General features: G+C 39.9%; 1 protein-coding gene across 3 annotated transcripts; it reads left to right on the forward strand.

Annotated features, from left to right (window-relative positions):
• The first annotated feature begins 16,035 nt into the window (after positions 1-16,035).
• On the forward strand, positions 16,036-45,787 carry CXADR (CXADR cell adhesion molecule). 3 transcript variants are annotated; one of them, XM_031612493.2, is made up of 8 exons: positions 16,036-16,315; positions 30,610-30,776; positions 31,418-31,622; positions 31,958-32,116; positions 33,533-33,655; positions 33,917-34,055; positions 34,399-34,585; positions 45,208-45,787. In XM_031612493.2, the coding sequence occupies exons 1-8, from the start codon at positions 16,261-16,263 to the stop codon at positions 45,247-45,249; spliced, it is 1,077 nt and encodes a 358-aa protein (XP_031468353.1). In that variant the 5' UTR covers positions 16,036-16,260; the 3' UTR covers positions 45,250-45,787. The 3 variants fall into 3 exon arrangements, with proteins under 3 accessions (XP_031468353.1, XP_031468354.1, XP_031468352.1); XM_031612494.2 differs by lacking the exon at positions 45,208-45,787 and adding an exon at positions 36,057-38,751; XM_031612492.2 differs by lacking the exon at positions 45,208-45,787 and having other exon boundaries at positions 16,037-16,315; positions 34,399-38,751.
• The last annotated feature ends 26,302 nt before the right edge of the window (positions 45,788-72,089 follow it).

Raw genomic sequence — 72,089 nt, forward strand, 5'->3', positions numbered from 1 at the left:
TTTGTAAACACAAAAAATTGCCATTAAATACAATATCATATTACCAGCCTTGCAAATCAAAGAAGTCCTTACTGAGTTAGGATGAATAACAAAGGGCACAGAGACATATTTAGAAAGCAAATGCTTATGTATGATGAGCAACATGCATTTCACAAGCAGCAGGCAGGAGAGGTTTGTGAAAGAACCAGTTCTCACAGAACTCCACCCATGCAGATTCAACAAAGACAGCAAATAAGCAGCAAGGTTGACTGAACCATTTAAAATGAAAGGAAGGTAACACACCCAGGCCTGGCTTCCTTTCAGCATTTATATATTAACATAGAACCAAAATTGTTAGATGGGTTTACAGCACTGTGAAATATGAATCTATCTAACGAGCATTTCAGATTTTAAGACAAGAGTAATTTCTAATGCGGTAGTCTACCAAACACTGGGTGATGTGTGTGTATGTAGGGAATATATGCATAGAGAAATACTGCATGTAACAGGAATGACATGATTTATTTACTTATTTCCTTCAGGCATCTCATCCTCAGCCTTTTTTTTCTCTTTGTTCATCATTCTCTCTAATTTTTACACTTTTTACTTCTTTCTGCTCTTTCTGTCTGAGGGGGAAAAAAAAAGAAAAAGAAAAAAAAGCCCTGCTCTTCTTATCTGGTGTTAATGATATTGTAAAGAGCAAATGCTACGAGTTCCTGTTGCAAACAGCTCTGCTGCCAGACAGCTACATGAAAGAGGCTGATAGGAGCAGCTCCTCTTCTGATGCTTATTATAGCTGAACAGCAAGAATGTATACCTGAGTGGTAAAGCCAATAAAGATGCTTCCAATGACAGTAAGAGGCCAAAAACGCACCAATGCAGACAAACCTTTAATGACAGCCTGTAAATAGAGTTATCATAGTTAATATATGGTAAATGATGCACAGCAGGTAATCACACGCTGCCCTTGACAGCAGACACGGGCTGCATTTGTTAACCCTCACATCACATCACTGAGCTCTCTTTCTGGAGGTATCTGAGGGAAGGACAGACGGCAGGATATAGAATCACAGAATCACGGAATCATTTGAGTACGAAGACACCCTTAAAGGTCTTCTGGTCCAACTCCACTGCAACGAGCAGGGACATACAGGGTCACGAGCTGTTGATGACCACTCATGCTGTCATTCTGCTCCACCTTACTGTGACACAAATAGACGTAGCCACCCAAAGTGCTCTTTTTACCCATTGTTTTTACTATTAGCCCACAGAGCTGAAAGCACAGGGAGCAGAGACAAACATTTCCTTTCAGTTCTTTTAATTAACTGCTGAGGTAGGAGTGCCGCAGCTCTCTCTCCCTGCCTGGAAATTGCCAGAAAGCGCCGTCCCTCAGTACCAGCATGGCGGGAAACCGGCACCATGCCGTTCCGCGGCTCGCACCGCCCCGAGCCCGAGCTCCAGTCCGGGGCTGCGCCTGGGCAGGCACGGGGTGGGACAGGAAGGACTGCCTGAAGCCCTCTGTTTTCAGGCCGTGCCAATTGTTTTCCTAGAAGATGATAGCGTTTCGGCAGGCTGCTGTGGGTTTTGTCCGGTCAGCTTTTATCTCTCTAGTTAAAGCTCTGAACAGCTCCTGCGTGTTCAGCTCTTACTCTTTGAGGAGCCAATTTTGTTTACAGGAAAAAAAGCCTGAAGAAAAACAAAATTAAGAAAAACCAAAAATAGAGAAATTGCTTAATAACTTCACGTAGCCGGCACGCTGTTCCCATGATATCTCCTGAATATTTTATTTTCCTTCTGTTGTTCTTCTCCAGCAGGCTGTCTGTTTGCAGCCTTTTCGGCCTGGCGTTGTTTCTTTTTTTCGTCTGATTTGCAGAAGGGGATGTGATTCAGAGTTCATCTTGCTAATCGGGCCGCCTTTGCCCCAAAAGGGCTCTGAGGAGGTTACGTCCAGCTTGCAGGGGTCGGGTTTCAGCTTGAAAGTGCTGCATTCCTGACTGCCCCGCTCTCCCTTTGTGTTTGCTTTTCCCCGGTAAAATAAATGGAATTCCTAGAAAGATTAATCCCATTCAGAGAGGGAGAAACAAAAAAGATCAGTATACGTGTATATACATATACATACATATATATACGTATGTATATATGCATGCTTACATATATATATGTGTATATATCAAAAGATGGGGTGTTGCGTTTTGTTTTGTTTTGTTTTTCCACTTTTCACCCCTTTGCAATGTTTTTCACAATTTGCTGCCCTGCTTTCATTCTTTCCTGACTTACATTTACTTCAGGTAAACTTTAATTCTGCTTCTTGACTTCTTGTTTTAGCAGAAAAAAAGCGCTGCTCTAGATTGCTGGAAATATTTTTAGGTATTAAAAAAAGTGACTTAGGAAGGCAGCCACAGCTTTCACCTTTTGCTCCTTGCTGCTGTTCATGGCTGAACTAACTTGTACTGGCCGCACTGCTTCGAGTCATTTCAGAATCTTAAAAGCATTTCTATGTACAATTATTTCTGATTCTTTTACAGTGGCTACATGGAAAAATTCAGTCTAAAGCCTGAATTTTTAGATATATCTAATATTTTGAATGTTCTTTTCTCCTTCCCTTGTATTGTTTATAATTGTCTTGTCTGGAAGGTATTTTTTTTTTTTTTTAATGTGGGAAATTGAGGAGGGGGAGGAAGAGCATTTGCATCACTATGGCTTTTTATGTGAATTCAGTTATCCTGGCACAAAACAGTCTAATTAAACGAGAATGCTGCTATAAAGAGATAAAAATGTTAACTTATTCTTAGGACAAAGGAGATTTTAAAACAGCATTTGCTGTGAACTCCTAACATAAACTGGAGAATGTGAATGGCCTTTTTGGTAAACAGTGAATTCCTAATGGAGAGAAACAGACACATTTTAAAAAAAATCTTTTCTGTCCATGTTAATGATGATAGTAACAACAACAACAAAAGAATCATTAGTGCATTCCCTCTGTTTTGAAAATTACATTTACAAGATGAGCGTCACTAGTTTGATTCATCTATCAGAGAACTGCTTTGTGCATGAAATATCTGTATGAGCTACTTTGTTTACTTGGGAAGTTGATCTTCTTTTACATTTTTAAAACCTTTTTTTTTCTCTCTTTTTTTTTTTTTTTTTGGTTTACTATGTTCTTGAACTACATCTTTTTCTCTGCTTGTCTTATCTTTTCCTCAAATAGCTTCTCCCACTTCAGAGCCAGAACTAAGAAACTGGAGACCATCATGAAAATGAGCTCTCTAAATGAATTATTCTGAAGATTATCTGTTTTGTTTTTTCTTTTTTTTTAAGGTTTGCGTTTCTAAGCATCCCTCCTGGTCTTTAAAAACCAAAGCTGGCATCTGTGTTGGCTTGAATTTAAATGGTCCCTGCAGGCTCTTTAACTCAAAGAGTTATTTTATTCATTTGGCTGTTTCTTGTTTCTTCCCGTAGGGTAACTACAAACCTAGCTCTTATATTTGTTTACTTGTTTCACTATGTTAAAATACTATCTTTTCACCAGTGCTTATGAATTTATTAGTGCTTGAAATGCACTTATATTGTTGAACTCAGTCCAGTTTGTCTTTATCACCCTATTTTACCTGAAGCATTATTTGCTTTGATTGTTCCTTCATGTATCCCTAACAACAAGCTGTCTGCACATAGCAAAGTACTGCGTAACGGAGCAGAGGATGTAGGGAAGTGTCAAACATACTCTAGCTTTTGTTGCCCTATTAATACATTCCTCATTTGCACTGCCTGCAGTCAACATTTTTTATTAAAAAAAAAGATTATAATTGGGTGCCTTACCTCAACATCTATTCAATAATGTCACAGATACTTCTTTCAGTGTGGTCAAATCCATCTCTCAGACTACATATTTTTCTGCCCTTTCTATTTTCTCCTTGCTTGGACAAGCTTTAGTGCTACTGATGACATTTGCAACTTGGCTCTCCAAACAACTCCTCACTCTCCTGTCCCTTTCTTCTTCCTGATAGATTCCCACAGCTGAGTGTTACAACTCACTGGCCTTGCATTGATGCAGAAATTAAAGAAAAGGGAAATACTGTGCAGATAAAGACCTGAGAGACTGAGGGTGTTTGTTCAGCATTACTGAACTGCACCTTTGCCCATCAAACATCAGCAGCTCAATCTCCAGATCATAAGTCTGTCTTCTTTAAAATATCCCTTTGAATAATATGGCTGCACGTTCAATAGCCACTTCTAAAATGTTCTGAAAAATAGTCACATACCTATAGAGAGGCAACAGATTTTATTAAAACAAAGCATAAAGCATCTGGAAACAATCTAAAAAAGCAGAGGAAACACAAAGCCTTATTTTGGTCCTGAGTGTACCAGGGGAGTCTTTGTACCCCAGACCACTTGAGGTTCAGTTTATTCTGAAATTATATCCACATTGTAAATAATCGTTGTGCAACTTCTTGGAAGCTTTTTTTAAATTAAAAGTGCTCACTTCTTACATTATAGCAAAGCCATGCAAATCTGCTGCCATCGTTCCTTCACAAGGTTAGCAGACACAATCTTATTTTCTAAATTCTTATAGAAACACATCCTTCGTCCAGGTTCATCACTTTGACCAGACCGTCTCTGCTTATGGGTCTCTCCATTATTTCCTTCTTTCCATTATGTCACAAATACTCCTATGCTGGTTTAGATCTACTCAATCAATTTTTTTCCTACATCTTGTCAATCTTTTAATCTTCTTGGCCTCTGTTTTGTCAGATGGCGTCATCTTATACTGCATGTTAACACCTTTCTGCTTTCTCTTTTGATTCTCAGAAGCATCAAAATACACTCTCCTCCTAAAAATAAGGAAGACCACTAAGTTGATTTATTCCACACCCTTCCTTAAAACCTCTCCCTCCATATAAACATAATTAGTTTGCTAGTAAGTAGGAACTTGGGTGTTACTACCTGAACCAGAACCAGAACCATCTTCTTTGTCCACTTCATACTTACTGTAGAGGCACTTAGTATTTTTCCTGACCACATTTCTTTTAACTTTTTTTGCATATGTTGACTAAATGACAAGTCTGCATTATACTTTTCATGTCTTTGTTGTTATTGTGGGTTGTTTTTGGTTGTTTTTTTTTGTTTTTTTTTTTTCTTTTCTTTTTTTTTTTTTTTTTTTTGTAATGGTCAGCTAATTTATAGTATTAGACACATCTGGAGAGAGAAGTATACTGTCCATAATTTTGGTCAGGACTAATTGTTTTAGTTTCTGTTTTTCTGCACTGCTGAAGGATAGCATGTATGAAATTCTTAGCTTCATCTTGACTAAAGCAAATGACAAACAGTAATTTATAAAAAAGGGAAGTGTCCCCTCCATCCTCTCCACTAAGATACCCTCTGGCCTCTCCACCAGAAGTTATTACGAGCAGAAAAACAGGAACAAAAAAAGAGGTTGTTTGCCTTGTTTCTCTCTTCCATTCACTTCAGTCCATTCAGAAGCTGGTGACCTGAAAGCTCTTAGATGTGACTGATTTCCAAATGGTAAACTGGAGAAACTGAGATGTAAGTACAGCTGCTATTTTGATGTTCCTGCTATTAGAGTAGTAATTACTGAGAAAAGGATAAGAAAAATGTTTGCAGGAAAAAAAAAAAAAAGTGCTTCTCAGGGCTACAGCCTTGAGAAGAAGGGCTTGTTATGAAATAGTCACAATGAAAACCAGTCATGTTTGCTCCAGTATGAGGTTACAATGCCAGGTCAATTATCATCCAAGTAATAGTCCTTTGTAGGAAAATTAAAACACCTTATCTTCCCTGAGAAAGCATCTTGGAATGGCTGGGTTCATTATGACTGTTTAATTGCACATCTTTAAAAGTTCTAGAAGAAAAAAACAAATAAACAAAAAAATCCCACTAGCTTCAGAGAAGAATGTAGACACGTTGCATAGAACACTGATCAACATTTTTTTACACATATTTAGAGTACTTAGTGAAATAGAGCTATGCTTTGTGACAGGAGCCTTTAGACACTGCACAAAGAGACAAGAGTAGCTACAGTTCTGACAGTTGTTTAATAGTAGATTTAGCTGAAATGACAACTGCACTGGCTGATAGAATAATCCCAGCCCTGTGGTCATCCTTGCCTTTTTGCAAAACCACTGGCCTGCAATGCCAATCTGTCCTGCAGTGTCATCAGTTTATGTACCCTGGTCCCCATGTGTCTTATGACCATGGAGACCAGCAGTGATTTGAGATGGGATTCAGCAGCCACCTGTGGAGATACTGTGTTGGCAGCTGCTGCCACTGCCCTGAGCTGCTGCATGTAGCTCATGAGAAGCACACCTGGTGACAAGAAGATCTGGCCTTGCTGGACACGGTGCTGGAGGCTCATTCCCATCATGCCAGAATTTCTCTTGCAGCCTTTACTCTGGGGAAGTATCTTGCACCAACTCAGCAGCATGCCCTGGCAGCCAAAAGGGCCAGCCGTAGCCTGGGGTGCATCAGGCCCAGCACTGCCAGCTGGGTATGGGAATGGGTTTTCTTGCTCTGCTCTGTGTTGTGCAGGCTCACGTGCATGCAGGTTTCAGTGCCACAATATGAGAAGGACATAAAACTATTAGCATCCAAAGGAGGGCTGTGAAGATGGGGAAGAGCCTGGAGGGCAAGATGCATGAGGACAGGCTGAGGTTCCTTGGCTGGTTCAACGCAGAGCAGAGGAGCTGATGGAGGCCTGATGGTGGCTGCAGCTCCTCACGGGGAGTGGAGGGGCAGCGCTGAGCTCTGCTCTGTGTGACAGCGACAGGGCCTGAGGGAACGGCATGGAGCTGTGTCAGGGGAGGGCAGATGGGGGTTAGGGGCAGAGTCTGCACCAAAAAGTGGCTGGACCCGACGTTTCTTTCCCCCCTGAATTCTGGGATTTGCCTAATCCCTCTTCCCCAGTGGCCACAAGCCAGTGAACACTAGCACAAAGACAAAGTAGCAGCAAAGGAGCAGTGATGAGCAGAAGGAGAAGAGAAGGACCAGGACTGCCTGTCACTACAGGTTATTTGTAAGGCTCAGCCTCTGCCAGCCTGTAAAGTAAACATAACTTCTCATTCAAGGTAATGAAATACATTAAAATGCTCCATGAAATGGGTATTATTGCCCCTCTAACACCTCTTACCCTTAGGGTATTTCCAGCATGAAGGGGAAGGATGTTTTGCCAATTCTAAGTTACTGATTGATTTTTTTTTTCATATTTTCTCTTTTAGTCAAGCAAATACTTTATCATATAGCTATACAACTAAGGAACAGACAAATGAAGCAAACTGCCCAGAGATTTCAACAAACAGCAAAACTAAGAATCTGGCTGTCCTGCCTCCCACTCTCCTCTCCATGTCACGCAATTCACTTTTGAACTCCCAAATGCATTTTACTCATCCTCCTGGAGCATTTCACTAATTGATGAAAGATTAAAATATAATTCAGGATGACATTCAGCACTGAAATCTGCCTTAACAAGAGGCAATAAGCTGAAACTACGGAGAAAAGGGAAAAATGCTTACAGAAAAGCAAATTACAGAATATGAAAAGTAGTTTCATTCCTTTGTAACATTCTCCATGAACAAAGTTGCATTTCTTTGTTCATTCTGTACTTGCATCATGTCCAAAAATACATCACAATTCTGTAATAAGCATCACTTTCAATCAACACCAAGATCATTGTAATTTCCCATTAGATTAACAGTGCTTGACTTCCAGTTAGAGAATACTTCTACTAAGCAAATATTTTCCGCTGGCTCTCTGAGAGGCCATTTAAAACAGGTTTCGTTGTAAATAGTTACGCAACCCATTACAAAGGTTGTTATCAGTGAAAATATGTATTCCTTAACACTGTCAGCAATTTTCTCCCAAGCTAATATAATTACAAAGCACTATTGAAACTAACCGAACCTGTTTAAACAGTAGGAAGGTAAATTACATAACCGTACTTTAAAAAAAAAAAAAAGGAACTTTTATAAAGTTGATCTTTTACAGTGATTTTACTATGGTGTGATGTTAAAAGATCCAGCAAGACAGAAATGCATCCAAGTCAACCTGAAATACAAACTGGAGCTCTCTCTCATGACAGGAAGCTGTTTAGGTGCAAGGCTCTGGCAAAGACATACAGAAAGAATCACAACTAAAGACAGGTGCACATCTGAGTGGATTCCTGTTTGGATCATTGAGCAATATTCAAGCAGCCATGTCATACACTCCCTTTCAGAAACTGGTGAAGCCTCGTGTTAAAAGTTGCTAGACTTCTATTTTTGCCTCCATGGGAGAAGGCTCTTCTAGAATTTCCAGCTTGGAGAATTAAAAAGTTTCCTTTAGGAGGAAAAAAAAAATAAGTAGATTCCAGGTCCAAAGTTCCTGTTATACCCAGCAGGTGTGGCTACAGTGAAAGGCAAAGGCAGGTTTATGGAGCACTCCAGGACTAATGTCAGCTTCAGCAACAAGGGGCTGGCTCAGTACCAGGTCTATTCCTGTCTGGTTGTGTACAGCGTGCCTGAGCTCACTTAAGGGCAGACTGTTGCCAGGAGCGCTGGAACACTTTCTCCAAAACCAACCCTGATAAACTACCGGTTTCTGTTGACAGATCTGTTGATGAAGTGGTTTCATACGATTCAGGAGGACAAGAAGCAATGGATTTTATTTTCTTTTGTAGGATTAACTTGCCAGTATGTCAGTGTCTGGACTTAGTTGACGGATACATGACCATTACACAAAATAGGAAAATGGAGGGCAACATACTGGATGTCGAACTATGACTAACAGTAAGACTGTAAGACTACTATTTTAGTTGCAGTTAGATATTTAGGCAGGCAGTCAGTTGGCTATTTAGTCCTTTCTGTTTTCTGAGAACCTGCCTGATAGCCAGTGTTATTTGAAGGAGGTGCATTTTAAGTTAAGATCATTTTTATTTGCATTTTTATTTTGTGATTTCTGGAGGTCTTCTTCCCAGTCTATCAGTTGCAAAGAGGATCTAACATTTGTTCATTTTTAATGGAAGTTCTGATTTTCGCAAGTGTAAAAGCTGGTCCTTCAAGCAAACTGGAGAAAATTGCCAATGATATTACCATCACAATCTTTGTAACTGTTGGCCCCAACATACAGATCCTCAAAGTTATTTAACAATTTAGCTAGCAAAAATGGCAGTTAACACTGAGATACCTTTGAGGAGCTTGGCTGTAAGTACTGTTCCAGTCACCCCATGGCAAGCAAATTTTACAGTTCTAAGCTAAGCATTCAGGCTTCCCAGGAGAAGGGGGATACTAGACACCTACACAAGAAATATTTCAACAAGTAGCCAGCTGAGCACAGTGTCTCACACTTGTGAAGAATGAAAGAAAAACATGGAGCAACAAGTAAGGTTGAATAGGCATCTAAGCTACTGACAGTTTAACTGGCTGATGGACTTGAAATGGCACCTACCCACCTACCTATTTTGAAGATCTTAATCTATGAAGTGGTGACACACTGGAACAGGTTGTCCAAGGAGGTTGTGTATGCCCCATCCCTGGAGGCATTCAAGGCCAGGCTGGATGTGGCTCTGGGCAGCCTGGTCTGGTGGTTAGTGACCCTGCCCACAACAGGGGGGTTGAAACTAGACAATCTTTGAGGCCCTTTTCAACCCAGGCCATCCTATGATTCTATGAACATCTTCTTTATGCCAGCAGCAAAGACTGGTTTGGCAATACCAGATGAAACAGGTTGTTTTTCCATCCTGTTGTCGCACTGCCCATCTCTTATTTTGCCCTGTCATTTTATTCCTTCCACTGTCTTTTGTGCTGACACTCTGTTCTTCCACCCTTGTTGGCTTGTACCCAGACCTTTGAGGATGTGAGCTGGCAGAACACAGACATGAGCAGTGATCTGGGCATGCCTGTGGGATCTGGTCTCACTGACAGAATAAGCAAATAAGCAAATGAATGTCAAATGAAGTGAGTGTGACATGCAGTTGGCTCCTGGCACGTTCCACTGGCTAACAGTTGTATCACAACACAGTTAAGACAGTCAGTAGAAATGCTGTATAGCAGACTTGTGCACTTCAGGCCACAGGCACTCCCTCATGCCAATTAGGCCAAAGTAGTCTTCAAGCTTAGCATTAAAGGGTAATTTCCACTGATTGTGGATGATTTTGACTTGGGTTCAGGGATATCATTTCAGGAAATGGCTTAGAGCAGATGCTAATGAATGGGAAAGGTCAGCAGTGACAACAGGAGAAACTTGCTGCTTAGCAGGATAATGCCAGCTGAGCAGCAGTTCAAAAACTGTACAAAGTATCTGTAGATATAGACATTAAAGTGGATAGTAAGCGCTAAGGCACCACTTATAAACGCCCTGCCCAAATAAAATAATTTGAAAAATCATCATGGATTCCAAAAAGTCATCAGCTACTCGTTCTAGGCATCAAAGCTGTCCTAACTTTGGGATTAGATTCCGACCTATCTGTGATCATCTTTATGTTCAGCTGAGCTCCCTCAGGGAGGGTTGGAAAAACCCCTTCCTACTACCCTTAGCTCATGAATGCTCTCAGATTTCAGATATTGTTTCTTTTCTCCTTTCAAGTATGGTATTCTGTTCAGTCCTTACAAGATGACTGATTCCTTTTGTTCTGTGCACTGGAGAAATGCGCTACAAACATCCTCCTGTCTATAGATACCAGTTCATACAGTGCACCTTCCTGCTTCTTCATGGGTGTTTTCCATTTTCCCTTTGGCTCTCTAATTATCACTTACCACCTAGCTATGCAAGAATCCATCCCAGTGCTGGGGAGATCCAGTTGGAGATTATAACCCAAACCAAGCATAACATAAAAACCGTGCGCTGAAGAACCTAACTCCTCTGTCTGGCTGTAATATTTAAGGTCTATGTGAGGGGCACAACCAGCTGTGCATGCTGAGTTCCCTGCACAAGGAGTCAGTTGTAGGAGTAGAAATTCAGCACTTATTCAACACAACTATTCCACGATGCAGCTAATTCTACTCTAAAATGAGGTTAAGCCAAAGCTCAGAGGCCAAATTTCATGAGGCATCTGAGATGATCAGTTACTACAAGGAAGAAGTATGGGCCTGTTCTCCCCATCCTTTGTCACAACTTCACCTCCACCTACCTTGTATTTGCAGGGCTTTTATGGCACCAGCAATGGTCAGCTATCAATTCGTCAGGTAAACTAAACTGATAAAAAAAAGTGGGGAGGATAATTATTTGCTAGTCAGGTGAGCTAAATTAGCTCATTAGGTTGTCAGATGGCTATCAAAGCTGGCACAAGAGAAAGTCTGGCGACTGCAAAAGTGGGGAGAGGCAACTGGGATTGTGCTTTTTGTGAAATGCTGTTGCTGGGTCATACGGGCATCAGCTAACTTCACAGCTGAAAGACAATGTAAAGAGAGAAAAGGGGAAAGAAGAATGCGAATGTAACCTTTAGAGACTGCTTATTTCTAAATCAGCTGCTACAGAAGTACTTCCTTGCATTTTTTCTTTTGCACTTTACTAACATGCACATGTACAACGAAAGTCTGAATATAAATAGATCCCACTATACAATTAATAGAAAGCATTAATGTTTTTCCAAAGACAAATCATACAATGTACTCATCTTTCAGACTATACAAACCAAATCTATTTTGTATTATACAGATTCTGCTTCCCTTTTATAGAGAAAATATGTAAATTTAAGTTTCAGCTAACCTATTAACTGCTAGGAAACTGTAGGGAACAGGTGTTTCTTCTTAGCCCTTTATTGTTTAAACACCCTATATGATGCATATGTTTAAGTAACCTATGAAAAAATAATTATTTGAGGCAGTTTTTATTATTAAACTTTAACATTGCAGGGACACAAAGGTGTAAATTGCTGCCCTCTTAGAACAAATGCTCTAAGACTGTTGCCAGAAACAGTCTCCCCAAAAGGAGCACAGCAAGGTGTGAATTGTATCCTGATAGCAACTGTCGCTTGATTGAGGTGTTAAATTTCAAAGCTGTTATTTTAACTCTGAACAAGACCACCTGTGAAAAACATTAACCCAAACCAGGGATAAATAAACCTCAGCTATTGTTGGCTATTTTTCCCTTTATTCCTTTTTATTTTCCCAAGTAATGGATTTCATTTAGTGATCATTATAAAAAACGTAGTGATCTCATGAAAGCTTAATAGGAAATCACCCAAAGCCATTAAAGAAAAAGGTGGAACTCATTATGATCTCCCAATTGGTAATCCATCCATCCTGGTGTGGAAATTAAGGTGAGGAAGGAGTGGTGATACCTAGCTAGAGCAATCCCAGTTGGGAAGCTGGAATGCTGGGCATGTCCTAGCCTCAGAAATTTGGCTTTGTTCCATTTTCCGCCAGTTGGGACATAACACGAGAGTGTGCTCAAATCAATATTATGAAATATGTAGTGCTCTGTAAATTTGCCTTCTAAAATCCTTTGCTGTAATCTCTCCATGTTGATGAGACCTTAATGTAGTCTATATCCTTGCTCTGGCAGGTATTTTCAGCATATCAAACTGATTTGCCCTGGGCTGGTTTAACTGATGTTGATAAGGACAGCTAGAGACAAAAAGCTTCATTGCAGAAGTGCCTGTTCCTCCATCCCAGCAGGGCACATACTCCAGTTTATGCAGTGCTGAAATTTCTTGGGAAAAAATGGCTGCACATGGTAGACATTTCCTTTCTTACAGTTTAAGATGTGGTTCAACAGCAGCTTAAATTGATCTCAGCTGGGCCACCGAGTCCTTCATTTCCCTGGCTGCCAACCAACCTCATTTTTAAGGTCAGCTGGAACTCAGGCAAATAAGCAGGAAAACAGTTTGCAGAGCTGAGTGTGTTGAAAACAAAAGGTATTGCTGGCCAGGCTTCCTGAGCTAACATCAGCTAGTGTCGCAAGGTTCAGATCCAGCAAAATAGCACATGTGGCAATTCTGATGTTGAGAGCTGACCTCCAATTTAAAATACATCCAACAGCGGCAGCCTGCAGCTTCACACAAATTGTCCCATTCCCCTGTCCTGGTTAAGACTGCTCTCTCATTTGTGTGTTTTCTGCCTGAATTCTAATGTAAATTGATGCAGTATGTTGATCGAGAAGAAAACTCATTCCAGAAACAAACGCAAGAACTCCCTTTTACAGGTAGAAATCCAAACCTGAGGTCCCGTGGATACTATTGCTCCTCCTTTACCTTTCTTTCTCATTTTTTCTCTGGCCTTCTTGAGAAACATTGTTAACCACGTTAGAAACTATATAGGCCTATGGGCCTATAGTTTTCCCTCAAGACTTGTGCTGGCTGATCCCAGCAGTTTCTCCATTTGCCAGCATGGAAACCAAAACAGAGAACATTACATTGAACATTACATGTTCATTCCACATTAGATAGTAAAGGAAGTGCACCAGAAGAAGGGAACAGAAATTACTCATAAACTGAGATTTAAATTGTTATATTGTTTATTTCCAAGAAAAGTAGTGGCAAGTTGCAAGAATATGCAAGCATATTCATTCAGTCTTTCATTCAAATTATGGAAAAATTAGTTTTGGATATACATGCCTGTCTCACCTCAGCATTTTGTAAATGCATTTTAAAATTACTTCTGAATTTGTGATTTATGTAAAAACCATATTTTAAAACTTTAGCAAGATTTTACTGGTATTATTTCAAGATACCTATACATCTGGCTGACACCGATCTATGAGTTCTCCTACATAGGTTTTTCTTTGCTTTAAATACATGATGTGAATTGTTTATCTTTGACTCAAATCTTAAGATTCCTGAGGAAGAGATGGTGTTCTTCACCAATGAAACGCTATATTTGCAAAATGTAGGTCTAGATTGTAGGTCTCCACTCCAATGGATCTCTCTTCCTTGTTGAGTGGATTTTGCGGTCAACTCTGATTCTTTTTTTGGGCTTGATCAAAAATGCTGGCATAAGTGGAAAACTGTTAAAGAAGTTTTGAACTTGACCTGTTTTATTGTGAGTGCAACAGCTTTGGTCATTTTCAAAGCTATTTTTTCCATCGTGGTGTTTAGAGTTCCAGGAATCATAGACCATTCAAAACCTACAGCATGTCACATCCTGTAATAAATCCGTTAGCTTTATGCCCTATTAGCTTGATCTATCTTTGCAGTGGAGAAGAGTAGATTTTTTTATTATTATTTTCTTTTCTTTTTAATAGTAGTCGTCATTTAAACATTGTATGTTGATGGACTCTTCATTTGCTAATGCACGACAATTTTCAAGAGTGTGAACACAACTGCATCAGCGTCCCTTTTGATTTAAATGAGACCAGGAATACTCTATCTAGGCCAGACAAAGCGTGGATTTCATATTTCTTGAATGCAGTACAGTATTTCTTCTAATTATTAGCTGGGATTTATTTGGCAGAAGGCTGAACATCTCCATTTTAATGATGAATCATTTTCTTTTTCTGTGATGACCACGATTGCCTCATTATGCTTTCCATGGTATATAATTTATATGTTGACACAAGTGGATATACAGCAAAAACCTCACTCGTCCAGCCAGCCTAGGATTAAGACAGATTACCCTTTAAAGCACGAGTTTGCAGCACATGTAAGAAATAGATGAAAACAAAATCTGAATATTCCCACTTTGAGTTCCTGGTCTCCTTAGCATAATATCACTTTAAGTTTGTTTTCTTTTATTCAGAGAAGGGAAAGACAATTCTATTTAGTCATTAAGTAAATTGCTTGAAATCTGTTGATTTAAAATTCTGTGTTTTATGTGTAGTTTCTATCATCTTATTGGGCAGATCTGTTATTGAAAGGAAATCTAACAGACGTTATAGGAATTGTTGTGTCCTGGCAAGACGTAAACAGTACTTTAGCTATACTTTCATGGAAAACAACAATGCATTTTTCTTGTTTATCAAGAAAAATAAAGATTCTGAGATGGTAGGTAAAAGATGCAGCTTTATTTACAGCAGCCAACCATTCTGAAAGATGTACACTCATACATACATTATTCCAGCAGAAATGGAGACACCACCGATTTCATCAGAGGGAATCCCTAATTGAATGAATGGAGTAACACCTCCTCTATAGCCAAGTAGACATTTACATCAAGGGCAGAAAGGACTCGTTTCTTACATACTCATGGAATATAATTATATGAAAACATCAAAAAGAAATGACGAACAGTAATACAGTTGCATTCAAAAGCCACGTTTGGGCTATACAGTCTGGACTACTTACATTCTGTGTTTGTGTCAATAGTTTTATTACAGGGATGTTCATTAATATAGGCAGAGCAGTGGACATGAAAAAGAGGTGCTCCCCATGCAGCTCATCCCTTTACAGGAATAAACTGTGGTAACGGAAGGCCATTTGTGTCACTTAACACTGTGCCATGGCATTATACCCTGGACAGCCTGATCTGTGGGTGGCAACCCTGCCCATGGCAGTGGGTTTGGAGCTCGATGAGCTCTTTGAGTTCCCTTCCAACCCAAGCCATGCTATGATCTTGAGAACAAGCTCTACAGGGTCTGCTTTGTCTAATGATAAATGTAACGGACAGGTTTGCTGTACACGGAACACAACACAAACCACGTCCTTCTGGAATCACCTGCGACTGCCATTTTGGGTGTCGTGCACCAAATGATAAAAGAGAGCCGCCCTACACCCCACTTCTGCGAGCCATTTTATCTTCCTTTTGTCCTTCTCTAGTTTTGCCTCGATTCCGAATCATTCACAGTCAGAATACGCACGCTCCGCACAGGGCGAGAGCCACACAATGCCGCGGCGTTGCCATGGGGACTGCCTCAGATCAGCCTCTCCCGGTGTCTTCCCCAACGGCCGAAGCCGGCGGCTATCGATAGGAAAAAGCAGCGGTGCCTTTCTTTGATAGCGACGTTCACACCGCGCTCTCAGCATCTCACTTCTGCTCCCTCAAACACACTTCCATCGCTGGCCTTTCTGTCGGGACACTCTGTTTAACACAACCTCGTACGTATCACGATGACTAAACGCCTTGTAGCACGCGGGCACAGCCGCCCCGTGGCGAGGATCGTTACTCTGCAGCCGCACCGGGCGACGCCGCTCTGCTGTGGGCACGTGCGGCCGCGCGGGAAGTTCGCAGCGACCCCGACGGGAGCAGAGCAGGCGGAAACCCCCCGCGGGCGGCCGGGCGAGCGGGCACGACGATACCCCGCGGGGCCGGGCCGGTGCCGGCCGGAAGTGACGGGCGCTTCACCTGCTGGGCGGTGCGCGCGGGGCGGGGCGGCGACCGCCGGGAGTCGCGGAGAAGCAGGCGGTGGTGCCGCTCGAACCGCGCTATGGAACCGCCGCCGTTGGTGCTGCTGGTGGGGCTGGCGCTGCTCGGCGCCGCAGGTGGGCGGCGGGACGGGCCCGGGACAGGGGAGGCGCCGGGGTTGCAGGTGGAAGGGAAGGAGGGGAGAGAAGCGGCTGGGGCTGCGCTGGGCTGAGAGAAAGGGCGGCGGCGGTGGGGTTGGGGGCTTCTCCCGCCCCTCTGGCAGCCCCGGGGGTGCTGCCGAACCCCCCCAGCCCGCGTGTGGCCGCGTAGCGGGGTGCGGTGCGCTCGGCGCCCGGCGGGGCGGACCTGGGCTTTGTTCGCCGCCGCGTTTTGTCTCCTTTCTCCTCCTCGCCGCGTGCATCTGCCTGCTCGCCCCTTTCCCACCGCTCGGGCTTTGCTTTTCCTTTCATTCCGCCTCTCTTTCTTTCACCGATTCAACTTCCAACGTGGTGGCGGCGAGGATTGCTGAGAGGCGCTTCCACGCGGCTCTCGGCGAACGGATCGTCGCGCCGGGTCCCTTCGGCTGCGGGCAGCGGTACGGCCGTGCCCGATGCGCACGGCGTAGTGTTTGCGCGGCGCTGCCTGCCCTGGTGCCTGCTGGCACCGCCCGGGAGTGAGCGGCTGCGGTGGGCGGCGAGGCTGCAGGCTGCCTGGGAGCGGGCACCGAGAGAGCCCGCCAGGGAAAACCGAGCGTGGGGAGGAAATAGAGCCTGAGAATCTGCGTGTTTAATGCCTCTTCAGGGCTGGTCTCGTTCTGGGAGGGTGGAAGAGACCCTGGTGTCTTATGGGGAGTGGCTGAGTGAACCGAGGTTGTTCAGTGTGGAGAAGAGGAAGCTCAAGGGAGCCTCTGCAACTCGCTGAAAGGAGGTTGTAGTGAGGTGGGGGTTGGCCTCTTCTCTCAGGTAACAGCGTCTAATGGCTTTAAATTGTTCCAGACGAGGTTCAGGTTGGATATTAGGAAGAAGATTTCTTCTCAGGAGGAGTGGTGATGCATTGGCACGGGCTGCCCAGGGTGGTAGTGCAGTCGCCGTCCCTGGAGGTGTTCAGAAACCACGTGGATGTGGCACTGAGGGACGTGGTTAGTGGGCACGGTTTGGGTGGATTTGTGGTTGGACTAGGTGATCTTAAAGGTCTTTTCCAACCTTAATGATTCCATGATTTGGTGACTTCCGGAAAGCCCTTGCAAGCCTGATTGTTCCGGATTCAATGAGGATGACTGAGATTTGTGGTGGAAAAAGGGGGAAAATGAGGGATTGTGAGGGAATAAACGCATTTGAATTAAATACTGCATCAAAATTAAAAAAGCATGTGTGGTTTGTTCGAATGAAAAGTTGGTAAACACTTGGTTCAATTGATTTATTGATTTCAGTTTAGCCGTGTGCAGTTACCTGCACTTCCTTACTTCAAACATATCATTTGAACCACAGTTGGTTCAAACCTAAGTGAAACTACAAAAGATGCAAGAACGCCTACAGAGGTTAATGTTTAGAGCAAAGCATGTCAGGCAGAGAGTTTGTTTCCTGTTGGAATGCTGATGCCATTGTTGATGTCACCTCTGTTTTGGGAAATTACTCATGGGATCAAAATTCTGTTTCACAGAGTGATGAGCTCTAATCTCTTGTATAAAAGGGTATTGGTAGTTCAGCATTAACTCGCTCTCTAAGCAGGAGTTGTGTAAGGACTATGAATTACAAGTATTTAGGAGCTAGGTTAGTGATTAAGTTTAATATTAAAGTGTTTCTTGCAACAAAAGCTGTGGAAAAAATGCTTGAGCAGAATCATATGCACTGCAGGTAAGCAGGATCTCTGCTATGAAATGTGATAATGCTATAAAGCTGGAGGTGATTAACACATGGCGACGTGCAAAGCCACAACCAACCTTTACACCTTCGCTTCTCTGAGGTGTGCGCGTTTTCAGACGTCACTGTGAAACTGGATGACTTCGTGTACTGGCTTCAAGTATTTGGCTTTCTGAGTGTGTGATTTGATTAGGAGTGGCTTTGTTTGTTTGATGGCATGGTTAGTTGAATAACTAGCCTGGAAGATGCACAGATCTCATAGTCCTCTGAAGGAAATAACTTAAAAATCTGTGCATTGCCAGAGTTAATACAACATCAGAGATTGCTGGTGTTTTTTCCTCCACCAGGCTGAGTTAATATTTCTGTCGGTGCTCCTGGCAGATGTTACTTCCTTTGCTGAGGAAATAGATACCATTTTATGGACCAGAGTTAGGGAAAGGGAACTCGTGTGCAGTTGTGTGAAAGCTGTTGGTGATAGAGGGCTGTCTCATTGTTGAAGTCCTTGACTTTGTGGTAGTGGAGTAATTTTATCATGGTACTTCAGGGCTTAGTCTGTGTTACGTACTCATTTTTTCCCACTCTTCCCTGTAAGCCTACTGTTTCTTGTTTCCATGTTACTAACAGTTGAAGATTGGAAATAAGCCTCCTGATTTGTACAGAATCGGTTATCTTGACTGTGCAAAACAGATGCTCAGCAGGCAACTGAGCTATGTCATTCTGTGTTGAAAGAGAAAAGTGTTTGTATTTAAGCTGTCCCTGAACTCTGCTCGGGGCTGTAATATCTTTTCTAAGGTCAATTTCACAGTCATAAATAACTGAGACCTTTCCCTTTCAGGAAGGAAAGAATTCATACAAGAACGTTTTGGGATACCAGGGAAGAACAGTCCTCTTCACCCCTATCATTGTAATTGGTCATGTGTTGATTCTAGCAATTGCCTCTGTATTACTTCGTTGTGCAACTGATAGTTACCTGTGGTGTTTTCTGAGTAGGTGCTTCTGGAGAATGCCCACACACAGAATGGATTGGTGTAGTGAAACTCAGTCTTCCGCTGTCTAGAGGACATAGGATATGAATTTGACGTTTGGATGGCTTTATGCAACTGTATGAGCTTTTCTAAAGCTATTTTACTGATTCTTCTCCAACTGAAAATGCACGCCAAGCCTGTGACAAATGACAACTTGATGTTATGTATTGTAGTTAAGTACAATAGGTCATGTCAAGTAGGTGGGGATTTCCAAAATGTACAAACTCTCTTTAAATAAATACTGTACAGCTGTCACCAACAAATCCTGGATTAGGATAATAGAAATGTTGAATATATACCTCTTCAGATCTTGAAGTGTTTTACTGATAAAATTGGTATTAAATTGTTTTTCAAAGGATGATGCAGAATTCTTGTGTAAGGGGGTGGAAACTCAGTGGCAGGTCATTTTGTAGGTTTTATGATTATGCAAATTGGTGTGTTGAGCTTTTTCTATTAATTCTAAGCTTTCTGGAGTTCTTGATCATCTCAAGAGCTAATAAGGGAATCACAGTCTGAGGTTGTCAGTGGTATTGAGCATGTGTTTGCTTATGCAAACAGGAGCTGTGCATACATATTTGTAACCATTTCCTGGGTATACGGTATTGGAGAAGTCATTTCATTTGAAGCACGATAAGTTTTTGCAGGATTTCAGAAGGCTTGAGAATATATATAGCTGCCTAACTTGCAGCTTTTAATAAAGAAGATACTAACATTTTTTCTTAATGTGTAATGGCAGAACACAAGCTTTCCATAGCTATGAGATGATTGCAAAGATAGATTCTAATCAGTATTAACGCTTCTTAATATCTATACATCTGTGGTGATCCTTTTAGCCTTCAGGAAAGGTAGTAATGTGCTGCACATAAATCCTTAAGTGGAGGATAAGAGTTTATTTACCTTGAAAAGTGGATTCAGCTTGGCAGGAATTCCTTTGGTTCATGGTGATAGTTATCTTATTGCTACTCTTGTGTGACTTTTTAATTTCTTTCTTTCTTTATTAACAATACTAAGGGGTAACTTTGAACTCTACTAAATCCTGCACTATTTGAAGTTTTTCTTAATAGAAGATCAAGCTATCAGTTAAATAATGTTTGGATAGTCCAATTATGCTAGATTTTCTCAAAAACTATCATTAAGTGGTATTCATGAAACTTGCAGAAGTATTTCTGACAATGCTCATGGAGAGCAGAACACGGTAAGTCAGCATTTGGTGGCTGGTACGCTTCGTCAGATATGCGTAAGAGGGAACTTAAGCCTCTTCGTGTTTTTATGCAGCAATAGGATCTCAGTGAAGCTTAACTAGGAGAAATTTGACTACCTCTGGGATTAAATGATCACTGCTATCCTAGTCTCTCAAAATGCTGAGCTTGGTGCATTTGGTCCGCCAAGGAATAATTTCAACAGTTTTCAGAGTTCAGGTACTTAACTTTTAACGTCAGTGGACACTGATCTCATGCTCAGAACTCTTCCCCTATATTTCCCAAGTCTTTTTATTTTAAGTAGTACGAAAAAAGCAGTAACTGATGTTGTTTGATGCACCTAGTTACTGCTGTGACATCAATCTTGAGTTATGAATTACAATTGTCTTGCTTCGCTTAATCTTCTGTTTATCTGAAGGTATTTTATGCATTCTGCTGCAGAGATTATTGTAGCGTGTCACTTAGGTCTCCTGGCTGGCTCCCCTTGCTAGCTTCCTCTGTGTTGGATCAAGCCTCAGCTGCCTGTCTTCACTTTCAGTACTTGTCACAGCATTTTCCGTAACTGATTCTGCTTTATATAGAAATGAAGCTACCACACCTAAATCTTTTTTTCAGCTTCTTTCAGTGTTTAAAAACAAAACAAAACAAAACTTGTGTGCTTTGCCTTTGATTCTATTGTGAGTCAAGAAATTCCTTGTAACCATCTTCAAATCTATCTCACCCTCAGAGTGTTTTGAAATTCATTTGCCTCAGTGACCCAAGAGATACATATACACCAAGGGCCAGTTTTTGGGGCCAATATTGTTTCATTGTACTTCTTAATTAAATTAATCATTTGTTGTTTCTTGCATGTATTCATGAGCTTTTAATGGTAGGGACTCATTTTTTTTTTTTTGCTCATGTTGCAACTTCATTTCATGAAGCTTTTAGATGCTGTGTGAAACATTAAATATGTTTCAACAGTTGTATGGCTCAGCAGCTTGTAAGAAGAGCTCCCCTGCCAATTACATCAATTTAGTCATTGCTGGCTAAGTATACAGTCAGCTTATATTGCCTTTTCTTTGAATTCCTCTTTTTACTAGTTTTCGTTGTACACGGAGTAGTTATAACAAGTGCCACTTCACTCTGTTGTCATGGGAGTGAGCAGGTGGCAGTGAAGCTATAGTTCTGTGGAAATCTGTTTCAGAAGCAGCTTGAACGTACATAGGTCCAGCATCCTTGCTGGTAATTTCCTTTACCATGCAGCTATATTAAGTTGTGTGAGTGCATGATGAATGTGTCTGAATGGAGACGACTTAAAGCTTTCATTAGATTTATTTTACTTTAACCAGTTAAGTTGCATAATTTGAAACAAAAAAGAGTTATTCCAGCAACCTTTCCTGGTGCAGGGCAGGAACAATCATCAGGGAGATGGCAGAAGAAAGTCGTTTTTTTTTTTTTTTAAAAAAAAAAAAGAGTTCTGCACGATCAGTATTCTCCCATGTGAAAAAAATGTGTAACTGTGGCCTGAGGGAGCTTCATTAGGAAGTCTGACTAAATCAGGCTGTTGAGTAGCTGGATTCAAGAATTATTCTTGCACCCTATTTCAGGTGGTAACTGGCATTCATCTGGTTCCATGTTGAGCCTCTTTAGGGAGTTTTCAAGTCAGAAAAACCTTAAATTTTTGTAAAGTCAGTTTTCTACCGGTACCTTTTCTTGATGCAACTCTGTGAGTTCACTAGTCAGAGCTGTAAGAAAAGGGTCAGCTGTAACCTCAGACCCATGCGAGTGGGATAGATAGCTTGCTTTTTTTTTTTTTTTTTTTTTTTGTCACTTCTTGGTTTGTGTATTTGAAAACTGCATTGTAATATACAAGCAAGATCGTGAATTTTTCTGGCTGCGGGCTGGAGCTAGTCCTGAGCCATTCAGCATCATTAAGGAGCTCCTAAAGTACTTGATGGCCAAAAGTTTTGCAGTTCAGCTTACATCTGCATTTAACTTTCTGGCTGTTTAGGGTAGATATTCAATTTTGTTGAGCATATTCCTTTCCTTCTGTTTACTTACATGGGGAGAGAGAAGGGAAAGCAAAACCAAGCTGACATTGTGTTGCCTACTTTAAAGTAGCACCATATTAAAGATAATTAACTGTTGAACTACAAAAAAAGCTGATACTACTGAATACAATAACTTTCAATCTTAATGTGAGACTTGCATGTGCTAGAGAAAAATGTTTCTTGTTCACTAGCTCGGAAGAGCTCAAACTCCTTTACTCAAGTGAAAGTAATATGGCTGCTCAGTTAAGTGCTTGATTGTACTTGAACTCCCTAATGCATTGACTGACGGATGTACTTCATGCTTTCATGCTGCAAAAGGGCTGCTTCATTCATTTTCCTTTTGAATGCTATCAAATTGGCAGGAAAGAAAAACAGAATCATGTAGCTTGATTGCTTAGTGACTATAAACCTTCAATATCAGTTGGAGTAATTGATAAATGTGATTTGCAGGGCTAGTAGCAAAAAACAATGGCTGCAGTTGTGGACTTGGGAGGAGAGGCGGGCTTTTGTGTGCGTTAGTAGTGTCAGAATGCGTGGGGTTTTTTCTTTTCATTATTAGTATTTTTTTTGCTTTGATTATGAGTGTCTTTAGTGGTTGGGTGCCTTTTCTTTTTACTCTTCTGAGTACTATGTATGCATGGGTCCTTAAGGGCTTGTAAGTATGGTTTGAAGGTGTGTTTCCACGTTACGCCTAGTTGCATAAAGGTGTGCTATGTTTACATCTGCTGCAACTTCATGCGTCCATCTAGATTGTTGCCACTTTCAGTGATGGCTTTGGGTTCCTTCTTCCTATCCCTACTGTCACAGTCAGTGTAGTGCAGCAGCTGAATGAATTCACTGAACGCGTTCATTCATTTGAATCACTCTGTAGCTGTGCGGCGTGGGGATGAGCAGTGCTTTTACTCTTGAGAGCTGGGAGCAGCTTGGTTAGTGTAGGTGTAATGTGAATTTCTTTCTGTGGGTGGAGTTCCAAAGCGGCATAGTAAGCAAATCCTTGTGAAGGCTGCGGTATCCCCACAGCTTTTATGTGTTTGGCTTCGTGCTCCTGAAATGTGCTTAGTAATTCAGAGAACTCTTTCTGGAAAGAAAAAGTAAAGAACGCTGTACGTGAACAATTTTAATCGGAGTCAACTGTTTTGGTTTTCTACTTCTTTACATTAAGTGTTTTTCTGGCATAAAAGGAGGTGACAGAATCAGAATTAAGGGCAGCTTCTCAGTAAGTCCAGTTGCCTGTCACTTAATACTGGAGATTGAACTGCGCCATACTTGATTGTTTGGATGTGAGCATGCGTTAAAATTCATAGTCAGAATTCATAGTGGTCTTCCGCAGATGTTTGCGTAAACAATATTTCTTTGCTTAAAATCGATCACAGTTTTTGTTATATCCCTTCCCCCTGTATGTGTGGCCCCCTCCCTACCCTTTCAAGCCTGTCCTTCGCTTCAGCAATGAGATACCAGCTCTCCCACTCTAAACATGATAAGCATGTCCCTCTTAAGTAAGGTCATCATCTGCTGTAGTTGCTAGGATACTTGGCTAATGACTTTGAGTTTAGCTACAAAAAAACCCTTAAGAATGTACTGAGAAACTTAGGAACACAAGGACAGTTAGGAAAGGAATATTGGGTAGAATCTGAAGAATGTCAAAGGAAAAGAAGTAAAATGTGAGGAGGGAAAAAAGGTCGATAAAGCTTAAGCCCATGATTTTTAGGTCTTTATTGCATAACTATTCCAACTATTTCAGTATGTTACAGTTGGGAATGAAATTTAAAATCATGTTATGTATGTGCAGTATTTGTCGGTTTGTTTGTAGTCCTGTTTGTTTTATAGTTTTTAAAATAAATGTTCTTTATGAGACCAGGAGAAGGAACAACTTCTAACTTCATTGTGCAGTATGTTTTAAACTGGAGTTTGAGGATGCAACTCTGCAGTATTAGAACAAGTTATTAACTTGATCCCCCCTGAGAACTTTTCTGTAACAGTCTGGTGACATCCAGACTGAAATATTTTTGTCTTCAGAAAGACAATATGCTTAGCCTGTTTCTTGTTGGTTTTAGTGTTTTGTTTTTCCTTTGTGTAACTTGAAAGGATTTATGGATTCAGATGATCTCATAGACTTTGTAATTTAAGTTATTTTTGAATTAATGTATTTTGTCAGATTTCTTAGGAGAGATAAGTTTAAGGTGGCGTTTATGAAATTCTGAATTGCAATCAGTCTTTTTGAGCTTTTCTACCAAAATTGTGAGCTTAGATTGGCAAAAGTCTTCAATTTTTAGAATGGGTTCAGTTTCAGATTCTGTGTTGCTTAAAACCATGTTTCTGTGAATCTGGTGACTGGATAATGGAAAGGAATATAAGACTATCCCTCAGGAATCCTAGGCCCTGGAGATAAGAGAGAGTTGGCAGAAAGAAAAACTCCCCTTGGTAAAAGAGGATCTGGTCAGAGATTAACTCAGTGCACACAAATACATGAGCTACAATGGGGTGCACCCAGAAGCGTTGAGGGAGCTGGCAGAAGTGATTACCAAGCTGCTTTCTATCATCTTTAAAGGTCATAGAGAATGGGAGAGGTGCCTGAGGACTGTAGGAAAGATAATGTCACTCCACTCTTCTGAAAGGGTAAGGGGAGGGAGCTGAGAAACTACAGGACAATCGACCTCATCTCTGTCCCTGGGAATGTGATGGAACAGTTTATTCTGGGTGCCAGCTCCAAGCAAGTGGAAGAGAAGAAGGTTATTGTGAGTAGTCAACATGGATTTTCAAGGGAAAATCATGCTTGACCAATCTGGTAGCCTTCTATGATGAATACTGTGGCTGGGCAGATAACAAAAGAGCAGTGGATATAGTGTACCTTGGCTTCAGTGCAAGGTTTTTGACACTGTATCCCATAAAATCGTCATGGGTAGACTTACGAGGTGTGGGATGGATGGGTGCGCATTTGAGTGGATTGAGAACTGGCTGGTGGAGCTTGGAGGGTTGTAATCATTAGTGCTAAGTCTAGCTGGGGGCCTGTAGCTAGTAGTATCTCCCAGGGTATGATACTGAGTCCAGTCTTGTTCAGCATGTTCATCGATGACCTGGATGAAGGGGTAGAGTGCGTCTTCAGCAAGTTTGCTGATGATACAAAGCTGAGAGGAGTGGCTGACACAGAAGGTGGTGTTGCCATTCAGTGAGACCAGGAAAGGCTGGAGAGTTGGGCAGGGCGGAGCATTATGAAGTTCAACAAGGGCAAGTGCAGAGTCCAACATGTGGGGAGCAACAACAGCGTGCATCAGTAGAGGTTAGGGGCTGATCTACTTGAAAGGAGCTCTGTGGATAAGGACTTAGACATCCTGGTGAACAAGAGGCTGACGATGAGCCAGTAGTGTGCCGTTATGGTCAAGAAGGCCAATGGTATCTTGGAGTGTATTTTAAAAAAAAAATGTGGCCAGCAGGTTGAGGGTGGTCCTCCTATGTCTGCTCTGCCTTAGTGGTGTCACATCTAGAGTTCTCTGTCCAGTTTTGGGCTCCCCAGGAAGACAGGGAGTTACTGTAATGAGTGCAGCAGAGAGCTACAAAGATGATTAGGGGCCTCAGAGCATCTCCTGTATGAGGAAAGGCTGGGAGAAGTAGAACTGTTCAGCTTGGAGAAGAATGAGCGGAGATCTTATCAATGCTTAGAAATATCTGAGGAGCAGGAATGGGAACAGACTCACTGCTGGTGCCCAGTGACAGGACATGGGACAGCAAGCACTAACTGGAACATAGGAAGTTTCATACAAATATGAGAAAGAACATCTTTCCTTTGAGAGTGACAGAGCACTGGAAGCAGCTGCCCAGAGGTGGTAGAGTTTCCTGCTCTGGAGTTATTCAAAACCCACCTGAACAATTTCCCTGAACCTACTGCAGGGAACAACAGCTTTAGCAGAGGAGTTGGGTGGTCTCCACAGGTCCTTTCCAAACCCCTGAGATTCTGTGATTGTTTTTAATAGTCCAGTCTTCCTTGACGTGGAAGCAGATGAAAGTTAGAAATCAAAAACAGGAAGGGAGAACTTAAGTAGATGATTTGGAGAAGCAATTCCACCCTAGTTACTTTGAGGCTAGGCACAACTGGGGGACCTCTCAGTGAATGTGCCTCAAATAAGTGATGTTCCCCACCATGATTGCTCAGACAAAGTGAAGTTTGGAAACAAACCCCCTGTTTGGAGACCCAGCACCACAGTTGATTGTCCAGGTGATACAATTTCACCAAAACCATTCTGATGTGGATTTTTCCCCTGTTTTTGCTAGAAATGCTCTGTTCATTTATCAGCTGTCTCTTTGTAGCTTATGGCAAAACCTTCCTTCACTTTGATAAACTGCACTGATTTGTGTAAAAAGTGTTCTGAAAGCTTACCTCTGACTATTTGATTGTTCAACATCCTGCTGTTGGTAAGGCAGATTAGATGAGGTGTGAAAGAGAGGTTTAAATTCTTGTCTTTACTAACACTGTCTGTATAAATTTCAAGCTCTTGTTCAGAAAATGCTTTATGGATTTATTTTTGTGAAGTGTTGTTATATTTAGTCTTGAACTAAATGGATGTAGAAGAAGGAAGTGTGTCTGGGATGGGAACTTTTTTTTTTTTTTTTTTTTTGGCTAGTGTCCTTATTCATGGATCTTTAACTTCTAAGGCTCTGCAAACTTGGGATGTTTTCTGCACAGTAGAGGTTGTGTGGCTCTGGTACGCTTGCAGAAAATACTATACTGGTAGATAGGAAATGCAGGTGTGAACATCTGTCTGAATGTTGTGTTCAGGGATTAATGTATCCTACCTAGGCTAGTAAAGGCAGGCAGGTTTTTATCTTCTCTGATCTACTTGTAGATTGGGCCATTTAAGTAGAGGGGTATGTGATTTGTTTGTGTCAGTAGCTTTGGAAGTGGTAGAAGTGTTTCAGATTTTTGCTGAAATGGTATATTGGTGTGTTTTAGTTTTATTACTTACTGTGAACTGTGCTTTATGAGATCTTTTGTAGCATTGTATGATAAGCACAGTGTCAAGCATTGGCTTGTATAATATATTAAACATTAACTGTTTGAAACTTATTAAGCCAGCATAGTACTTTCTCTGCTTTGCAGTTGACTCTTACCAGTGCTGTATTATCATCAAAATCTGAATTATCTGCAGAACTCTAAAATTACTGCATACTAAAGCTTGCTCTTTAGATACTTATCCACTACCCATACAAAAGCAGTACTGCTGTGCCATTAAAAAGTAATAGACTCGCTGTCGTTGAGAGCATGTTTGGAAGTAAAATGAGGGTGGTGGTGAGTTATCTTTTGAGACTGAAGTCTGTCAGGCAAGGCATTAGGTCACAGATGGGCAGGCAAACATCTGTAACCTGTGCTTGAAAGAAGAGTCTCTTAAGTGAATTTTATAGCTTGCACTTCTGAAAACAGTAATATACATTTCTGATTGTCACTGGTATTTCCTTAAAACCTCATTTTATGAAGAAACTTCAATGCAACTAAAAGCATCTCCTGCTTCAAGCAAGTATTGGCAAACAATGTATTTTTTGGAGAGTTTGTTAGTAAAGTTGAAGAGCTTTGCAAATGCAGGTCACGTATGGATCAAACATGATGTTAAGAGCAGCAGCAAAATACATGAACTCATTTCTTAATTCATTTAGAAGCTGTCTGTGCTTCTTTGCAGTTGTGCTCCATGGTGCTTGCTGCTTCAGCCCTCAGTTTGAGCCTGGGGGCAGTGCTACTTTCAGCAGTCTACCTCTGTTGTGCCTGTCCCCTCTGTGTTTTCCAGTTGCCATACGTTATGCTGTTCCTGCTGATTGTTTCTCTCTCATGTTACCTATTTAGGGAGGGATTGTGTTCTCTGGGTTACATAACACATAGCAGTACTATCCAATTGCCAGAAAGTTTACGTCAAGCTTAAATTTACACTTCACTTTGTGTAAGCCAGAAATCCAGAATTTCAGTGTATCCTGAGCTTTTCACATACTTCATTAAATATATAAAAACTAAATACAGACGAAATTTGATGAAAATTTACCTTCTGTTACTTCTGTTGGAATGTAAAATGTATTTTCCATTTATTGTGTTTTCTGTATTGAAGACTTGTTTACAAGCAATACTAAAATTTCCATCCATTTGTATCAAGCATTCAGTTCTTCCTATATTCAAAATATAATAATAATGTAGCTCCCTAAGCTTTGTTTCACTTGAGGGGTATTTGATATTTTGCTTAACTATTCAGGAAGAACTACAGTTTCCCTAAGGATGGTAAGTTATTTTGCACCCCTTTTGAAATAATGCTAAAACTTTCTTTAGTCCTGATGGTGTTTCTTTGCCATGCTCTTTGGGGTCAGTTTTTCAGAGTAGTAGTAAGTAATTCCACATTGTAGATTCGAGGTTCCCATGCTCAGAATCCATAGTGCATATGTACTGGTTTCATGTATTCTTCTAAACATTTATAAGGGATAATATTTACTGTTCTGTGTCAATGAATAGTATTTCTCTCTCCCTAAGCAGCCACAAAGGTTCATTCTTCCTTATACTCCAACTGAAATTGGCACAAGTTCTCCTTGGAAAAAGATTTGGGGAATAAGATTTGGACTGATTGCATTTCTGTGTTGATAGTTTTCAGTGGTGTGTTGATTTTTTTTTTTTTTTTCTTTAGGTTCTAGAATCTGTTGCATACTTCTGAGTATCTTCAGCTTCACAGTGATTTGTTAGCTGTGTTAAAAATAAAATCAGATAAATTAATTCTAAGCACCTTTGAATAATTGGGATAACTGACTTGAGGAACCTTCATCTTTCTGGTGTGTTAAAAGAACCTGAAACAAGTCTGAAGTTTTATTAATCCCTCTTAACCCAAAACAAATACAGATTTTTCTCTCAGTCTGATAGTATCATACTAGCACTAAGATGCCACAGGTGATCCACTCACGTTTTGAGGAGTGTACTAGGGGATGAGCAGAAGTTGAATATTTCTGATTGGAGTGGAAACTGAAGAAGACGAGGACAGTTTGGTGACAGTATCATTTGATCATTTGTGTGCATTAGCTTTGCATAGATCTTTAATGCATTTACTGAAGTGACCTCAGTCATCTACTTTTCTGCTGCAAGCAGAGTCAACAGTGAATGCTTTAGTCTTACATCACCTGTCACTAAACCACTGTCCTTGCTTTCCTTTCTGAGTCTTTACTGCTTATGTAGAAGTAGCTGTTCAAAGCAATCCTGCAGCCAGCTGTTAACTCACAGTGCCAGCATCCCCATTCCTTTTCCTTTGCCCCCAGTTTTTTATAGTCACTTTTGTATCAGGTCGTCTTTAGTAGCATGAATGCCAATAGAGTAGGTAGTAGTAATGATTTAAACAAAACAAAAAAAAAGGAATAACAAACACTAGTAGCAATAATACTGAAGTAGTTCAGGGATCAGAGGAACCTTGGCAGTCTGTTAACACTGAATCTGTCTAGACCATCTTTGCCCACTTACTTGGCAGCAAGTGGGTGCCTGCTTTACAGAAGGGAATTTCCAGCTAGTTTGACCTGCCACTACCTCCAAGTGCTAGTGCTTGATTCAAACCCAGCTGGCTCTGATATCTACTTCAACTAAGATGCTTGCTTCTTCTACCTGTAATTCTAACATTGACTAAATGGGAAAAATAAATAAACCAGGTAGAAAATAGCTTTGTATGCCAGCATTCTTAAGAGTTGTAGAGATTTTTTGAAGAGATTAATTTGTCCGTTCCTTCCAGATAAAGCAGTCCCAAATTCACAATAATTTTGCCAGTCCTGGTTGACTTGGTCACTGTTTCATTCCCTCATTTTACCAACAGTTTTCTTTATTCATTCAAAATGTCATTAGACATTTTCTGTATTTTCCTTTTTCAATAACTATAATGTCAAAATTTTCAGCAGCCTTTTATTTAGCCATGTATTTAGCTTTGTATGGGACTTGAATTATGCAAAAGCTGAAAGATGCAACTGCTGGTTGGATATGATTCCAAACTAGCAGTAACAAACTTTGTGTTGTGTTCAGTAACTTCACAGAATTTCTTGAGTAGTGATAAAAGTTTAATGTGATTTTTTCAGTGATATAATTTCCATACCGGAAAAGCGTATGGCAGATCTGAAAAAGGAATTATATAATGCTGATTATTTTTTTAATGAGCAGATGATTTTTGATAAGCATCTGAGAGAGCTGTTTGAATAATCTGTATATTATAGATATGCAGGGATTGGTTTTAGGCATTATTTTTCTAGAAAGATACAGTAATGTGCAATAGAACACTTACTATGGAAACCGCACGTGAAATGCTTTTAAAACAAAAATTTTTCAATAGGTCTTACAAGAAGCCTATCTATAACTTCAGCTGAATCGGCATTTGAAAAAGCTCAAGGAGAGAGAGTTACATTGCCGTGTACTTTCGTACTCTCAGAAGAGGATGTAGGCACACTAGATATTGAGTGGGTCTTGATACCAGCAGATATTCAGAAGAAGGAAGAAACAGTAAGTAAAAACTTTAATTTTTGACAGCTCTGCTTGGGTTACTAGACTAGTTCAATGTGTGAACTTCGGTAGTGATGCTTTTGACTTTCACTCTTCAAGATGGCACGTGTGTGGTCTTAAATTACTTTGAAGCACCAAGGTGGAAGTTTTGAAATAGTGAGGATGTTACAATATTTCGTACTTAATCCTCTACTAACTGTAAACAACTCTAAAATTAAAAATGATTCAGAGAACAGAAAGCTCTGCTCTTGTACTCCTATATTATTTTTCTGATTGAAGGTAGTCGTTCATGAGAATTTGGTCTTAAATGTGTTATGTCTTTGTTAGTTATTAACTCTTTCATTTATTCTGAAGTCTGAGAACTTCTTTAGCAGAGGTTTTACAGAATGAAGATTTGATAAAAAGTTTTCTTTAACACAGAAGACAGTGCTGACATCTTGTCACCTGAGCAGGTATTGCATTGGAGTATTTGTTAGAGCATTTTGCGTGGTGTTACTTAGAAAAAAGGTACATCATCCCCTGGGATTATTTTAAATAGTAAAGAGAAATTGCTAAAATCTGAAGATGCTTGTTTGTTTGTTTGTTTTTCTTTAAATGTTTATATGCCAAGTAGATTCCTAACTGTATTTCTTCTTTTACAGATAATTCTGTATTCTGGAGATAGGATTTATAATCATTACTATCCTGCTCTGACTGGGCGGTTGCAATTTACTAGTTCTGATCCCAAATCTGGTGATGGTTCAGTGGATATCTTGAATTTAAAATCAGCAGATACTGGCACATACCAGTGCAAAGTGAAGAAGGCTCCTGGAGTTGAAAGCCAAAAAATACAGCTGAATGTACTTGGTAAGCAAGCATTTTTTTTTCTTGAATTTTCTGTGGCATATTTGTGTTTACGCTATTCTTCATTTGATATGTAAAATGAAAATGTATGTAGGGCAAAGTCATACTGAATCTACAATAATGCATCCATTACTAAGTCTTCAGGACAGGGGCAGGCAAGGGAAATAAGAGTTGATGAGCATTTTAAAAAATTCTGCATTTGATTTGTATTTCATAGAATTTTTTTCATTCTTACAAAGGCTTTGTTGTACAAAATTTCTATAGTAAAATGCGCTGATGAACTAAAACATTACTATTTTGATTGTGATTTATTAATTCAATAATCCTTTGTTTATCAGTAAAGCCAGCAAGCACTAAATGCTCCATTGAAGGATCACAGGAGATTGGAAAGGACATTATATTGAAGTGTGCATCACAAGAAGGAACCCCACTTCTGTATTATGACTGGAGAAGAGTAGTAACTGGCACACAAGGACTTCCTGCCACTTCCGTGCTAAGTATTGTCAAACTTCAAGTATTTCAGAATAATAAATAATAAAGATATTATTCATATTTTTGACATATTTTGACTTGTTAGCAGCTTATGCATGCTTTTAATATAGAGCAGTCTAGAGAAGTGTCACTTCTATCCTTTCGATGGATAGTAAAACTGACATTTAAACAAGCTACTCCAAGTTGAGAGAGATTTTTACCATTAGGCTTGCAGGATCATGCTCATCTCCACATACAAATGTTTTGACTGCTTTTGCTTGCTGATTCTTGGCTGCTTTTCTGTTTACGTGGATGGGATGAAGAGTCAGAATAGAGTCTAGATCAGTGGTTTGAACTGCGTTTTCAAAACTAGAAATGAAACCTGAATTTTAGTAGAGATTGAAATGAGAGCTTCAATTCCTGATCAAGTGATGGAACTGCTTAGTTAAGGAGGAGAAAGAATATGTATCTATAGAAGAAAAATTGTCATGAGGGACAACCTTCTCTTTTCCTTTACTCTTCTTATGTGTTAACATCCAGGAAAGAATTTTCTTAAAAACGTTGGGTGATAAATTGAGAATTGTTATTGTGGTGGTATTGGATTTTTTTCTTGTGAAAACTTAATTGCTGAAGTTTATTAGAAAAGTTAATGTTACACATTTTATTCATTAGTGCTGAACAACAATGAGGAAGTATACAAAAATGGTGTGTAACATCATAAAGCTCCTGTTGCTTTGGGCTTGGGATTGTAGGTTCCTGGGCACTGAATGTGCTAACAAGAACCTAGATGCTGCTTAACTTCAGCTGAAAGAGCTAGGTCTTTGTGTGATTCTTTGTTACTGTGATGTAGTCTCTTGGCAGCTTGGTGTTTAAGTGCTGATGGCAAATCTATGAGCAGTCTAAGGGTTTAAGCCATTTGAAGTTCGTATAGTAAAATCTCAAAGGTAGCTACCAGTTGCTTTGGAAGCCTTGGGAAGAAGCTGCTTCTGTTTTCACTCTGTCAGCCTATCTAGAGTTAGATGGTCACCCCCTGGATAAGCCTTTCATGTTGAACACAAGTTCTGCTGGCATCTGAGATGGCTGCACAGAATTACTTTATATACAGAAGAGAAGGAGATTCCTTTGGGATGCAGATAATCCGCTATATTTTAAAACACTAGGTTAGGGCGAGAGAACTTGCCATTTTAAGCATCCTTTTCTTTCCATTGACAGAGCAATTTGAAAGCTTTAGTATTAAAGTCAATTTCTGTGGCATAAATTTCTGCTAAAGTAAAAGGCTTTTACAGATAGTAGCATTCTGTGGTGTAGTACACTTTTGGTTTTATTGTTTTCAATGTGGCATTTTTAGTTAAGATTTCATGTGTGTGCTTGATTAATCTATTGCACTGAATTGGAAATTAAACTTTAGTAAATGGTAAACCGTTGCTTTTTATTCTTTGTAGATAAAAATACAGGGGAACTTCTCTTGAAAAATGCCTCTAAAGACTATTCTGGTACATACAACTGTGTTGCTTCAAACCGAGTTGGCACAGATGAATGTTCTGTTGAGCTGAATGTCACCCCTCGTAAGTGTTCACTGTGTAGTAGTCACATAGCATTTTGTGTATTTGAATAATCTTGTTTCTCTGTATTCTTAAAAGCTTAAAAACAACACTGTTTTGCAACTGAGGGTTGCTGCTTTAAATTTGTACTTTGCCAAAGATTTTTTTTGTGTGTAGAAAGATACAGTTCTCCTGTCATTTTAAATCACAGAATTGAAACATACCTCTATTTCAATGATATATTAAGTTTGATGCTTAAACGCTATTGTAATTTATCTATTCTAGCTATAAATACAGCTGGTGTAATTGCTGGAGCTATTCTGGGAACTCTGTTGGGTCTTGCCTTATTGGCTTTTCTTGTCTTCTGTTGCTGTAAGAAGCATAGAGAGAAGAAATATGAGAAAGAAGTACATCATGAAATCAGGTAATGACATGCCTAGCTTGAGGTGTTGCTTGAAAATTAACTTGTAAGTGTCTTTCTGCAAGGAAGATAACTAGTAGTTGGGATTTCTGTTTCAGTCTGGTAAATTTATTGAAACACTAACAACTTATTTGAGAACTTGTTTTGAACATGGTGTAGGTAGTCAAGTCTACCTAGTTTAAGTAAAGACCTTAAAGACAATGAAAACTTCCTTTTATTTTTATAACAACCTTTTTGTCTACTGAATCAGAATGGAAAGGAAGAAATGGAAACGATATTATGTAAGCTGCTGCATAGTAGTAATAATGACTGAACTCTTGTGCAAATGTTCTCTCTTTTCTTTCAGAGAAGATGTTCTGCCTCCAAAAAGTCGCAGTTCAACAGCGCGCAGCTACATAGGCAGCAATCGTTCTTCTCTGGGTTCAATGTCTCCCTCAAATATGGAAGGATACTCCAAAACTCCATATAGCCAGGTTCCAAGTGAAGACTTTGAACGTGCTTCTGGTCAAAACCAAACCATTGCATCTTCAAAGGTAGCTGCACCTAATTTAAGTAGAATGGGAGCTGTCCCTGTGATGATTCCAGCACAAAGCAAAGATGGGTCCATAGTATGAAATATTAATTTAAGTCCTGTTTTTTTAAGTGTTTGTTGTAAGTATTAGAGAGAACTACAGTATTCCAACCCTCATTTAAACAGTGGCATGCGATTTTCCTTGAAGAAAATGAACATGTTAGTTTGAAAAGCCACCAATTCTCATTTTTAATTTAAACTTACTAGTGTGTAACAGTTGAACTATTGAAAGTGTGAAATATCAGGTACTGAAGGTATTTGGATCTCTGGTGGCTTACTGAAGAGACACTATTAGCTGATGTGTGCAGTTTTCAGAATCTGAAAGAGCAACAATTGAGAAGTAACAAAACCGTTTCATATGTAGACCGTGAAGTTCCTCAGAGTTCTTGAAGCTTTATTCTCAATCTTGGAGTAACAGGACTATTTTAATTTGGCCACTGTCTGATGAACTTGCAGTGGGGCTGAAATACTGAGGATGAATTTGAATTCTGCTCAAACTCAGAGGATTTAAACATTACCAACTTAAAGAACTGCATGTCTGGAGTGTTTCCTGAGGTAGTATGTCAGGAACTGCCAGTCATATGGTTGGTTCAGTTAATTTAATGAATCTCTTCTGAATTTAAAATCAGTGAGTAGAAATGTGAAAGGAGATTTTGCCAGCTCCTTGTAATCAGAATTTTACTGCAATAACTAGTTCTAGTAGTGTCAGATAATTTATCCTATGTAACAAGTTTTATCAGTTTTTTACTAGTGGTATCTAAGTTCTCAAATCTATAGCTCAACTGTTACATTGTCTGAGTGAACATGCACCTCTGCAGGTCTTAAGTTAGCTGTATCTCACGTTTTCCAAAGCCTGCTTAGATTCTAAGGCAGTGTTCTTTTTCTAAACCAACTACCTAGAAGTTTCATGGGGCTTTATTAAAGCGATTAAGTAACTGGTATTTGATAGTTGCTCTTGCTCTAATATCACTTCAGAAAAATCTTTTCCAGGCTCAGGTAAGCAATAGGTAGTCTAAAGAGACTGATGCATTTTTATGTGAATTTGCAAGGAATTCACTTCCTCACTTCTTGTCTGTTCAACAACCCTAAGTATTCTTAATAGACGTTTAGAATTCTCATCAGCAAGAGCTTCATACAACCAGAACCTAACAGGACATAGTTATCCAGAATTGTTGATAGGAACATGATGTTTGAAGAGTTCATTAAAAAAAAAAAAAAGCCATCCCATTTTTGCAAACTTAAAACATTACAGGAGAAATAGAATAATTCCTGATCTTGGTTGCACACCTACTTAAAGATTTTTTGATAGCTTCTGATGAGTGATACTATATATCTGTAGTAGCTGGATTTAAGGTTAAATGCTGTTTGTATGTTTGTTTTTTTTAAACTTCCTGTTTACTAACCTCTTTTTCATCTTGTGCTTGGGAGTGTAGGGAGGAATCCCTTCAGCTTATTCTAGGTAAAGATGTTAAACTGCCCATTATTTTGGAAAACTAAATGAATATAGTATGTGGCACAGAGGTTGAAGAAGAAAATATTTGAAGAGCCTGTTGAAAGGTATTAGGAATGTTTGTATGTAGCAACAGTGTGAGATAAGAATTCCTCAAACTTCTAGGCTTAGTGTTCTGCTTTCTTGTAGCTGGTTAATTAGATCTGTGATAAGTTATTTGACTTTCTATTAAATAATTGTCTTTTGTGTAGTTAGATGCACATTTTTTGGTTGGCTCTGTTAATGTAGAAAACATACCCTTCATACTGAATTTAGATACTTGAATGGCTACTAAGTGTTCTAGACTTAACAATTTTACACATTTGGAACTTTTTTAGATTGTAAACTTATACTGTTAGAGATCGGACTTTTTATCTTTCATGTGTGCCTTTTCAATAAACTTTGCCTGATTGTATCTTCAGTTTTTATGAAATTTCTGGTGCCTAAATTTACTGTTTGGACAGGTGCTTAGATGATGGTACAATTTTTAAAACATGACACTGTGATCTGATTTCTTGATTCTTATGTACTATTTATACCTCTTCTTGCCTGTTTTTTTGGATGTGATTTCAGTGGCTCTCTGTATTGTTCTGTATTTCAAAATGTGAGTTACTCCTTCAATTGATAATTACGATGTAAGTGTTTATATTCCTGAAAACTGTTCAGTTGTACTAATTAGATGGATGATTGACTCTCACTTGTGATGAATAATAGGTTTAGAAACTGTGCCAAACACATGCTTGTGAAGAACAATAGATGAGGAGACATTTTCTTGCATCCAATTACTATGATAGAAGAGACTTTAGGATATTTTAATCATAAACTCATTGTTTACCTTGAAACTAAGGCCTTTCCTAAATAAAAGGGTGTGGTTATTTGGATCGTAAATAAAAGTTGAGTACAAAACTAGAACTGAATCACAGACTGAGAAATAGCTAGAGACCTAAGCAACCAGGCAGCAAACCTACTGAACTTAATTCTTAGCCATCTATGGATATACGTGAGATTAGGTGTGGCTTTTTTGTCTTTTCTTTTTTTTTTTTTTTCCTGTGAATCCATGCTTTCCATCAGGTAAGCCCTGGGACACTCAAGAATAGTTATCTCACTCAAACATGCAGATTGGAGTTTACACATACTTTAATGCTCTGTCAGATTGCACAAAACAACAAATCGACAGAATGGAAGGACGGCATGATATGCCCTAAGAGCCTAGCTGTTAGGCTTAGTAGCCTTGACAGTGTCTGTCTATTTATGTAATGGCATGGAAAATAAAAGGAATGGAATCTGACATAGTCCGTATCTGAAATAAAGAACCTCTGACTTGGGGTAAACTTTCCCTCAAGTTGCTCTCATCATGCCTCTTTGAATGAATAAAACACTACAGCAACATAATAGCACTATTATAAATGATTTCTTCAGTCAGTAGACTCATAATTGTAATTCAGCACTGCATTATAATTCTCAAAAGCAGCTACTGTAGTTTAGCAGCAATTTTTAGCTGTGTAGGACACGAACTGACAAATCACGAGGTGTCCGATGATACAGATAAACCTGCTAACAGAACTTCTGTGGGAAGTAATGGCAGCTGATATATCAGTTAGAAGGTGGCATTTTTATTGTCTCATGTTATTTAAAAAGAGGAAAAAAAAAATAGAGGAGGGAGGCTTGATATCAATATGTAAATAGTCTGAATGAGCTCAAGAAATTACTAGATAATGCCATGACTGTGAACTTGCTTGTTAAGGATGACAGTGTAGAAGAAACCATTGAATTTTAGCATGGTGTGAATAGTGTTAGACTTGTAGAGTACTGTAGAGGTTATGTAACATTTGTCCATACACTACGAGCCTTTTCATAAACTTCTAAAATGGATATTTAAAGATAATAGTGTGAACCTTCCTTACCTAAAAAATACTTTTTTTTTTAACTATGTAGTGCACAGAAATGCCTTGTTGGAGGGGTAAAAGATGACTTTTGGAGCAAATGTACAGTGCATACATCTTTATCTACTCTAATAGTCACGTTTGTATTAGATGTATGCTTTCTGCTTAATAGTACAAATAAGACTTGTTAATTGCAAGCTGTCTCTGTAATAATGAATATTGTATATTACTGTTTTCCAGGATAGCCTTTTGGTTTTGCTCTTAACTGTGTATATTCCAGATCACTTTAGATCGCTGTGGTAGTCTAAAGACACAATACCATTTGTATCACTTGAACCTTGTTTTATACACTTGATAGGTGCTTTCTAGGGCCCTTTGGGTGTTGGTCCTCTGGTGTGCGACACAGCTCAAATGAAATTGGAGCAATAACATTTCCAGGAATACAACATGTTGCAACGTTGCTTTATACTTCTCGTGCACAAAGCATGAACTTGAATATTGATATGAATTTCAGTATGAGGTTTTATATACACATTTTTAGGGAATGGTATTATACAATGCAAGTACTGTGAGTGAATCTGTAAAAACAAATTCAAAATTTTAAAATGCTGTAGTTCCATGACAGACTTGTGTACTTTTTGAAATAAAACTGTTGGAGAAAACAGTAGTCTGTCTTTATTCTAAAGCAGCAGTTATGTATGCCTTCAGCTTTCTGTAATTAGAAGTGAACTAATAAATATGGCTGTGTATACCGCACTGGCAGTAATCATTTATTGCTTCTTTTCCCCCCATTAATTTCAAAATAAAGGAAAATAAAACTGTTTATAAGAATTTTAAAACCTACAGTTAATAGGAGAGTTCTTATTGTAGGTACACTAATGCAGTGATCAGTTTAAACAAATTCTGAAACAATAAACTGGGAAGGATCTTAATTTTTGTCCTTTGTTATTTTAGCTAGAACTAAGTATTTCTGAATCTAATAAATTCTTATAAAATTCAAACAAGAATGTTTACACTTAAAATGTTTGGATAAAATGTTTTTATGCTGTCAACCAAATTTTTTTTTTTTTAAATATTCAAGTGAATTTGGCCTGGAATATTCTCTGCCTCTTAGCCTTGCAAACCAACTGTTTATTTATCATTTTACCTATGACAAATGCGAGTTCTCTAGTGTCATCTTCGGTACTTCCATTTAGTCTCAGGAAAGAAAGCCTGGCAAGGACAATGTTTGTGTTATTATCATGTTCTGTGTTTACCACTGGAGGCCTAAATTACTTAGATTTAATGTATGCATATCTTCATATGATAATGCATACCTGTGCTGTGCCAGGTGCTTGTCATTTCTTAGTGTATGTCTTAAATCTATTTAATGTGTACACAAACAGAAGTTAAATAGTAAGAGTACTACTAAGAGTAGAAGCCCTTTTTTTTTTCGTATTTCAAATTAAAGTATTTGCTTAAATATAAAAGGAAACCTGGTTAAAAAATGAAGATCAGTGTTGTTGCTCTTTGTAGAACTTTCTTTGCCTTTTTAACTTGTTAGCTTCAAAGCTTCAGTCCTTTCCCAAGTTGGCAGTTTTCTCTCAAATCAACTTCAGTGCTTCAGATGTTCCAGTGCTTTTATTTAGAATCAGATAATTGTGAATCAGAGGAGCAGCTGGATATGGGAATTCTAGCAAAATGGTTATCCCTCTCTTGATAGTCCTGTAAAAGAAGAGAGGACACTCATTAGGTAGTTTCATAAAATTTTTGTGGTCCTCAAATATGTAATCAGGCAATGCTTTGGGTAATGTTTCTTACAAGGTCTGTCTTGTTTCTTTACTAAGCTTGGACTTACTGTGAGCTTACTATTTCAAACTTCTTTGCAGGTGGAGGGGCTCTGTAGTTACACTGGTAGGTAAGAAATCACTAGATCACTTTAGAAAACAGTTAATACAAGCTACTTAGTCTTGCTTTTTTGTCTATGACAATTCTTATCCATAAAATCAAAAGAACAGAACTGCTTCTAAAGAAAATAGCTTATCAAGGAGCAAAAGTGAATTGAATGAATGGGTGAAGCTGTGAATATTGTCTATTTTTCCAGGTCTCAAGATCTTTTAAATTCATAATTCAATTGATGAATGACTACACCCAGGTACTCAGTTCTGGGGAGGGGGAAGTTTTGAAAACAGGGATTCTGTAATGAGTTTATACTGCTGTAAGTTAGTGCCATGTTCATGTGCTGCTGCTTAGAATACTTAAATTCTCAGCTGTCTTAGTTGTCTCTGTTGGCCAGGGAACTTTGAGTATGAAAGTTAATAATTAGGTATCAGCAGCTGATAGCTGTATTTTGGGTGGTGGTTCTTTTTGTTTCGTGAATAAGTATAGTCCTTGAAATTTTTTGTTTGTTTGTTTTCAATTGTGTTGACTAGACGAAGGACACTTCTGCCATATTTTTTAGAAAAAAATGCAATTTTTTAGCTCATACCAAAGGTCTTGATACAGTGTTAGGGTGAGTAGGTGGTGGAAGAGAAGGGATAGCGTTGCAAAGAAGTTGAGTAAGTTGGTTATGCAATTTGATTATGTAACAATTTTAAAACAGCAATATTAGAATAGATGTTAACATCTGAAAGCACATCATTTTACCTTCAGTAATCTAATTTTTTCTTCAGGGAAAAACCTCTTGAGGCAGTATGTCCACTGGGAAGCTCAGAAAGCTGTGTGATGCAATGACAGTTGTCCCATTTCTCAGGGCTGGAAGATTTGGTTCTGTAAGCTGCAGGCAGGCAGGGTAAAAGTTGAGCTAAGTAGCTGAGGGGTAATAGACTTCTTTCCAGGAGTACTTTTTGGTCTTCTTATTTTATATTCCTTGATAATATTTTAATTGCACAGAAGAGTGCAGCAGAGCATCCTTTCTCAGTGTTCAAGGTCTCTGCAGCTGTCAGCAGCAACTTGCAGCATCTTGCTAGTCATGTGAATGGACAGCGTTTGTAAGAAACTACTTGCTGAAGTCAAAACACTTGATCTGTGCCATTCTTATCCATAGGAGATCAAGATAAAAAAAAAAAATCAGATTTCCACTTACCTGTAGAAAAGCTCAGGTAGGAGGGAAACTGCTACCCTTAAACCAGAAATAAAGGCAGCTGGAGGTAATGCATAAAAACTACTGAATGGCTTGCAAATTCTGAATGAGATGACAACTCTGGGGCACAGCTGGTGTTTTGTGGAACTTGTCAAAAAGCTTATGTTTTTGCTGCCAGCACTGTACATTTTAGCCCAATAAACAGAATGTCCTTTTATGTCACTTCCAATCCTTCCAAGAGTAGAAACAATTCATGTAAGTTTGGAAGAGCTGTGAAATACAAGATTAAACTTGCAGTTACTTAATATAGTCCAACCTGTTTCTTGTGGCCTTTGAGTACTCTGGGATTTTTCTTGTGTGCCAGTAGCTTCAAGTGGACTTTTTGGTGTTGCCTTAATTTTGTCCCTGCATTCTATAACATGAAATTGCTTAAGAATTGCAATGCCTTTCTCTTGCTTCAGACTTGAGTTTTGGTGAAGGTCACTTCTTTCTGGAACTTACTTGAATTTAATTACCTTGTTATTCCTATGTAGGACAGAAAACTCACCATGTTTAAAGTGTAAAACTTCAAAAATGCTCTGTTCTCCCATGCTTGCTCCAGCTGACTTAAAAAAAAAAAAAAATTATGGCTAAATATGAGCACTTTGGACCAAAGTAATCCATTTTCTGTTTGAGAATACCGATTGCCCTCTGGTGGCTGACCTGTTGGCAGCCTTTAATCCTTTTGCTGCTGCTAAAAGACACTACACAGTTCTACTGATGGCTAAAAAATGTTTTGTCAAAAGAGAACACTGTAATTTTCTTAAACAGTTATTTTCTAATTGTTTGTTCAAGAATATAGATTAAGCAAGTGACTGTTGTAATCTGCATCAATTAAGAAACTTTATTTCTCTGTATAAGCTCTGACAAAAAGCTGTAAACTGTACAGGAATCATTAAAGGAAATGTGCAGCTGAGATGTGAGTATAGAATTTGACAGATATTAACAGTTTTGATGCAAAATACTACTTCTGTTACCTTTGTTACCTTTACAAAGCCTATTGCTAAGCTATAAGTACAAATTTGCTACATTCCTTATACTTTAAAAAAAAAAAAAAAATCATTGAAGTCTGATTGACTACTGTGGACCAGAGCTTAGTGATGATCCTTGGAATATCTGTTTTGCTAAGGCTGAAGTTAAGGTCAACAGCATTGTTTCTTCATTTGCAGGCCTTTCAGGGAAAAAAAGTTTCTCAGACCTCTTTAATTATAGCAGTTGGCTTTTTTCAGAGGCAAGACAATGAAAAGTGTGATTTTTGTAATAAAATAATAATAATAATAATAATAATAATAATAATAATGTGCAGTTCTGATCATGCTAGGCTTGTCTAATTGGAAGATATTGAAGTTGAGCATTAATTACGTCTTCTTAAAATTGAAATTGTTGCTTTTTGAAGTTTAGTGGTATTATTTAAATAAGATATACCAGTATGATATATTTTTTAATACTGGATGATTTGGGTAGGCTGGGCTGAACTTCAGACAACCTTCAAAAATACTTTATTCCTAGATGAAAGAGCTGACAGCAGTGTTAGAGCCTTTGTGCTGAGCAGCCCTATTTTCCCCAAATTAGCATAATTTTCCTGCCCTCGGTTATACCTGGGCAAGCTAGAATTTTAATCAGCACTCTGAGAGGGCTATTAACTGACAGTGAAAACTGGGTCATTACATTACACATGTGAATTTTATTCTGACAACATTCTGTGTCTGTGACAACCATATTAGCAAGCTAACTTGCTGCTGGCTCTATGGTTTGTTCCTAAGGGGAAATTGGTGAAAATACAAGGAGCTATAGGACAACTTTAATGTGTGATGTGGCCAACAGAAGTGCACTCACCTGCAGCAGTGACAATAACAAAATAGGAAGTAGAGGATTAGAGTTGAAGTCCTGGCTGTGTCATTACTTTGCCACATGATTTGTGTTTTTTATTTTTTGAACACTGGGAACATCTCCTTATTTTTATCAGTTTTCACATCTCAGAATCACAGAATGGCTTGGGTTGAAAAGGATTTTAAAGATCATCTACTTCCAACCTGCCTGCCAGCTACTAGATCCGGCTGCACAGGGCCCCCAGAGAATGGAGATAATTCTGTGGGCTGCTAGAGACTTTAGAACTAGATTTGCCCATCACACTGTTTACTTTCTAAAAAACCCAAACTAGCCATACATATTTAAACTGCCAGACTGAGATTTTCTTTCCTGTTGTTGGTTTATCACAGCTACATGAAGAAGTCCTAGCTGCATGCAAGGCTTCATTTGCCAGTCTGCATTTTTCTTTTTTTCTTTTTTAAATAAAGATTTACTTAGATGAGGAGGAGAAGAAAATGAAGACTGAAAGTATCAGGACAGTACAGAAGGGAAAATGGATTAGGTTGTATTTGTTTGATGTTGCCCTTCCAGCCCTCCTAAGCATTTGATTTTTACCTTCCACTTCTTCTAAACAAATGGGCAATCAAAAACTATCATTCTGTCTAAGCTGGTCTCTGTGTGCCAGATAACGGACTTCTGTTTTCACATGCAGGCATGTTAATTGTCTTTAGACTCGTTTGTGGAAGGGAGTGAGCAGGACAGACTTTATGGAGAACCACCATTATGTAAGCCCCGAGTTGCATGCCCAAGCTTTATAAAACATGTGAGAGCTGATTCTTCAGGGTTTTCCAGGAGAGTGGGATAGGATAAGTTGTGAGGGGAGCAGCTTATTTTTTTTTTAGAAGGCATATGTTTAGCAATTATTAACTACCTCTAATTATTAATTATTACTAATGGAATACTAATTATTAGTTACCTCTGTGAAAGCTGTTGATGGCAAGGGTCAGAAATAGGGATGTGTGTTAGCTGTACAGCAAAGACAGAAATACAGACAGTAAAGGATGCTTGTTGATTCAGTGTACAATTCCAATTAATATGTCTCTTAAGAGTATCATTTAATTCTATCAAATTCAGTTTTGGGCTGATGGCAACATTCTTGTTCCCGCAGTACAAGAGTTGAGGTCAGATAGATGCATTAAGTTGGAGTGGAATATAAGTTCCAGGAGAAAAAAGTAACGTTGCCAGTATCTTCCCAAATGGAGAGCATGGTACATAAATGATGCTGAAAATTTGCTTTCTCACATTTTTGCATGTAGTTACTCATCTTAAAAAAAACTGAAAACAATTTATAAACGGTAGCCAGAATACGATGGTAGAACACTGCTTTGAATTATACTTCCAAGCGAGGTTTCTGAAGGTACTCATTTTTATTATTGCATGCACCTGGGAGGTTTTACTCAAAGTGTAATTCAAATTGAAATGTGACAGTCTGTGAGGAAGAGCATGAGATGTTACAGAGATACCTTGAGTCAGCTTTGTAATTACAGATTTGACAGAGGAACAATGGTGGAGTTGAGGCATGTTTTAAACATCTGCGAGGACTGGGGTGGCAATACAAAAAGTCTTAATAGGTTGAAATGGTGGAGTAAGAAAATGAGATCTTTCTAGTAAATGCAGCAGATGCATACATGTTTGTGGATTGTTAATTAAGAAGAGCTGGTTTGTGTATCATGTCTTGAAAACGAATATTGTTTACTGCTAAGTATTTTTTATTGAATACAGATGCATCACTGCATTCTTTGAAAAAAAAAAAAAAATGGAGTGTTTAGCAGTAAACAAAAGTGTGTGATTCTTTGATGGTTCAAGTTACTGGGATGAAACTGAAGAAACAGTCATCCAAGCAGACTTATCCAGAAACTTTACAAAATGACTGTAGTGAGTCTGTGCTGGGAAATTCATGAGAATTTTCAAATAACTTAGTTGAAAAGGATGGAAAATTTGTGATGAATTAAAATTGCATTATTAGCCAGATGAAGAGTGATCCCTTAGTTGTTTATGATGCCATTGACTTGAGTGGACTTGAAGTGTGTTCTTGGCAAACTCAGTCATTTCTTTTCAAGTTAGCTAATAAACACTGTTAGCTTGCTACTCCATTGCACTTGTTTTATGTAAAACAGTGGTATAAATTCTTACCTGAAAGGCCGTCGTTTGGGTCATTATCTGAATCATGCATTTAATTGCTGTATGTTAACCTGCCTGGCCCATTTTTAATTTAGATTAATGATATTCTTTTTTTCTTATAGTCTGACATCGCACACAAGATTGGTGACATAACAGTGGTATAAACATGAAGAAACACGCATCATTTTTTGCATGAATTTCAAGTATGGTGAAACTGAAGTTCATAATGAAGCGCTGGTTTTTTTATTATTTTATTTTTATTTTTTTACTTTATCTCACTTTAGATCCAAGACTGTGAAGTAGGCTGCATTCAGTTTTGTAAGTACCAAATACGTTAAAGAATATTTTTAATGCCAAGTTTACAGACATTTTTCATGGTGGTTCTGTTTTGAAAAGCACGCATAATCACTCCACTCTGCCCCACCTCCCCGTCGATTCAAAAACTTGTCGACTTCACAAAATCAAATTAATCCAGGTAGCAGAAATACAGCCTTAAGTGGCGGGGCACTGAAAGAAATTTTAAACTTTGAGTAGCTGTGTTTTATCCCTGGCCTTCTGTCCTGCTGATACGATAGGAAGTGCATCATCAGTTCAATTTGCTGTAGTGATACTAACGAAGACTTGGAATCTATGTTTGAAATGCACTGTATTTTGAGATTGTATATATTTTATAATACTTAATAAAATATACTTGAACATCAAGGCATGCTTCAGCATAATCTGTTAATGCCGATGTTGTAGTAATTCATGTCTGTACAATGTCTCATTCTTTTTCTTCTCAGCTTTTACCCTGCAGGAAAAAACTGGAGGAAAGAAGAGTGCTCTCTTTAAAGAAAGCTAATTACAATATTTTTTTCCTTCTGTGATGTGAAACTTTGAGTACTGATTTCGTAATAAGAATCTGCCTAACCATAGGAGATCACTGCAGACTGATAGTGCGGATGGGAACTTAATAATTCACTTTCTTCTTTTTTTAAAAAGTTATGACTGAGATGAAAGAGGTGGGATCCTCTACCCCACTGATATTTGCGCAGATTTAATAACTGTCTTCTGATAACTGACACAGTCAACGTAAATCAGAGCAAGCTGAAGGACTCTCCAGCACTGAGGAATTAACAGCGAGGGCAGACAAGTTTAAACCTGTCTTTGATCATCAACATCTTTCTCTGCTGTGTGGTTGGTCTTTTTTTTTTTTTTTTTTTTGGGATGCTGTTTTTATTTTTAATCAGTTATATGCAGTTACTAATTTAAAGCTTAATCCGGTGATACCAGCTATGCTTTTCTCTGAAGGTAACCGTACGCTTTATTGGTTGAAGCTGCTGGTTATAACACTGAAAAGGTGTGCTGCTTATTAAATTATTTTTACTCCCCCTTTTGAGAGGGGTATACCTAACTCTACAATAATTTCTAACTGAGATGCTTTTGACCAAAAAATCCATATGATTCTCTTTGTTACCGCATGTAAAAAAATAAAACGTCAGGAAATAAGAATACTCTCGTAAGAAAAAGGGAAGAGTTTTAAATGTCACAGGCTTAAGTAGCCAATATTTTAAGTCATTCCAAATCTGATTTAATTTCAGAGTTAGAATTGCAGAAAAGATACTTTGCCTTTTAGAAACACTTGTTTTTATGCTAAAATGTTACATTCCCCATCCTCTCTTTTGACTCCATGCTGCCTAAACTTGTGTGAGCAAATCTGGCAGGTAATTAATCAGGGTAAAATCTTTTGGGATCAGTGTGAAAGTTACCTGATCAAGAAGCAACAACTGCTTGTTTGCTAAAGAGTTTTCTAAAAAGAACTCAGGGAAAATATGGAAAAATGACATGTACCAAAGTATGTCCTTGGAGAAATAAGAGAAAAGAACTATTTTTTTCCCTCAAATTCCTGTTTAAATTAACTTTAATATGCTTGTATTTTGAGTAAAGAAAAATAACTGTTTTTGAAGTTAAATGTGCTGCGTTTATGTTTTCTTCAAGAAAGCTAGTAACTGCAGACCTACTTCTTCATGCCTCATCCACAGGGCAGCTGTTCTTAATCGGCTTTTCGTATTCCAGTGCGGAGTCTTCTGAAAGGCACTGAATGTTCGCAGTTCAGTCCACTGTTCAGTCCAGAAGCCTGCCCCAGTGAGATGGCTGAGCATTAATTTGTTATTGTGGTGTAAGTTGGGTACATGCTTGAAAGCCCGTCTGATGTGGCAGAGAGGTTGAAGGTTGAGACTTACTCTCAATCTGCCATCTGCTGTCATATTCGTGTTCAGAAGGTACAATAATGATGCTTTTGCAGATCATGCCTAGACTATTGTGACCAGCTGGCTGTTTATGAATTACTGTAGATGTCAGTAGACATTTTTAATTGGCTGTGGTGAAAGTTTTCAACCTTTCATCCTTTCTGTCTAACACGCAGGAATGGCTTACATGGAGAAAACACCCAAACTCCTGTGCCAGCGGTGTTAAATGAGACCTCCTTGCCAGGGCTTGCTTTTTGTACAAAAGTTCAACCAGTGCTTATTTGACAGCTCTGCTATTTTCCACACCCAGAAATCTCTTTTTCATGTGCAAGATAGCTGACCTGGCCAATGGACTAAGCCTAAATGTTGGCTACACTCACTACTAGCCTGCATCTTTACTGCAAAGTGGAGAAGCTAACTTGCAGTGCTTTCCCACTATCACTGCTTAATTTGTAGGTCTTATCAAACACACAACTTTGGATCAACCTCTACTCTATTTAGTTCAGACCGTTTCAGTATAATTCTTCCAGCAGCCTTTCTCTAATTACAGACGTCTGAAAAACAGCACTGTGCTCATTCATTCTCACACTTCCTAGCCTCCTCTTCGCTGTTAACGAGTGTTCCAGTCACAGACATCTTTAGGTTTGAGGTTGGAAACCGGGTGTTGCAATCTCAGACGAAAGTTGATTACATGGGTTCAGATTGCCTCCGTGTTGTCTGGTGCGCTGCCCAGGGTTTAGGGTGAGCCAGGTCTTTAACCACTTTCCTGTGGTTCAGGGGCTGATTCCCATTCTAACTTTGCCCAGCAGGCACTGTGGCTGTGGCTGCAGCAGGCTCAGAAATGAGCTATGCCAGCACAAGGCAATTTCATATTCCTTCAAGTCTTTCCAGGCCTGAACTTATATCATTGCAATGATTTACATAAAAATTAGAAGGCCAGACTGTAGCTCTAGCACATGTGTTTTAGGTGGCAGAATTCAGCATGCTAAAGACTGAATTGGCCCTGCCCTTTTTGCTCCTGGCTCTTCGTTCCTGTCCTTGGGCTACCTCTAATCTTTTGTCAGTATAAGCACTGCTGCAGCTGCTGTGAGCCACATCAGAGACAAGATTTAGTTTAAAATTACTTATGTGCTGTGTAGTTTAGTTTAAACTTGAATGTGTTCATCCTTTCAGTTCACAAGGCAACTGCATCAGCATTTGTGCTGACAAAAGGGGAAGGAGGCGGTGTGAAAGTGGAAACGAGGATCGTAGAATGAAGGAAAGGCAGGACAGCTTCTTTCAGTAGCGTTGCTAAAGGTGCTCTGAGCAGGGAGCTGGACTAGAGGAGCTCCAGAGCTGCCTTCCAGCTTCAACTGCTCTGAGATTCTGTGAAATAAACACACGTATCCAAACTCTCCTTGCATCAAAGCTGGTGATCCTTGGCTGCTTTGTGCGTTTCGAGGTGCTTGAAGGCTGTGGGCACCTCAGTTTATGATATTGATGGCTCCAGGCACCTGTAGCCTACTTAGGAACCAGTTAGTCTGAATGGGATGCAAAGCTATGCCGTTTCACATGTGCATCCTGTTGGCTGCCACACGAACGAACCAGTGTGAGCGTCTCCACAAAAGCAGAGTGTGTTCTCAGGACATCCTGCCCCAGTTGGAGTTGGGAATAAGCATGTTGGCAGCAGCTGTCTCTTTTCTTTTCATACGTAAGGGAGATGGTTGTTGATAATGCTGATGTTGTCTTCAACTACGAGCTTGTGAAAATGTACACAGTTATTTTATGTGACTCTAAAGTAATTCCAAGTCTCTCCCTAAGGCATCTTGTGAAGTAGATTCACAGGGGCCAATCACCGTTAGGTTCAAGGGCAGCTTGGATGGATCACTCACTGGTGGTGTGATTCTCTTTGCAAACTCTGGGTCTGTTGTTGTTTATATTACATAAAGGGTTGAAATGCAAGTGAAGAGAACAGCTGCTTCAAACTTTACTCCAGTGTGGAAAGTGACGAGGGAAACCATTAGAAGGAAAACTTTCCCTACAATGTGGTGCACTGTTCAAGGATTGCATGCTTTGATTCATGTACACATGGCCCAGCTTACTGAATTTTAACATGGATATCTAGGACTTCAGTGTGGTTCATTCTAGGTCATTTGTATTCCTCATATAATTGTAATTGTCTACGGGAAAATGTAATATCTTAAGAATTGAAGATAATTTATTTTGAATTGTTTGCTTATATAACATAGTCTGCTTTAATGTTGAGGAAGCAACTAGACATGAACAGGAGCCTGAGCTGATACTGACTATGTCAGAATGCTTACAATGCCCTGTATGTACATTGTTCTGTATAAGTAATTTCTCAGTTACAAAGTAAATTTCTGTTGTGATAACTGTAAATAATGCAACTATGAAGGTTTTTCTTGACAGAGAACTAATTATGGAATTACTGCCTTCTGCATTACCACTGTCTTATGCTACTTTTTACCACCTTAGACTATTTATTTAAATTGCCATGTGTCTGTCCTCATGACTGAGGTGTCATTAATGCAACAAGTATGCATTGCCCTTGCAGAAGAATCTGTTCCCTTCACACCTGTCTTTCTCAGCTTTGGACCACTTTCTATGTAGCCCACTTTTATCAGAAAACAAACACTTCCAGAGGCTCCAATAGTCCTCCTCTTCAGGCTAACAGTAAATCTAATGCTTCTCTGATCAAATCATGCTGTAACATGGGAATGAAGTGCACGCAACCGTTGCAGAACTCACTGAAGAAAGCTGCATGTGAGTTGCTGAAACTGCAGAATAAAAAACTAACACACTGATGCCTCTCCTATAAAAGAAAAATTTCATACTTTCAAATCTTAATTTTGATGTATGTATTACAATTTAAATGGGGGCTTTTACAGTATATGGAGACTTATTGTATGCATTGGGATAGTAATAGGCCAAGAGGGAATAGCTTTAAACTAACAGAGGGGAGATCTAGTTTAGCTGTTAGGAGGAAATCCTTTACTCATAGGGCGGTGAGGCACTGGCACAGCTGCCCAGAGAAGCTGTGGTGCCCCATCCCTGGAGACACTCAAGGCCAGGTTGGATGGGGCCCTGGGCAGCTGAGCTGGTGGGGGGCAGCCCTGCCCACAGCAGGGGTTGGGGCTGGGTGGGCTCTAAGGTCCCTTCCAACCCAAACCATTCTGTGGTTTTATGTTGGGACTGCTTATAAGAAGTTAGGCTAGTTTCAAATTTAGTGTACAATCTTAGTGGGTTTACTGTTGTTAACAAGATGCATTGCCAGCCATTATTACTACACATGTAATACAGTTCAGCCTTAATGATCGTCATACCCTGAATGACCTATGGTTTTGCCACACCAGAGCTGCAGAGCTGATGCCTTGCTGTTTGTGGTGTTGGTGCCCTCTGGGACAGTTTTCATCCCAGCAGTCAGGGTAGAGTGGCTTGAGATCCTTTGGATAGGGAAAATTCTATTGAAATGGCTGCCTATTTTTCTCTACCCTTCCCTTGAGTCAAAATCTTGGTCTGTTACTGGATGTTTGAGTTTCCAGGCAGTTCCTAGCCCTCAGTCTTTTGCCCTGGAATACATGCTGCACAAAGTTGCTGTTACTTTCTTAGGGCATAGCAGGTGTCTTACTTATTGCTCTTTTTTTTGTTGTTTTTTTTTTAATTTTTTAGTTCCTTGGCTTTTCTTAAAATAAAAGAGCCTCTTCTCATCTCTCAGAGTTGATATTTCAGTGACTAGTATTTAACCATCAGAGAACTGTTAATAGTTCCACGAAATCTCCTTTGCATTCAATGGAATTAAGTATTAATAGAATCTTAGGATATCCTTAGTTGGAAGGGACCATTAAGGATCATTGAGTTCAACTCCTGGCTCCACACAGGATCATGCAAAAATCAGACCAGATGTATGAGAGCACTGTCCAAACGTTCCTTGAATTCTGAGAGGCTATGACCACCTCCCCGGGGAGCCTGTTCCAGAGTTCAACCACTGCCTGGTGAAGAACCTTTTCCTGACATCCAACCTGAGGATGGTTTAAATTAGCTTGGATTAGCCTTTCATTGGGGAAATTTGATGTGTGCAGATAAATTCTATTACACCAGCAGAACTATCTGGAAACAAAAAAGCTCTTTCACCTATATCCAGAAGAGGAGATGCTGTCTGGAAGCACCTCTGTAGAGCAAAGATGCAGTGAGCAACAGGTCTAACATTATATCACAATATCACTTCTAATGACTTGTGCAAAAATTCTTGTGAAGCAACTGTTGGCATAGTTTGTATGGTAGTAAGCAATGTAAATCTGTATTTGTAGTATGAAGAACCACACATACGTTTGTACATAACAAGGTAATGTTACGTACAAAGCTAATAACAAGAAGTTGTAATAATTTATTCTTAACAGTTTTGAGACGTAAGAAATAAACCTTGTAATTTTTTCTTTAAGGCTCATTTAGTTCATCTGATGATGGATATATTCAGTTGTCTTTTTCTTAGCCCTGTGCACATACTCTGGGAGCTGACAATCTCAGCCTCCTTCCATCTCACGGATCTGGAGCTTTCTGAAGGTGCCAACCAAGTCTGGGCTGCAGCGGGCAGTGTGTAGGGCTCCTGTGTGCTGTGATGGGGCTGGAGGAGCCACAGGGTTTGGTGCCCTGCTGGGGGCTGGTCTCTGAGTGCTCTGTACTGGCATCTGGCCTCTCTGTCATGGAAAATTCAGAAGAAGAGTTTGCTCTTAGTAGCAGGGAGGTGGCTCATGCAACAAGGACTGCTAAGAGTGGAGGGTTTCTAGAGCCTCTTTTCCTTGCTCTTAGGACTATCTCTTTAGTTGCAGAGTAAGACCAACTGTTATTTGACCTAAAATAATGCTATTACTGTTCATAAAATGCAGTGTGCACGAGTAAATCGTTGTCCTATTGTATTACACTAAAGAGCCAGATTTAGGCATGTCAGTGGATTGCCTGAAGCAAAAAAATGTATGGAAGAACTTAAACGCTATTATTGCTCACTGATACTGGCGGTAGCTTCTCTTCCTTTGTGTGTTCTGAATGTATTTGCTTGGCATTGCGCTGTCATGCAGAAGAAGGAGGATTAAATTCGTCCTGCTGTGCGATGACTCATGTATAGGGAATGTGCATATTCAGAAAGAGAGATTGCAGGAGTGAACCACTCAGGAGGGGCTGTTTGTAGGAATTAATAATAACCTGATAGCTGAGCAGGTAAAAGTGGATTTAGTAGAAGGAATTAAAATGAAGAAGATCTATTCAAACCACCACTGTTACTTTTCTGTCCGCTTCCATTAAAGTCACTTCATAGTTCTTTTTAAAAATATATTTTGTAGATATACAGTTTACTCTGATTTTAGGTCATATGTGCATATTTATACATATTTACATTAGATGTTATTACGCATGTATGTGTACATATCTAAAACAAATATGCATCACCCTGAGGTAATTTTCCAGCTTTGTCGTATGATTTTGCTTTAGTGCAATGTAAAACCTTACATAATATTAGAATAGGAGTGGATATTTAAAGTTAGTATAACATCAACTAGATGTTGTATCTGAAAATACTTAACATTTTTATTTTGCTAGTATTTAGCCAATTAGGAGCTTCTGCATTTGGATATTATTCATGCATTCCCAGAAATGTTAATATAACCCTGGAACTGGCATGAATTCAATCCAGTATTGAGCACATTTTATGTTAGTTCCTTGTTATGTCTTCTTAAAGCACAGTGGAAATTCATAGGATATAACAAGCTTTGCATTTGGGTATGGCTGATTTTCTTTCTGTTTAACTAATTTATTCTGAAGTGAAAGGGAACATCGAGTCTAACGTCAAGGCTTTCCCAATAGAAAGCCTTCTCCAAAAGATTCTCATTTGGATAGATGTGCCTCATTTCCAAGTGGGATGTTATATTAATTTTAAACAAACACAATCAGAAAATCTGCATTTGAACTCTCTTGTTGGGAAAAAAATAAAAAATAAAAAAAAAAGGAGAAAAAAATTGGCAGTAAGTAAGCAGAAAGCTAGAAACAATTGTTCTGATTTCAGCTGTCATCTTCATCACCCATTCATGACAACATGGTTCTGGTGTACAAGCCCTGAAATGTTAGATTTACAGAGCAGAACCATAAATAAGACTGCCATTGTCTTTAGCTTGTCGGTTTGACTCCTGCCTAAGGATAACAGACCAGTGCTAATGCTGCTGGAAGACTGCTTGGAAACCTGCAGGAAGTTTTTCTGCCTCTTGTTTCAGTCCCCACTGTCCTGGTATCCATGTCAGTGAGGCATCTGCAAATCCTTTGGTATGACCACTGTTTGCTATTCTGGGTCAAGAATCTGAGTGAAGAAGGCCATGAGATGGGAGATGCAATGCATTAGTGTGAAATTAATTTTTAAGTAACTCGTCAGGACTGGAGTTACGTGACCTTAGGAGTAAATGTTAGCTCTACGAAAAAGAGTATGTTTACTCTAAGAAAATGGCAGCCTTTCATCTTAACCAGCATTATCGGAGCCTCTGTGGCCTTCTTTTCCCTATCTGCACTCCTGTAGTTTTCCTGGCCTTATTACTGGAAAGCAGCTACCCCTGTGTGACAGTCACCTGTCCTGTCCTCTTTCTGTATTACCTCTTGTATTGTGGCCTTTAGCTTTCATTAGTGAAGAACAAATAAAGTAAACAGGCACTTAAATTCTTGATAATATGCATGCTCATGGAAGCTTCACAACATGTGTGACACTGGCACCTAATGAGCATACTTCTGTCAGTGCTGAGAGCATTTTAAATGGGAGCAGTCAGTGGGGAATTTGATCACGTTCCCCCCCCCCCAAAAAAAAACATGTAAGACCAAAAGGAATGCATAGCTAAAATCCACGTCATCACCATCACCTTCATTACTGCCAGCTACTGTGCTGCAGTTACCTAAGCCTCTGAACTGTTCCTGTTCCTCCTGCTGGCTACTTCCCCTTTCTCCTCTTTATGTTCCTGTTTCTGTCCCTTTTTAAAATTTCCGTTGTGAATTGATTGTCATTATTGGAGTCATGCCATTGAGTATGCCAGAAGTTATGGCTGCTTCTAACAAAGCTCCACACCTATAAGCCCATCAAAGCATCCTTTATGTAGCAAGTACCAATTTCATTTCTTTTTTAATGTCTCTTGAGTAACAAGGCAAGCCAAATCCAAACACTGTTTCTCAGGCAACAAGATATAGTTGCGAATGAGAGCTGCACCTTCATTAAAAGCAATGCAAAGTGTGTAGTGTGGAAATGTATGTTGATCAGATTCTGAGACCTAACCTCAGTACAATATGAAAACATCAGTTTTTTTGTATTTCTCTGCAGCAAAGCTTGCAACAAGGAGTTTGTTTGCATTTTTTTTGCAGTTTTTATGCATACATAGTTTGCTCAAAAGTAAAGCCTTCTATCTATTTCCCTGATAACTATGACAGATACAAAGAGCACAATAGCACTATGTGACAGAACAAATTCTAAGCTACAGAACTCTCTTTCAGCATAGTCACTATCATTAGCTGCTTTGTGCAGATGAGCTGATTGAAACAGTCTTCATTACATGGAATATCAGTTGTTCATGGCCGTCTAGAACGTGGCTTGTCCTCCACGACTGTCACCACTTCTGAAAAGCACCACCCACCACCTCACTGTGATCACATCCTCTGGTTGGTCTCTCAAAGCACTCAGCAAGTGTCAGTGAATCTCAGTTCCATTTTTTCCACATGGAGGAATTCAGTGACCTATCTTTGCTTCACATGTACTTTTGCATCAGATGCCATTTTGTCAGACTGCTCCCTCTGCTGCCACTTCTCACATAGCAACAAATTGGAATGGAATATTGGTGGGTTAGTTCAACCTCTGCTACCATATCACCACCATCTGCTTCTGGTCTAACATAGTAAAATAGGAGGCATTACTTTGAAAGCAGCCCTGATATTTGAAGCACATAGTTAAACTACAACAGTGCTGGTCTATAGAAGTTTCTGCTGTGAATTTCCATTGATTCTACAGTGTATTTTTGGCAGACACTGAAGACGTTTACATGGCTAATTAATAGCATCTTGCCAGTATTCATTTCTACTGATATCTACTGATAAACCCATTTATCAGAAATGTAAAATCACAGAACTGTTTGAGTTGGAAGTGTTAGGGCTAGGGTTTGAGCTGGAAGGGGCCCTTAAAGGCCATCTAGTCCAACTCCCCTGCAATGAACAGGGACACCTACAGCTACATCGGGTTGCTCAGAGCCCCATCCAGCCTGATCTTGGGTGTCTCCAGAGATGGGGCACTCACCACTTCACTGGGCAACCTGTGCCAGTGCCTCATGGTAAAAAACTTCTCCCTTATATCCAATCTACATCTCCCCCCTTTTAGTTTGAAACCATTTCCCTTTGTTCTGTCATCACAGACCCTACTAAAGAGTCTGTCTGCTTCTTTCTTATAGCACTCCTTTAATATTTAAAGGCCACTATGAGGTCTCCCCAGAGGTGTTCCATCCCTTGGATCATTTTTGCAGCCTTTCGCTGAATACACTTCGACAGGTCTGTGTCTCTCCTATACTGTGGAATCCACATCTGGACACAGTACTCCAAGTGAGTAGTATATCAAGCTTCATAAAATTAGCCTCAAGCTAATTAATAATGTCAGTGTTCTTTAAGTGACTGTTGGACAGTTGTTTTTGCAGTACATCACCCAGAAATTCAAGTGGAGACCAGCAATCTGCGTATTTCAGTGTCATAGCAATGGAGTAAGAATGATCTGAAATCTGGAATTACTCTTGCTCTTTTACCTGTCCTTCTGTCCCTTGCTCTCAGTTTGTAATCCTAATTTAGTTTATGGACTTAATTATTATTAGCTTAGTCTCTGTAACTGAAGTGAAACAAAATAACAAACAAACAAATGCATGCTTAAAGTTTCCTCATTATGGTTAATGTTTTAATATATTTTCCTAATTATGAAATTATTTTTTTAATATGTTCCTAATTATGAAACGGCAAATGAATGCAATGAATGTAAATATGAAAAAAATGCTGGATTCTACAGTCTGAGATTTAGTATTTTGTATTTGATAGCAGGCTTGAACTGTTAGAATTATTTAATGAAAGAGCAATTGATGAGGGAATATTTAACTAAAATATGAAACCAGTTTAAGAAGTCAATAGATAAATAAAATCACATTTTATATACAAAAAACACACATACATTCATATTTAATGCATGATGTAGTTAAAGAATAGGAATTTAGTCAAAGAGAAGCATAGAAATGCTCTTCTTTTAATATTAATTTGATTAACTCATTAAACGTGCTTCTTCTTACCACTAGCAAATAATCGTGCAGTTGCTATACTTAGGGTAGAGACAAGTGTAAATATTTTGACCCAGACTGGCCTCACTGGGTTAAACACTACAGGCAATCAGTAAGAAACTAGTCCTTCCACATAGATCTTGTAGTCTAAACAGTAACAACAGCCAAATGCTGGCAGATCAAGGGGCAGGAAGATCATTATCTTTTCTTGGGGAACTGAGCCGGAGATCGGCTAAGTGAGATGCCACAGATCAAAAAGGAGCACTGTAAGAGAAAGATAACCCAACCCAGGTTACTGGCATCAAAGTCCAGTGCATTCACCAGATCAGCATTCTTCCAACAGCTACAGCTGTGTGAGTGGAAAAAGAAAAAGCACACCCAGTCATTAGTTGAGATGATTGACAAAATTGTAAGTCAGTAAGTAAAAAAAGGAAGCTGGAAACTGGAGAAAAGGATTATAGAAAAGCTAAAAGCAAAGCTTTTAACCTGTGAACTTTCCCTTTGTGTCTGTTTGGGGTATGACTGCCAAAATGGGATGTTTACTATAGGATTGTTTCTGGCAGGAGGCCAGAAATGTGTGCGGATCTTCTTCTTTTTTTTTTTTTTTAAATTGTATTTCATCAGCTGTTGAAAATACTGTGCTGCCCATCCGTTTCTGGAGATTGGAGCGTGTGTAGTGAAAAACAGTCGCAGCAGACATTCCCAGTGCAAATCAGAGTGCCAATCAGACGGTGAATCAGTGATCTCAAAAGAGGATTACTTTGGATTAGCTGTCCGGTGAAGCAGGCACTTTGTGTAATCCACCAGACAGCTCCAACGTGAGCCAATTCATGCTTTTTTTTTTTTTTTTTAATATATTTTATTAAATAGATTTTCATATGCTAATTAACATTATTTTGACAGTGTGCCTAGGAGACAGATTATGTGGCATACTCTATTAAGCAACAGAAAATTTATCACCAGAATTTCAGGAGAAGAATCATGATAGGAAACAGCCTAAGCTGCATTTTGGTTGGCAGCAGTCACACAGAGGTTTAGACAGCTCTTTGAAAGTTCTGCCTTTCATTGTCGATTGCAGTTTCATGTGTGGGACTGGTCTCTGACTGGAGTTCAATCCCTGGGCGTCTGCTTGCTTAAGTTATTCATATTTTAGTGTTGCTTGAATCTTCCTCCTTATCATTTTACTGACAGCATGTGCCATTAAATTAATCTGTTTTTCAACTTAACACGGATGTTGTGACATAAGTAACATGGTTCTTCGAAACGCCATTTACTCATATACAAACTATAATTTCCTGTTTATGCCTGTAGCTGTGAAGCCATGAGGATTACAAAGATGGGGAAGGGTCGGGAGGGGAAGGAGTGCAGGGAGTGGCTGAGATCCCTTGGCTGGTTCAGCCCAGCACAGAGCAGAGGAGCTGAGGGGAGGCCTGATGGCGGCTGCAGCTCCTCACAGGGAGCGGGGGGGCAGCGCTGAGCTCTGCTCTGTGTGACAGCGACAGGGCCCGAGGGAACGGCATGGAGCTGTGTCAGGGGAGGGCAGGTTGGGTGTCAGGGAAAAGGTTCTTCACCTGAAGATGCCTCCCACATCAGTTGCCTCTGGCAGCAATAAATTGACATGCCTCCTCCCTGAGTTCTGAATGTTGACAGACAGATATAAAACCATTATTCGCTGCATTCTCCATCTCACAAAGTTGGCTTGCTTGATCAAGAGGAACTGTAAAGAGATGGGAAGAGTAATGAAGAACAAGAATGTGCTTGGACATCGTGTACCAAAAGCAGGGAAATCTGTACTTGCTCCATGTATGAAATGATATCTGTTTTGGCATACAAGGAAGGCCATTGTCTGCAGGAAAGCTTGAATTCTGTGGACAGTATGAAATCCCAAGGGAACAAAAGCAGCGGTGAGGGAAATAAACAAGTGCTCAAGGTTTAGATCCTGGCAGCTTTACATTAAGGCAAGCCCAGATTGAGCAGTGCTATTGTCTCCTGGGTTTAGACTGTAACACCTCTAGACTACAGTCTTGACTGCACCTCCACCCCATACACACTCAAGAAAGCTGCAAACAAGCTGAAACTTTGGGATGCACCAAAGAAAATTCAATTTATATCATTTTTCATGTGCTCAAGCACTCTTGATTCTTGCTCCTTGTTCAAGGTAAATTTTAATAAGTTGTTTCTCATTCAGTACCAAACTCAGCATACTGTCAGAGGTTTCCCACGGTGTATCATCAGCTTACTCTCTTCTTTGGACTCTACAGCAGGCAAGAAGTAAGCAAGAAGTCAAGAAGCTTCTTCTGAAATAGGCAAAAAGGATTTTTCCTGGTGCATACTGTCCTAGGTGAGACACCAGTTTCAGCAATGAACAAAGAACTATGAAGAGTGACAGGGAGACTTACACCTCTAAATTGCTGAGATGGAATGAGGTCAAGTTTGGCAAAATGCATTAAATCAGCTGGAGAAATCCTCTTTAAACTAAGACATTACTGGCAACATTGTACGTTCATCTTTCCCTTCTTGTTCAAAGCCTTCACTGGAAGCCTCTATCCACTGAGGCTGCGACAAAGATGTTCAGGTATATTTTCAGTGTAGACAGTATAAATACATATTGTTTTTTTTTAATGTACATTTATAATACAACTCTGCATGTCGTCGTTTACCTACAGAGTGCTTTTGTCAGAACGTATCAGTGATCTTTTGTCATGAAGCAAACATCATCTGTCTTTTTTAATGTAATAAACATTCCTTCAAAGACAAAAATATGAGCTCACAAGAACTGATATAAGGACCATGACATAGGACTGGAGGTCCTTGTTTATTGTAAATCTAGGTGTATTTGGAATGTATTGTTAGTAAACATTAATGACAGACTTTAAAAGAAAAATAAATACCACTTAACAGGTTTACTCTTAAGGCAGACTGCTAACCTGTGGATGTCTCCATGAAAGAGAAAGAGATGACACCAGACTTTGATAAAATATATTTTCTTGTTTTATAATTCTTCCAACATGTGGCAAGGTGCTGAAGGCACCTGAAAGTGGCACATGTACTCATCCATTAATATAACAATAGTAAATTGATTTATTGATAAAATCCTCCTGTCCCTGCAAATGCTTGCAAGAAGTGTGGGTACCTACTTAAGCAAATGTTTAATTTGTACTTAGAAAGAGTTTTACTGAAGTCTCCTGCCTGAAGTTCCACGTGTCATTTTCCCAAGCATGTTCTCTATACAGAAAAAAAATCATATACATATATATGTTGCTGTACTTAAGTCAGAGATGTATGGCAACCTGCTAGCAGTTAGATATGCCTTTGAGCATTACCCAAATATATCTGAGTCCTGCTTTCATGGATGCATACACCGAAGGTATAATGAGCCAGGGAAATGAAAAAGCAATTCTCTAAAATCCATTGTTCACATAATATGATCTTAGAATATCCTTTTTTTTGGAATGAATCTACAAGGATCATTGAGTCCAGCTCCTGTCTCTACACAGCACTGCATAAAAAATAAACCATATTTCTGAGTGTTGTCCAAACGCTCCTTGCACTCTGGCAGCTTGAGGTTTGGGGAGCCTGTTCCATGCCCACTGCCCCCTGGTGAAGAGCCTTTTCCTAACACCCAACCTGGCCCTTCCTTGACATAGCTCCATGCCATTCTCTAGGGCCCTGTTACTGCCACCAGAAAGCAAACATCATCCTACTTGTTCAAATTCATGCTGTTTGTGATTGCCCAACATTCTCATTTGTTAAAATCTCTCTGCAAGGCCTCTCTACCCTTGAGAGAGTCAACAGCTCCTCCCAATTTAGTATTATCCTCAAACTTAGCATACATTCAAGTCCTGCATCCAGTTACCATCTCCAGATCAGAGCTCTTATTTACAGATAGCGTACTTGATCCTGTAGAGAGGGGTGTGATTTAAACAGCTTAGAGAACATCACTGATTTTGCTAGATTGCTTTTTAAATTTCTAATTTATCAAATAAAAGCATTGGAACCAAATCAAAGAAAAGAGAGTTTGGTCATCTCCCGTTTATGTCATCAGCAAAGTATGCTTAGTATTTTTTTTCCAGTTGGACCCACAGAGTGGCCTTTGGGACACTACTGACATGGCAGAGCTTTGCCTGTGCACATAGCTACTTCCTTGCAGAAGTTGTGCTGTTGAAGTCATGGAGCATTTGGAAAAAAAAAAAAAAAAAAAAAGTTAAAAACTGCAAAGAGATTGCTATTTTTTTCTGTTAACATTTCTTGAGAAACTGTTTTCCACCCCCATCTGGAGAACCAGAGGTACACCAAGGAGTCCAGAAGGGAGTGATTCAGGGGACCACACAGGGAAGGAGAAGCAAGGTCTGGACAAGGATTGATCCCCATCAGATACAGTTTTATTTGCTCCTTGACTCAAAAGACAGCACCTGTGGCTCTGTGCAGGACCAGCAACAAAGGCGGGTCAGCAATGCCTGCTATGGCTGCTGCACCAGTTGGGCTTTGGCCACCACGTGGAGATGTCACTGTGGTGACGCGTGGGCACCATGGTGACATTTTGAGCCTCTCCCATTGGAACCCACAACAATACCATGTAATTTCACTTGCTGACTGTCAGGACAAAGAGTGGGCTTCTCACAGAAATGGCTGAGGGTGCAAACTTGGTCAGACTGAGATAGGAGACCCTGTCAGCCATCTGCAGCAGGAACCTCTTCTGTTTTGGATCCAGAGGAGCTGGCTGAGTTCTCAGGCTGCCCTTCTTCTGGTTGTCCTCAAGATCAAGGAATAGCTTGGGATGTTTGTTTAGCATCAATAATAGGAGAAAAGGATTCATAGACTTTTATTGATGAGCAGGAAACCAGAAGTTTATCTAGTATCTCTTGCCAGCAGAGTGCTGGCAAAGCCAGTATCTTTGCAGCCTGCAGCTTTCCAGAGAAACTCTGGGTAGTGGTTGAGAGTTACTTATGACCAGAGTTATTTATGACCATTGGTGGGGTCACAGTGGAAGGTGTGCCATAACTGATGAAGAACTGTTTCAAGTGGAAGTATTGGAATAGAAGGGGCCTTTGAGAGTTTTGTTTTGTTTTGCTTTTTATAGAAAGCGTGAAAAGCTCAGTTTAACAACTGAATATATATGGATTCACCAAAATGCAGTGTGACTTGAAAAGATCTCCCTCGTTTCCTGAATTTCAGGAGAGGAAGAGGCATTTGCTGCTCACAGGAAGGTACGTCAGTTGCACCACTCATGATCAAATTTTCACAATATTCTGTTGGGAGAGATGGAGGGTCCAATAAAATAGGCCTTGGTAGTAGGAGAGGCGAAGATGACAGTAAATATTCTTATTTGCTTCTAGATATTTTAGACGGAGTATCATTGAGAAATAGAAGTGTGGATAATATATATTTGGGCTTTATTCTATGAGTTGGCATCCATGAAACAGATAAATAAATCAGGATATAATGAGCATTTATTTCAGTATGTTTACAAGATAGCTTGCTGTGCAAGAGCTGAATTCTATTCTGGTTTGTTTTTTTTTTTTCCAAATGTGGAATACAGCTAAGGAATACAATGTTACCCATATGTTAACTATACATGGGAGGCGAAAGATTGTGGTATTTGTATTTCTTATTTATTTATTTAATAAATATTACACTGCTCGGCTCCCAGACAGCAAAAACACAACCATGTTTATTGTGTTACAGAACTGTAACACTGGTTACACAGGGGAAAAAAATATATATCTGATAGGATGTGAGATAATGGCCTCAAGTTGTACCAGGAGATGTTCAGTTTGGATATTGAGAAAAATTTCTTCTTGGAAAGAGTGCTGAGACACTGGAACAGGCTGCCCTGGGGTGCAGTCACTGTCCTTGGAGGGGTTCAAGAGCCATGTGGATGTGGCACTGAGGGACGTGGTCAGTGGGTTGATGTGATGGGTTGGTGATTGGACTACATGATCCCAGTGGTCTTTTTTAACCTTAATGATTCTGTGATTCTATGATCAGTACTGCGTCACAAAGTTCTAGTCAGCCTAAGCTGTAGGTTTAAACTGACCAAAAGACATTTCAATGCCTGTGTTTGTCTTCAGCAATTAAAAGCCTTAGTTCCTGTACCTTGCTGTCTTTCCCAAACTGATTGCAACTAACTCTTCTTTGCACTTTTCATTTACTCTTCTACTATAATCCATACTTCAGGAGAAATTACCCACTGGATCTGCTGACACCACCTGGCAGATGGCCCTGGACAGCCCCACACTGCTCAGCATGCACCTGCAGTTCCTATGGAGCAGCCCAGCACCACTCAATGTACACCTGCAGCTCTTGCAGGGCATATGCAGGTGATGGGCCAGCACCATAGCATAGGACCCAGTGCAGATAGCAGGAACAGCAGCACCTGGTTACAGCTTCCCAAGACTATCATTATTAAACATAAATTTTCTGGTGATGTAAACTGAACTCAGGAATCACAGCAAATTATACAAGATAGATATCTCTGTCTCTCTTCTTTCTGAGGTTTTTAACTTACTTATAGGTATGTTTCCACGTTGGAAGTGGCAAATTAATTTAGAGTGATAGCTGCTTAGCAGCTGCGGATACGCATAAAAACTGGATTGGAAAGCAAGCACATTTTCTGCCCCAAGCCTCCTCCTGTGGCTGAAAATGTGCCTAGCTGATATTATACTGTAGTAAGAAACTGTAACAAAAAACAAGTAAATCAGCTGTTTACTGAGAGCCCGAATGTCTTTGGGCTTAATGATAAATATGAAGCAATTATATATGTCAATATATAAGGAGTTTTCTGACTTCACTGCTTTAAATCTGCTTCCCAATTCAATCTTTATATGTGATCATATCTAAAGCATACGTATTGCTATTCAAACTGCCCAGTGCCATGATTTCTTTCCTCTAGTGCTGTCACTGGAGTGTTTTGGAGTTAGTAACAGAGTTCCTAAGCTGTTTGAGATTCAGAGGGAAATGGGATAAAAAGAAAAATGTAATTACTAAAACCTGCCACCAGAGAGAGCTTTCGTCTTTCTAGAGCTAATAGGAAGACTGCAGAACGCAGTGCTTCATCTCTGCTGTTATAATGGAAATTTTTGTAAGCATTAAATTATTCATCTTAAAGTATCAGGAGGAGCATAATGAATCAAAATTGACAGTGCCAGTAGGAAGCATAAATGCTCTGTGTGTGTGCGTATACATGAATACAAATCATTTTAATTGCACGCTTCATTCTTTGACAACTGTCAGGACAGCATAGAAAATAAAAGTAGTGTAAACTGGGGACAAGCTGGTACTAACTGAATTACCTGTATCTATACAGGTATCTGATACTGGTTCCCTTGATTTTAACTCAATCTACTATTGTGGCCAAGAGAGAAATGGTTGCTTTATTAACAGTAGGCCTGCACCCAGAATTTAACTGAGTGGAGAGCTAAGCTGCATAGCTCTCCTTTGTGACAAAATTAGGGGTATAATCTTGCTTTAGAGATTCTGCTTTTGGTTTTCACTGCTGACATGTTTCTTAACAGCCTGTGTGTGATCACATCTTTTAGTTTTTAAATGCTTTTTTTGATCACTCTGAATTTCTAAACAAAAAACCAATCTCCGTAAAACAAACATAACTTTATATATATATATATATATATATATATATAAAATTATATATTTCATATGCTTGGCAAAGCTTGGAGTATATGTAGGTTGCTCTCAAAGTAATGAATCCTATTTATTTCCATGGAAACTGCAACAGCTACAAAGAGCACAATAACACTATTTGATAGAGAAAGTTGTCAGCTACAAAATGCTATTTTGTTAACATAATCACCATCATTAGCTATGCATTTTGCCAGCAGTGAACAAGAGTCTGCGTGTTGCGCTCATAAGATTCTGCACCAATGGAGGTGATCCACTGTTGTTGTCATCACTGCTGAAACACACCACCCACACCTCCCTGTGCTCACAGCCACTGATAGGTGGCTCTGTAAGTTTTTAGGAAGTGTCAATGTATGTCAGTGGGTGTAATTGTTTTACACATGGAGGAATTCATTTCCACACCATTGCTTCCTATACACTTCCACGTCAGATGCCATTCTGTCAGACTGCCCTCTGCTGCCATCTGTCACATAGCAACAAAACATAATGGAATATTGGCAGGAAGGTTGAGCCTCTACTGCCATACCACCAACATCTGCACCTGAAGTGTCAGCCAAAATAGGAGGAATTACTTTTGGAACAGCCCTCATGCTTTGCCTGATGTCTCATATTACTCATGGCACAGACATCAACATTGGCTCAGGAAGAACAGCAGGTGAGGCAGAGCTCTGAAGCTGTTTCTGGGATGTGTCACAACAGGTTCTCAGGATTCCTAGCATCTTTCCTGGATGTATTGCATTGCAAATAGGATACTGGTCAAAATGAACCTTTGTTGTTGCCCAGCAGCTTCACCAATTTTATGTTATCCAACAAAGTATCCCATTTTTCACCCTTCCTACCTCCATTATCCATTTACTTCACTCTTACTGTAAAAGAATATTTGAACGTTTGAAGGTGAGTGATAACAAGTTTAAGTGATTCTTCTGAGATCTATGCAGAAATCAATGGAAACCTTCAACAAAGCAATGTTCTTATTCTAACAGGAACATTTTTCATGTTCAGTCTTTTGCTTAATGCCCTCGCTTGCCCTTCCCACATGAAAAATTCTTGGACTGCACAGGAATATACATACTCAGTTCTGTTAGAAATGCTTCTCACTGCAGGTAGAATAATTACAGCTGTTCCTTTCTCTTCCAAGAACTATTTTGTTATAGGAATGCCTGATCTCAACATTCCTTGCTATCCTTTAAATGTTCTTCATAGTAAATATCAAATGTACTCCACATCCTGTTTTGTTTTTTGTAGAATCATATCATACAGCATATCAAATAGCCACCAGGAAGGAATCTATATCCTCATAGGGGGCCAAATAGATGGCAAAAGTCCACGTAATCTGACCACACATACTCAAGAAACCCCTGAAGAAAAGAGTGTATTACAGGCAGTGAATAATTCCAGTTGTATCAAGGCAACTTAATTATAGGTTGCCTTTAATGCTGTGTTCTGGGATTTGTGTGTGTGTATGACTAACTAAATAAATTAGCAATGACACTGACAGCCAACATTTTTTGTAAAGTCCTGGAAAACTCAGCTATTAATTTTAGTTTGGGATTCATATAAACAAACTACAGAGTCTCTTCCTCATAATAGGTGACTGTGCTAAAGTATCCTACTAATGAGTCAGATTCTAGTTTGTTTTGCTTACCTGAAAAAACATCATGACTGTGGGTAGATACTAATATATTTTCAAAAAATTATTTTAACAGAAAGTAACCTTGGCTTTCCTAAAGGTGTTCCACCCTAATTTTGACTCCAAAGTGAGCTCTTAATTTGTGAGGGTTGTGTTGGCTGCTTGTTGTGACATGAATGGTGCTCAAGCCCCTGACATTGGTAGGGTCAGACATGCTGCTGCACCATTGGATTGACCAGACATGTCAGTGATGCTGATCATATCAAAATCCCATCAGTGTCAAGTTATGTTTTAGAGTTGTTATAATTCAAAACCGTGCTTTAGAGAAAAGGTGAAAAGTTGTCTTAAGTAATAGAGGATTTGACACTGAAAGATGTTGAACACCTTTGATAACTTGTGAAATTCTCCCCTAAGACATTTTAATCATTCAGAATTAAGGACAATTAGAGAAAACTTTACTGCTGTCATCAGTCTGTCTCCACATAGTCCTACAGTCTTTCTGATAATTTCACAAAGGGCTCGGTATATGAACAAAAAAGTCTTCCTTCTCTCAGGGCACAAAGTGAGGAAGAACCTTCCCCGGACATCCCTCACCTGGACATTCCCCAGCCTGCATACCTGTCAGCAATCAGCTGTGCTCCAGGACCTGGGTACAGTATGGGTGTGAAGGAGCTGAGGCCTCCTAAGGCCACCAGGTTCTCTAGCTGTGATGTCAGGGTGCAACACAAAACATTTCAAAAGCTCAGCAGACTGTCTGGCTGTTTCTGTGAATGCAGTTGTGAGCTTTTGCAGCTGCTCTACAACCTCTTCCTGTACTCTGAGGGGAAGGTATGACACTGCTGAAGAGCACTGCCCAAGGCACGTCCGCTCCCTCTGCCCAGCACCACACAGTCCCAGCCCACCCACGCCACGCTGCCCTTTGAAGTAGTATCGACTCAATTCTTTGTCAGACCTCACTGTGAATCAGCTCCGAGAAATGTATGACTTGGTAAACAACCCAGCAAAACACACTGCTGCAGACAGCCATACCTGTGGCTGTCTGCAGCATACACATCTGTGGGAAGATTGGGTACTCCTGTTCTACGGACAGGAAGGATGCATTTGCTTGGCCTAGGAAGAAAAACAGTGCTGGTGTGAGCTTCCTCGATTGCAAACTCAGTTTGCCAGGAGAGTGAGATCTCAGTGGATCAGCATCCTTGCTTTCTGAGGGCTTCAGGACTTGGCTGAGAAAGCATCCTCTGTTCAGCAGTAGAAAAGAAAAGCCCTGGAAACCACAGAACTCCAGTTCTCAGGACGTCTTTTCAATTATACTGTCGCTCCCAGTGTGTCTGATCTGTCTTGATAGATTTCAACACTTCTCCCTGCCAATGGCTTCACCATCATCGCCCGCTGTACCTTTGCAGAGTTTATAAAGGGAAGGTGTCACACGAGGCTGCTGCTTTGCCCTGGTTTCATAAATGCCAATGCCAGCTTGAAAGCTTTACACCAGATTTTTTGAAGCAGAGGGATGAAAACAACCTAACACTTTTCTTCCTCTTCTGCCAGTGTTTTAACCCAGAGTTTCCAATTTCAGTGTGTTTGTTAGCTTAAAACATGCCACGATGTGAAACTGGGATCCAGCAGCAGTTCGGAATAGAGGTGGCATATAGTTGTGTGATATCAAATAACAGACTCATATCAGTGGGAGAGATAATGGGAATATTTAGAGCTCATTTCATGCAGCAGTTCTGGTGGAGGGAGAAGAAGGTTATCAGTTTCAAACTACAGAGAGGATTTACCTCTCTAAGGCAGAGAAAAAAGCCACTCCGTTATGTGTGCATACTTGCTTGCTGACATCTTGTCCAGCAAAATCTGCTCAAAGAAGGTAGCTGCCACAGGATCTCAGGCAATTCTGAAATTATCAGAGCAAAGACTGTACTGCACAAAACACCTTCTGCTTGTGTTTGGGCTCCACATTTTCTAAATAAGCCAGCATGACCCTGCAGGCTGTTTCAGATAACTTTTTTGAAGGATTAATCCTCCAAAATTTTGAGAAGTAGTGAGTAAGAGCACAACTGCATAGCAAACAGCTGTACAGGATTTCAGACATAGGTTAAGCTTTGCAAACAAATTCAGTACTGCCACATTTTGGAGGTGAAGAAATAAGTGCAAATAAATTAGTAACAATGGATTTGCATTAGGTCATCCTCTAGTACCCAGTAACACAGTTATAAAGAGCCCATCACTGAAGACAGGTTCTCATCCAGCTTTGGCTCCAATGAACCAATTAAAATTAGTGCATCAGGTAACAGTGAAAATCCTGAGTGTATCCCCAGCCACAGCTGAACTGAAGAAAGGCAGAAGTCACAAAGCAAATGGTCTTACTATTTTTTAGTAGCATTATGTGAAAATCTACAGCTGGGCTTCCCAGTACAATAGCAATTCTGGAATAAGTCCAGTTGAAAGGTCAGCAAGGCGGAGGAAGTTTTTAGTAGGAAGTTTTTCACTCAGAGGGTGGTGATGCACTGGAACAGGTTGCCCAAGGAGGTTGTGGATGCCCTGTCCCTGGAGGCTTTCAAGGCCAGGCTGGATGTGGCTCTGGGCAGCCTGGTCTGGTGGTTGGCGACCCTGCACATAGCAGGGGGGTTGAAACTAGGCGATCATTGTGGGCCATCTCAACCCAGGCCATTCTATGATTCCATGATTCTAAGGTGAGTGCTGGATCGGCCTGATGCCTGGAGTACCAGGAATCTGCCTTCCCTGCAAGTGTAAGCAAAGAAGTCAGTGTGATAAATGTTTCTGGAAAGATCTGATCAGCAAAAATAGAGTAAGTTGCCAGAAAGGGACATGGTTGTGGGTTTGTTTTGTTTTTCATGCTTTAGTACAAAATTTCAAAGTATCTTAAAAACAGCAATATGGCAATTGTAGAAAACACAGCACATGCAGCTGTTTGCAGAATTGGGTACTCTGGTTTTGCAGAGTCAAAGTTGGCAGAGCAGTGCCATTTGACCCTTTGTGGCTGGCCAGTATGAGACAGTCATTGCTGAGATCAAAGAATCATTAAGGTTGGAAAAGACCACTAAGATTATCTAGTCCAACTGTCAAGCCATCACCACCATCCCTTCTGTTTACTTTTAAGCTATGCTCCTCCTCCTCCTCATTTTGATGACAGCTGGGACTCATGAACAGAGCCACTGTTCTATAACCTTATTCATGCTTCATCCAGACCACGTGCCAGTAGGGCACAGAGAAACAACATGCACTGTATTGGGGCCATCCTACTCTTAGCAGCTTTGGCCTGTGAGTCCAGTTAGAGAGGTACTGGAACAACTCCAGAGAAGCGCCACAAAGTTGATTAAAGGACGGCAGCATCTCTCATCAATGAAGAGAGGCTGGGAGAGATGGTGTTTCTCTGGGTCAGAGAAAGCTCAGTGACATCGGATTAATATATATTAATAAGGTTCTGTTAACCACTTCCTTTTGGTGACTGCACAACTGCAGCGCATCTCAGCCCCAGTTCAGCTGCTCATGTTCAGCACTGACACAGCGCAGCTGAAGAACCTTAGATCAGTTTTCTGGGAAAAATGCTAAATTACAAGCATGAGCTTTGTCAGCTCAGCCTGCGTGCCTGCCAGCTGCTGCGTGGGGAGCAGCGCTTGGGCTCTGCCCTTGCCATGCCTATATCCATGTCTATCCTTGAACACTTCAGTTTCCTGGCCAAGCCTGGGGCCTGCTGTGGCACCTGCAGATGGCCAGACTATGTCAGCTGGTGCTCTTCCAGCTCTTTGAGGACAGAAGAGCAATGAGCTGATGGCAATTTTGGGGTGATTAACTGATCTAGTGCCAGCTATCTCCAGTGCATCAGTGCCATCAGGCCATTGCAGCCTTTGCAGCTTTGCTGGGGTAAGTACCCATGGCAGACAACTCCTGATGTGTCTGCTTTCAGGATGAGCCAGTTTAATTCTGGCTTTGTTTAATATCAGGAGATGTTTTTGTTGCAGGATGGCTGTGCATGGCCTGCCTGACTTTGCACTTTAGTAGTGCCCAGCCTAAACCACAAAACAAACCTCACTCAGGTTCCAGCAGGACTCAGTCCTGCCCTGGCATGAGCATGTGAGCTTTCTCAGAGGCCTCTAAGTTGGCTAGTGTTGGATGCAGTCTCACTAGGGTAAAGGAAAGCATGCTTCCAGCAAAAACAAGGTCACAGGGTTGATTTCATGGCCTCACGTTAATGTAAAAATGTTCTGGATCTCTTCAGAGCTGTGATCACCAGGATTAGAGGGTAAGAAAGGACACAGTATGAAGCAGAGACCAACATTGCAGAGTTTATTCCAACAGGGTAACGTTCAGCAGCTATGCTAGCAAATGAGGCCGCATGTTATGATCAGATGAGTCTGAACACTGTAATGCTAGGCAATGCCATTTCCTCATTTATGTTATGTATGTAAAATGGAGGGATTTGTTTGTTTATTTGTTTGTTTTATTCAATAGGTAAAGCAAAGCTGCAAAGTTTTTAAAAGAAATTACTCACCTGTAAGTGCAGTCTCTAGGATTTGCTTCTCTGATAACGAGATGAAGAATATCAAAGTCAAATTGACAAAGCCTCGAGCTGACCTCCAGCGTGAAGGAAAACACAGTGCCCCCAGTGTCACCTTGATCAGGCAAAACATGAAATATACTTGTGAATGAGAGATTCTCATAGATTTGCTGTATGTACAGAATGCCAACTATTATTGAGTACAAAAAAAGAGAACTCTTTCTGATCTGCTTTTAGAGGAACACTTCTGAATAATCTCTTTCTTGTGTGCAAAACCTTATCTGCTGAATGATGTGCAGTGCAAGAAATTGAGTACAACACTGGAGTCAACAGAGAGATGCCATCAACCATGACACAGCACCAAACAAAATGCTGGATTTAAACGTTAGGCACGTAATTACAACAAATGCCATTAATTAACAGATTTGTTGTGATCAAATACAACAGGGTAGAAATAAGGACAAAAGCATCTGGCTTCTAGTGTTATTTTCCTGGCACCAACAGACACTCTCGCATTACTGGCAGAAGAATCTGGTCTGCTTTTCCTGTTGGATCAGTGGCTCACTCTTGGATGCCAGAAATCAAATTCTTCTTTAAGTGCTGTGTTGTATTAACAAGTACAGAAACAAAGCATGAGCACAAGCAAGCCTTGGCTGCTTGCCACAGTAAAAGAAAACAAGAGGGATTGTTCATGAACAACAGGACAAATTTGTGTAATGTCTCTGTGGAAGAGCTTCAGCTGCTCCTCCATGGTGTACTTGAGAGCATCATGTCGCAACTTGGAGCTGATAAACAAATGCACTGTGGGTACAGCCTGTTCTTCTCTGCGTCCAGCCTTCCCCCCAGGCAAACCCACAGTCCTGTGCAGATGCTGTCAGACACTGAGCAGTGCCTATGGCACTGTAAGCCCCTTTCTCTGGGGTGCAGAGGGCTGGCTGAGCCAGTCGGTGTGCCTGCTGCTTGTGAAATGGAGCCTCTGGTATACACAGCGCTGCCTCAACTTAGTGGGAGCTTAAGTGGGAGAAGTTGGGGCTGGATAGGACTGGGCTTCCTCCTGCTCCCACTCACCTCACTCCTCTCAGGGGACGGGCTTAGCAGAGCAATCCAAAGGTAGTTCATGTTGGAATGGGTTGGTAGTGCTTCTGGGGGATCTGAGGGTCAATATAAGATCACTTGCCAGCTGCAATGAGAAATCTTGTGAAAACTGAATAACAACAACAAAACAATCCAACCATTTTCTTGCCTTTTCCCTCCCTTTCCTTTGCCTTGCAAATACCATGCCTTCAAAAATGAATCTCCTGCCCCTCTAAGAGTTAATCACGCAGAGAAAATATAACTTTTGGGAACTAAGCAGTTTGGCTAGACCTGTTGCAAAGGAACATTTTGTAAGTAGGTACAGTAATTTTTCAAAAAATGCTCATTTGTTACTAGGAAAAAAAATACATGGGATGATTCCAGACTAATGGGGACCATATTGACCCACCAACTGGTCAGTACTGTAGGTGAGTGTCTCTCTCCTATGTTTTGGCTTGTTATTGTAGGGTTTTTTTTTTAACTCCCAATATCTGTGAGTCTACAAAGAGATTATTTTTTCAAGCACATTTTTGAAGGAAGAGGGAATTCACTCCATTTTTTTGGGGGGGGGGAGGTGGAGTCCAGCTTATTCTGAGATCCGTCA

The sequence above is a fragment of the Phasianus colchicus genome, chromosome 1 (assembly GCF_987193195.1).
Source record: "Phasianus colchicus chromosome 1, bPhaCol1.hap1.1, whole genome shotgun sequence".
Taxonomy (NCBI): Eukaryota; Metazoa; Chordata; class Aves; order Galliformes; family Phasianidae; genus Phasianus; species Phasianus colchicus.

Coding starts and splice junctions, on each gene's coding strand:
- CXADR (XM_031612492.2), top strand. CDS start 16,261: ATGGAACCGCCGCCGTTGGTGCTGCTGGTGGGGCTGGCGCTGCTCGGC. Junction 31,623..31,957: donor AATACAGCTGAATGTACTTG/GTAAGCAAGCAT, acceptor TTTGTTTATCAG/TAAAGCCAGCAAGCACTAAA. Junction 34,056..34,398: donor GAAGTACATCATGAAATCAG/GTAATGACATGC, acceptor CTTTTCTTTCAG/AGAAGATGTTCTGCCTCCAA.